Source organism: Cricetulus griseus, assembly GCF_003668045.3.
Source record: "Cricetulus griseus strain 17A/GY chromosome 1 unlocalized genomic scaffold, alternate assembly CriGri-PICRH-1.0 chr1_0, whole genome shotgun sequence".
Classification (NCBI taxonomy): domain Eukaryota; kingdom Metazoa; phylum Chordata; class Mammalia; order Rodentia; family Cricetidae; genus Cricetulus; species Cricetulus griseus.
The window spans coordinates 12,870,865-12,942,953 of NW_023276806.1; the positions used below are offsets into that span (position 1 = coordinate 12,870,865).

At 44.0% G+C, this 72,089-nt stretch overlaps 2 protein-coding genes across 2 annotated transcripts; both read right to left on the reverse strand.

Annotated features, from left to right (window-relative positions):
• Positions 1-12,022: 12,022 nt before the first annotated feature.
• On the reverse strand, positions 12,023-44,942 carry LOC118237775 (lysophosphatidic acid receptor 3-like). The gene is made up of 2 exons (XM_035451917.1): positions 44,741-44,942; positions 12,023-13,026 (listed from the first exon to the last, which is right to left on the reverse strand). The coding sequence occupies exons 1-2, from the start codon at positions 44,823-44,825 to the stop codon at positions 12,704-12,706; spliced, it is 408 nt and encodes a 135-aa protein (XP_035307808.1). The 5' UTR covers positions 44,826-44,942; the 3' UTR covers positions 12,023-12,703.
• Positions 44,943-56,225: 11,283 nt separating this feature from the next.
• Lpar3 (lysophosphatidic acid receptor 3) lies at positions 56,226-58,162 on the reverse strand. The gene is made up of 2 exons (XM_035450670.1): positions 57,427-58,162; positions 56,226-56,371 (listed from the first exon to the last, which is right to left on the reverse strand). The coding sequence occupies exons 1-2, from the start codon at positions 58,160-58,162 to the stop codon at positions 56,226-56,228; spliced, it is 882 nt and encodes a 293-aa protein (XP_035306561.1).
• Between the last annotated feature and the right edge of the window lie 13,927 nt (positions 58,163-72,089).

The following is a 72,089-nucleotide window of genomic DNA, read 5'->3' on the forward strand; positions in this document are numbered from 1 at the left end:
GGAGTGTATTGTTTAATCTCCATGAGTCTGCGTATATCTAGTGTTTGTCTTGCTGTTGCTTTTCAGCCTTATTCTATTGTGGTCAGTTATATCACAGGAAATTATTTTCAGTTTTCCTATATTTGTTAAGACTTGCTTTGTACCCTAATATATGGTATATTTTAGAGAAATCCTACAAACTACTCATAAAAATATAATTTAACAGGTAGTGTCTGTATGGAATAGTCTATAGATATCTGTGGTCTTTGTTATTTTATTCAGATATTTCTGTTTACTTTTTGTTGAGATGACCTGTTTGTTTGTGAGAGAAGGCTACTGAATTCACCTCCCCTTACTGTGCTGAGATAACTGCTGTTACTTTGCATCTGGTAGTATCCAGTGTTTTATGAAATTGGATGCACCTCTGTTTTGGACACGTGTGTTTATAATCATGAGGTCCTCTTGATGGATTGTTTCCCTAATCACTATGAAGTGACTTATCTTTCTCATTAGTTTTACTTTGAAGTCTATTTTGTCAGATATGAAAACAGTGACACCTGCTTGCTTCCTATTCCGTTTTCTTTGACATTCTTTCACCCTAAAGCAGAGTCTTCCTTTTGTAGTGATGGGCACTTCTTAGAGGCAACACATAGGTAGCTACTGACTTGTTTAAATCTAATCTACTGGCCTGTGCCTTTTCATTGGGGAATTGAGAACATCAAGTTACTGTTGTAAGGTTTGCATTTATCCTGCTATTTTGTTGATTTTTTTAGTGTTTGTACTTTTCTTTCTTTCTTCCTTAACTGTTATTCTAAAAGTTTATTCTTTCTTGTGGCCTCATGCATCAATTTTTCACTCTTCAGTCTGAACTATTGTCTTCAAGTATCTTCTGTAGAGTTAGCTTAGTGGTCATGGATTTCTTTTTTATTTTTTTCTTTAATCCATTCATCTTTTTTTCCTTTTCCTTTTTTCTCCATTTTTATTTAAATTAGAAACAAGATTGCTTTACATGTCAATCCCAATTCCCTCTCCCTCTCCCTCTCCTCCTCCCCTGCCCCCCACTAACACCCTACCTATCCCATACCAATTCTGCTCCCCAGGGAGAGTGAGGTCTTCAATTGGGGGGGGGTCTTAAGAGTCTGTCATATCCTTTGGGATAGGGCCTAGGCCCTCCCCCATGTTTGACTGAGGGAGTATCCCTCTTTGTGAAATGAGCTCCCCAAGTCCATTCCTATGCTAGGGATAAATACTGATCTACTACAAGAGGCCCCATAGATTTCCTAGGCCTCCACACTGACACCCACATTCATGGGGTCTGGATCAAGTTCCAAGCTGGTTTCCTAGTGATCAGTCTGGGGTCCATGTGCTCCCCCTTGTTCAGGTCAGCTGTTTCTGTGGATTTCACAAGCCTGGTCTTGACCCCTTTGCTCTTCACTCCTCATTCTCTGCAACTGGGTTCCAGTTCAGTTCAGTGTTTAGCTGTGGTGTCTGCTTCTACTTCCATCAGCTGCTGGATGAAGGCTCTAGGATGGCATATAAGTCAGTCATCAATCTCATTATCAGGGGAGGGCATTTAAGGTAGCCTCTCCACTGTCACTTAGATGGTTAGTTGCTGTCATCTTTGTAGATCTCTGGACATTTCCCTAGTGCATGATTTCTCTTTAAACCTATACTGGCTCCCTTTCTGATGGTATCTCTTATTTTGCTCTCCTTTATTATTCTCCCTTTATTCTACCCAAACTTCCTGTTCCCTTATGTCCTCCTCACCCACCTTCTCTTCTTCTCATTCTGCTAGCTCCTTCTCCCCTCCCCCCATGCTCCCATGCTAAGGAGATCTTGTCCCTTTCCCCTTCAACAGGGGACCATGTATGTCTCTCTTAGAGTCCTCCTTGTTGCCTAACTTCTCTAGTGGTGTGGATTGTAGGCTGGTAATCCTTTGCTCTATGTGTAAAATCCATATATGAGTGAGTGCATACCATGTTTGTCATTGTGTGATGGGTTACCTCGCTCAGGATGGTTTCTTCTAGTTCCATCCATTTGCATGCAAATTTCAATAATCCATTGTTGTTTTTTTTTCTGCTGGGTAGTACTCATTGTGTAAATGTACCACATTTTCTGCATCCATTCTTCAGTTGAGGGGCATCTAGGTTGCGTCCAGGTTCTGGCTATTACAAATAATGCTGCTATGAACATAGTTGAACAGATGTGCTTGTTGTATGAATGTGCTTCTTTTGGGTATATACCTAAGAGTGGAATTGCTGGATCTTGTGGTAAACTGATTCCCATTTTCCTGAGGAATCTCCATACTGATTTCCAAAGTGGTTGTACAAGTTGGCACTCCCACCAGCAGTGGGGGAGTGTTCCCCTTGCTCCACAACCTCTCCAGCATAAGTTATCATTGATGTTTTTGATTTTAGCCATTCTGACAGGAGAAAGATGGTATCTCAGAGTTGTTTTGATTTGCATTTCCCTGATGGCTAAGGATGTTGAGCACTTTCTTATGTGTCTTTCAGCCATTTTTAGATTCCTCTATTGAGAATTGTCTATTTAGTTCTGTACCCCACTTTTTGGGGGGGCAAAGACTTCTAATGAATATATTTTACAAATACGCTGGAGAATCATGCAATGCTGCCTGCATTGGATGCAATCCTGGTACCCCACTTTTTAATTGGATTATTTGGTGTTTTGGAAACTAGCTTCTTGAGTTCTTTGTAAATTTTGGAGATCAGCCCTCTGTCAGATGTGGGGTTGGTGAATATATTTTCCCAGTCTGTGGGCTGCCGCTTTGTCTTGATGACTGTGTCCTTTGCCTTACAGAAGCTTCTCAGTTTCAGGAGGTCCCATTTATCAATTGTTGATCTCAGTCTGTGCTACTGGTGTAATGTTCAGGAAGCAGTCTCCTGTACCAATTAATTCAAGGGTATTTCCCACTTTGTCTTCTAATAGGTTCAGTGTGGCTGGATTTATGTTGAGGTCTTTGATCCATTTTGACTTAAGTTTTGTGCATGGCGATAGGCTTGTATCTATTTGCAGTCTTCTACATTTTCGCATTCAGTTATGCCAGTGCCATTTGTTGAAGATGTTCTCTTTGTTCCATCATATAAATTCGGATTGTTTGTCAAAAATCAGGTGTTCGTAGGTGTGTGGGTTAATATCAGGGTTTTCACCTCTATTTGTTGTTGAATTCTAACTTTAAAGCATGGTGGTCTGATAAGATACAGGGGGTTATTTCATTTTTTGTACCTGTTGAGGTTTGCTCTGTTGCCAAGTATGTGGTCGATTTTAGAGAAGGTTCCATGTGGCGCTGAGAAGAAGGTAACTTGTTTTGTATTTGGATAGAATGTTCTATAGATATCTGTTAAGTCCAATTATGCCATAACTTCTATTAGTTCCTTTGTTTCTTTGTTAAGTTTCTGTCTGGTGTTCCCGTCCAGTGGTGAGAGTGGGGTGTTGAAGTCTCCCACTATAAGTGTGTGAAGTTTTATGTGTGATTTGAGTTTTAGTAATGTTTCTTTTACAATGTGAATGCCTTTGTATTTGGGGCATAAATGTTCAGAATTGAGACTTCATCCTGATGGATTTCTGCTGTGATGAGTAGGAAGTGACCTCCGTCATCTCTTTGATTGATTTTACTTTAAAGTCCAATTTGTTGGATATTAGGATTGCTACCCCCGCTTGTTTCTTGGGTCCATTTGATTGGAAAATCTTTTCCCAACCTTTAATTCTTAGGTCTTTGAAGTTGAGGTGTGATTCTTGTATGCAGCAGAAGGATGGATTCTGTCTTCTTATCCATTCTGCTAATCTGTGTCTTTTTATAGGCAAGTTAAGACCATTAATATTGAGGGATATTAATGACCATGGATTGTTCATTATTGTTTGTTTTTGATTTGGTGATGGTTGCGAAATTATGTGTGGAATTACATCCCTTTTTCATTTTGGCTGTTGGTAAAGTGGGATTATCTATTGCCTATATTTTTCTGGTTGTAGTTAACTTCCTTAAGTTGGAGTTTTCCTTCCAGTACTTTCTCTAGGGCTGAAGTAGTGGTTACATATTGTTTAAATCTGGTTTTGTCGTGGAATATCTTGTTTTCTTCATTTACAATGATTGAAAGCTTTGCTGGGTAAAGTAGTCTGGGCTGGCATCCATGTTCTCTTAGAGTTGGTAGATTACCTATCCAGGTCCTTCTAGCTTTCAGAGTTTCCATGGAGAAGTCCGGTGTAATTTTGATAGGTTTGCCTTTATATGTTACTTGGCCCTTTCCTTTGCTGCTCTTAATATTCTTTCTTTATTCTGTATGTTTGGTGTTTTAATTATTACATGACGAGGGATCTTTTTTGTGTGTGTGTGTGTGTGTTCCACTCTATTTGGTGTTCTTTAGTCTTCTTGTGCTTTCATTGGCATGTCTTTCTTCAGGTTGGGAAAGTTTTCTTCTATGATTTTGTTGAATATGTTTTCTGCACCTTTGAGTTGGGTTTCTTCACCTTCTTCTGTACCTATTATTCTTAGATTTGGGCTTTTCACAGTGTCCCATATTTCCTGGATATTTTGTATTAAGGATTTGTTCGATTTAAGATTATCTTTGGTTGATGAATCTATTTCCTGTAGTTTATCTTCAGCGTCTGAGATTCTGTCTTCCATCTCTTGTACTCTGTTGGTTATGCTTGCATCTGTGGTTTCCTGATTGTTTACTCAGCTTTTCTATTTCCAGCATTCCCTCAGTTTGTGTATTCTTTATTGTCTCCATTTCAGTTTTCAGGTCTTGAACTGTCTGAATTGTTTCCTTCAGCTGTTTGCCTGTATTTTCCTGGTTTTCATTAAAAGATTTAATGATTTCTTGCATCTTTTTGTTTGTCTTTTCTTCCAATTCTCTGAAGGATTTTCTCATTTCCTTGTATAGGGTCTCTATCGTCTGCGTGAAGCTGTTTTTAAGGTTGCTCTCTTCTGCTTCATCTGTGTTGGGATGTTCAGGTCTTGCTGGCATAGAGTCTCTAGACTCTGGTGGCAGCATATTTGTTTTACTGTTTTGGATGTGTTCTTATATTGTCGTCTTCTCATCTCTTCTTCCAGTGTGTGCAGGTGTTGTCAATTCCTTTCCTGGTGTGTATGGGTCCGGGGTTCTCTTCCAGTGGGTGCAAAAGGGTCCGATACTCTGCTTGGTCTCAAGGTGGGTAGAGGCAGGTCTGGGGCACCTGTTTTACAGGTAGATGGGAGAAGAACTAGCACAGAGATGTCAGCAGACTCAGGGTTGCTTGGTCCTCAGGGGCTGAGTCGACCTGCCTTCAGATCCCAGGATGGGAGTTTTAAGAGTGAGCAGGCAGAAGTTGGGCCTAAGGCTGGGGCCAGTAGCAGCTCGCCTCTGCCCTGAGTGGGGGCAGGAGTAGCCCAGTGATCTAAGTAGAGTCAGGGTTACTTGGTCCTCAGAGGTGGAGTCGACCTGCCTGCAGACCCCAGGATGGGAGTTCCCAGAGTGGGCTGGCAGAAGTTGGGCCCTGTCATGGATTTCTTTAATCTCCTTTTGTCATGGAAACTTTATTTTTCCCTCATTTATGACAAAGAGCATTTCAATCTCAGAGACGCCTGGTATTACTATTATGTAAATGTCATAGCAGCCAGTTAGCAGTGGGCCCCTTGACTTCTATAACTCTTGGAGCATAAACAAGCAAAGATGAGATGGAGTATATTCAGATTGTGGTGGGCAAAGTAATAGGAAGGGAAAATGAGGATACTGTTAGTTCCACTGACTTTAGATATTGTTAAAGCTATGCAAGATTATAATTAAGAAGTAAAAAGAGAAGGGAATAAAGATGAGAGAAAGAGGAAAAGACAAATGGATATGAGGGGAAGTTTGAGGTGTGTCTGAAGAGTGTCTTATAGCAGACTGGGTGGAGAAACAAACAATATGCCTAAAACTCTACTGAACAATACAGGAACAAAAGCAAAGCCATCATGAGACATGTGTGCAAGAGTGAAACTTAAATACTGGCAAATAAGAATTTAAAAAATACTTAGAGAAGCTGGGCAGTGGTGGCGCATGCATTTGGGGGGCAGAGCCAAGCGGATCTCTGTGAGCTTGAGACCAGCCTGATGTGTAAGAGCTAGTTCCAGGACAGGCTCCAAAGCTACACAGAGAAACCCAAAACAAAACAAAACAAAACAAACAAACAAAAAATACTTAGAGAGTAGATTTCTGGCTTTACTGTCAGAGATGAAGTGTGATGTTTTTAGACCTCTCAGGCTCTAGTAGGTTCCAACGGGTGCTTGCACTGGGGAGGTGGGGGCTGGTGGTCTCTGCAGCCTCAGTGTTCCTGGGGCTCCGGTGTGTGGAAGAGGGAGACTATAAACTCTTAATGATAGTTCCCCTCAGACGGCTGCACTTCATCCACCATGGCTTTCCTGGCCCTACAGCAGAATGTTGGTGCAGAGCAGCACTTCCGGGAAGTTTCTACTTCTCTTGCCTGGGCAGTCTTATTCGCCAGGCTGGCAAGGTGCCCACTGGAGCTGGGCTTCCAGCTGGGCTCTGATTCTTGGCTTCCTTACCTTCTTCCTTATAGAGACCTCCCTGGCTTAATAAGCTCATTACATGGGTTGTTTCTTGAAGGATAAAAGCATACTGCCCTATATCTTTGCTACTTTGACTCATGGAGCATCTGTTGTAAGGCTTGGACTATGATTTCTTTATCCTTTCCTCATGTCTCATCCTGACTCAGCATTATTCTCTGCTTATAGCCTGAAATGCTCATCTACCTGTAATATAGGAGGAAACAAGTGAATCCCTCCCTCCCTCCCTCCCTCCTCCTCCCCCTCCCTCCTCCCTCTCCCCACCCCCTCCTTCCCTGTGCATGCATACCTTGTCTTCTCTCCATTTACTATGAGGGGAATGTCCCTGTGTGACCAGGCCCTTCATGAATATCTTTCCCATTCCTTCTCTCATTGTCATTGCTGTCCTGACTTGTCACCCATTCCTCCCTGCATCTAATCCCTCACTGACCTCACATGGCCCGCCAGCTGCTACTCTGTTTCTGTGGTCCCATTTCAGGAAAAACAAAACAAAACAAAACAAGAATTGCCTCAAAAATACCCTGTCCTCCCTGCTTCCAAACCTCTCTTCCCATTTTCCTTTGAACCCATTTCAAGCTGGCTCCCATCCCCACCGCTCCACTGAAACTACTTTGTCAATGTCCTCATAACTTGAAGGCCAAATTAACAGTGAAACCTCAAGCCTGGACATGGAGTGCTTGGCATAGCTGTTCACCCCCATGGTCTCTGGATTTCTGGACCTTTTCCTTCAGCAAGGCTTTGCCTTCTGTCTCCCTGATTGTCTTCTTGTATCTCTGTCTTTCAGACACTGAGAATCCTCAAAGGCAGAGTCTCCAACCTGTGATTATGTCTGTATTCACTCACGAGCTGAGTGAATTCCCAGCTCAGGGTTTTAACGTCACTAATGCATGAATGCCTCTGAGATGGAAATCTCAGACCTAGGTTTGTTTACCTTGCTGCCTTGTTGGCATCTCCACCTGGGTTCTGTCTCAACAACATCAAATGTCACATCTAAAGTTGAGTTCTAATCATCCCACAAGGGCTATTTCTGGTGTCGTGTTACTGCAAAACCAATTCCCCTTTTGCAGTAGCTCTGACCCAAGACCTTAAAGTCATTCTTAGGACACATCTCTTTATACAATATTCAGTTCATCAGAAAAATCTATAATATACATGTTTTGGATATTAGATTATTCATGCCTATAATTTTAAATCGCCAAGTAGCATTCCATCAGTAACTATGCATGCCCAGTGCCCAGCCCTATTCTGTTTTATTTGATCCCCTTAAACACCATAAAACCCTCCGAGACATAATTATCATCTTTCTTGAAAGATAGATAATCTGAGGCAGAGAGTAACTTTTCATTGTCACCTGGCTAGTATATGAAAGCGCCACAATGGAGGCCTGGACTGCAGTTGTACATTCTGTTATACATTTGAGTATTTACATAGTTTAGAAGCTCCTAGTTGCTAAAAATCATGCTGGAATAATTTCTTCAGCATATATTCTCAAAAATTCAAGTACTCTAAGAGTAAATGCCTTCATTAGGGTCACATTATCATTAAACATTGGCTCTTCAGAATCTGAAGTTAAACATAGTTATGAAGAAACTAACATGTTTTGAGTAGAAAAGATCTCAGGGGGAACTTAAGTAAAGTCCATTCTTGATTTAGTCACAATTTATTTTGAACACTCATTTAATCTCATGGGTTTTAGTTTCCACATGTGTTATATCAAGATAATTTCATAAAAATTTCCTCACGGGTGCATTAGTCATAACCCTCTTCCTTTCAAATGAAGAAACTTTAGTGTCACCCTCCCTCAAAAAAAAAAAAAACCAAAAATCTTTTTCTCCTTGAATCAAATACTGCTCCATTCTATAAATTGTTTGATCCATTTTCTCTTTTAAGATCACAAGGAAAATAAGTCTTATGAGTCTTATTCTTAATGACTTTGCCTGATTTTTATGTCTACCTTTCTTACTCACTGTTGTGTCAAGATCCTAGAGACATGAGGGATGGATGACATCAAGATACATCGTCCATGGGTGTATATCAACGACGACCACGAGGTTCATTTGAATTTTGGTGGAGCATTACATCAAATCTGTAGATTACTTTGGGTAATATAGCTATGTTCACATATTAAATCTGCCAATCCAGGAGCACGGAAGGCCTTTTTACTTTTTTATCTTGGTAATTTCTTATTTTGGTGCCTTAACATTTTCATTACAGGTCTTTCATTTCCTTTATTAAGTTTATTCATACTTAATGATACTTCTTGTGCTACTGTGAGTAGGATATTTTTCTTAATTTCTTTCTGAGCAAATCCATTATTGGTGTATGTGATAGATGCTTGTTTTGTATGTTGATTTTGTAACCTGAAATGTATCTATGTTAGTGAGAGACCCTGTCTCAAAAAACAAAGTGTACTGTGTCCTGGTGAATGACACCTGTTATTGACCTCTGGACTTTTCATACATGGATATACATGTGCACACTGCACATATGAACATGTACACGCATGAACATATGTGCACACCCATAAAATGTAAAAGTGACTTCAGGAAGTAGCAGACATTTTCCCTAGTGAAGACAAAGATGCAACATGCATGGGCTATGGTACTAGCCCTCCCCTTTTGATTCAATAAACCTTACTGTATAACATGCAAGCTCTAATCTAAACAACAAATAAAGTGTAGGTGCATTTTATGGAAATTGGATTGTACAAATTTGAAATTTCTGATACAGAAAAACATTATGTGTTAATGCATAAAATTGCAACTTTTGAAATATAGCCATGGACTGTAAGATTCAAAACTGGTTGGGCCAATGAACTTCCAACCTTGATCACTGATTGTCACTGAGTGTCGCATAGTATGGTGGGACTCCGAAACTTCCACACACAAGTCAATGTTCCATGTGTTACTGTTTGCACAAAAAAAACAACCTTATCCCAGATGTTACAGATGATAAAAGACTCCAAACCCCTGACAACTGTAATTGATAATCTGCCACCTCATAAGTTAAGAAAGAGCACACTCTAAGGTACATTGGAGAAAATGACAAAATATAGCAGCAGGGCCAAAAAAAAAAAAAAAAGCAACAACAAAAGCCCACAACATCATGCCTACTAATACTTACATCTCTGTGGAAACTAACATTTAATTATGAGCAGGTTGTGTGATATGTCTGGGAGGGCATCCATTACGTAAAACACACTTTCTCTTTAAAAATTCTCATCTTTAAGCAATCCTGAGCCCAGTCTCTATGCCTAGAAGACAGTACATAAAACTGGAAGGCGCTGTGGGGATTTCCAATTTAACACCATGTTTAGTGATCCACAAAGAGAATGAGATTCTACGGTAAGCTTCCCAGGAGTCAGATCTGCTGTGTGTGTTATTAATTCTCTTTAGGACACAGTGAGATGCATCGTGTTGTAGGGTAATGTTGAGGCTATTTTTATCCCAGGTTCTAACAAGTTTTGAGTTGTCACTAAGTCACCTTCATGGTGTCTTTCCAGGGCTTACCTTCATTCCACTTGTTCTATCAATGAGAAAAAGAGGGCCAGAGAGTCTCACCACTGTTACCAAGTTCAGAGGACCAATGGGCTAACAGGCTCATCTACAAACACAGAGCATAGAAAACCCTGTGGCCTCCATGGAATGACAGCTGCAGGCGATGGTCACACTTGCTGCCACATATGCTGGGACCTTGATCCTGGGACAATATTAATGTAAGCTGGACATATGCTCAGAATGCTAAGGGAGCCAGAGCATCAGGACCCATTTTGATTTTTAGCATCTGTAAAAATCATCAAGACATCAGTTTTCACAAAGGAATTCACAAAGTTGGAGTCATACACAGATGTCGGAAGCTATTATTGGCTGTATCTCAAACTACACGATCGCAATCAGGGTAATTCTGTCATTGCATTCAAACTCAGGGCTTCCACATGTCTCAAATGGGCCCCACTTCTACTACTCAGTTGCAACCAAATTGTATTTCACCAAGAAATTTCAAAAGATTGTTTTTTAAAAACTGTATTTCTTTCTAAGCTAGCAGTCTCCATGCTGGACTGCTTCCTCTCAACAGAACAGGGTGATGAGGGTGCCACAGTCAATGCTACAAACCTCAAGTTTGTAGAAACAAGATCTTGCTTCATCAGTGCTTAGACTCAAATAAGGATCTGACAAAAGCTGTGTAAGCTGTTCAGTATGACCACGACAATGAATGCAAATAAGATTTGCAGCCTCGGGGGTCGTAGAATTGCCTTCTGGCTTTGCATTGATTCCCCTCCCATAGGAGAGGCTGGATTTTCCGAGTGGTGTCAGTGAACTCTGTAACCTCTCCAATCACCATTTCCAAATATACATGAATTCCCTATTCTTGTGCCATTCTGGAGATGTGTGTGAGCATAAAAACAAAAGCTATACATTTCCACACTGCATTTCCACATTTTGGATCCCCTCCAGACACCATTCTGAATACTTGGATGCAGGGCACTAAAAATGGTTCTTGCCTTAAAATAAAACCTTTAAAGATCCCTTAGTAGCTATTCAGGGACTGGAATTCAATTTCAGTTCTCCACCCTTTGGCCAGCTGTAGATTCAGAATGCCTACATAAAACACCAACAGTACATACTTCTTGGCAAATTTGATTTTTCTTCTGTAATAGAATGTGAGTCACAGTCACCACAAGCTGTATTTTTGCTTAGATAATATAAAAAGCAATAATGGGCCTCATCAAGGGAGAAAAGATTCTTTTAAATTTTTATTTTATAGGTAGCTTTAACATAAGTTTTCGATACATCCACGTACTGCAGCAAGCATGTAAAAATCTAAGCCTTCAAATTATAATTTCTATAGTCTAGGCCATTATGTCTCAAAGCATAACTTCTTAAATTCTTTTATTACAAGTAGTTTGTGCACATAAATGTTATATCACAAAAGCAAAACAAAAAAAGGACGAAAACAAAAAGGAAACATGTAAACTTTTACAAACTACATAAATACTATAGTACCAGTCCTGGAGTTATTCTTATGATAAGTCAGAATATATTCTAGATGTCTTGCATAGAAAACACTGCTCAGTAGGCCTATGTGTGTGAAAAACACTATTTTTGTTTTTAACTGCTCTGCCTTCCATTGGTCTTCGAAGGGGAAAAATACAAGATCAAAATTCAGTCTGTAAGAAAGACAAAGTGTTGCTGGCAGCTTTGGGTAAAATACCCGCTATGCAATTGCTTTGCACACTGAATCCAGCAAGCTTGCTGGTGGTACCCAGACACGCCAAGGTTGAGGCTAGAGTCATGTTCACAGTCCACATCATTGGGAGGAGGTCCAGCCTGCCTGTCAATACCATCTTTTACTCTTCGATACAGTAGCCAGTTTAGAAATGGACACTTTTCTTCTTGTTTAGAACACAAAGGTACTTTCTAGAGCCACTAGCTCAGCCTGGAAAGCGAGGGGACAATGAACTAAGCTCATCATCACTGAGTGGACTCTTTCTTTTTTTTTTTTTTTTTTAAAGCTGAATTGTGTAAGTAGAGGCGGGTGTACACCCACGCAGAGCACGTAGCCTCTTGTACCTAGAGGACAAAAGGCTTCCATATGTCCACCTTTTCAGTCTTCTTTTCAATAAACGTTTTCCCTCATGAAGTTCATCTGAAGTTATAAGTCAAGTTTACTTCAGAGCCTATACCGGTTTTTCCCAGATTCCTACAGTCCATCTAGCTCCTGGCTAGAGTTTCCTTGGGGGAAAACAAAGCCCACTGCTAAAGCATTTTTAAACACTTTAAATGCACGCAGAAAGGACTACACAGAGTCTGGCAGCTACACAAGGAGGCTCGAGTACCGCTGTTTATCATTTCTTTTGACCTAGACCCTTCAATGCTATCTTTGAAAACACAAAGGCAACGGCGGCAAGATGAGCAAGATGGCGCAGAGCTGGGCTGGAGGATGAACTGAGCTGTTCACAGACAAGCAGGGATCCACGGTTTGCCTCTTCCTTTCTTGTGCACTTTCACTAACTGCACAAGGTATCTTTTCTTCCTCGACAATGGAAACTTAAACACCCCAGCAGTGGTTCATGGAGACTTCAAACCACACGGTCCATGCATTCAGGCGTGCGTTGTTAGACAGGCTGCTCTTTCCCCAGGGGAAGAATGCGGAGACAGCCTGGGTTTAGGAGCCGTTTTTAGTGCACACAGGGTTGATGCTGTCCTCCAGGTACTGGCTGCCGGTGTCACTCCTGCTGTGGATGGTGGAGGGGATGCGGGAGGGGCGCCTCTCGGCCTGGCCGTCCTGCGGGGCGCAGCAGATCATCTTCCTCATGGTGCTGTACATGTCCTCGTCCTTGTAGGAGTAGATGATGGGGTTCATGACAGAGTTGAGCAGCGCCAGCAGCAGGAACCAGCGCTTCACGTGCTGAACGTTGCATTGCGTGCAGTTCAGGCCGTCGAGCAGCAGCACCACTAGGCCTGGGGTCCAGCACACCACGAAGGCACCTGCGGGGAGAGAGGAAGACACGAGGGCCGCTCAAACCTCTGGATGCTGGTTCAGGGTTTCTGTCCCAGCCGTCAGTGTTTTCTCACCCACTAAGGGAACTCACATCCTCCAGAGAAGGTTAGAGTTGAGCCGCCGGCCGGGGCCCGCGTTGGCCATGAAGGGTATATCCACCTCACTAGTCACCTGCTCATACAGGTCATGTTATTAACAAAAGCTAGCCTTTATGAAGTAAGTACAAAGTGCTCCACACCGTGAGCCGCAGCACTTTTCTGGACCACGTAAGAAGGCTGCTGCAGCTACTCACATTGGTCAGAGGGGAAACTGAGGCTCCATTCCTAGCGTCTGTGTGCGGGACTCTCGCACTCATTCTTACCCATTCTGCTGTTCCTGACTTCAGACTTTCTAAACAACTTCTTGAAAATCCTAGCAATGACTAATGCACACCCCCCACACACACACACACAACTCCCCCACCCCACCTCACCCATGCCAAGTAACACCGTACAATGGGCTTTGTCAGGGGCTGGCAGCCATGGCTCCTAGGGCGTTATTTTTAGACTTTCATCAGTTCAAAAGCTCCATTCATCACAAATGCACACGGGCTTCCTAAGCGGTCTGTTGTCTGTGACATATTTGCAGGCTATTTACTTAATCGTTTGCTGTGATCTCCATTGCTTTTGTAAGAAGACATTGTTTCCTGGTGCGATCACTAGAAATGTGCTTTGTAGACCATGGGGGAACATGAACACCATCCACGAGTAACTAGATCATTCTGACCTTCCCTCTCAGCTCAGTGATGTTGAAACAGGTTCCCTGTTCTGCTGGTTAGTTAACACAGCCTCAGGCAACCGTCAGCAGTTTATATGCTTTCTATGTATGAGCCAAACCTGGTGGGAGAAATGTTTTTCTTGATTAACTCATAGGATCATGCTACGAGGTTGGCAGCAGAGACGTTATGTGCCTTGCTCATAACAAGTAGCTCTTAGGAGACCCCTGACTTTAAATGCATGCTCTCCTTCCCTAGATGACATTCTTCACGGTGGTGTGACCCATTGCCTGATCCTGACGTGGTTCTTTTCTCTCGGTGCTGTTACGATGCATTGCTTACAAGCCAATAAATATTCACCTCGAGCTTACAATGTGCTCAGGGCTGTGCCAGACAGTGCCAGGGAACTAAAAGCCAATATGGAAAACAGAACAAGCAAGTCTATAAAATCATATCAACTACTAGTGAGTCTGATTGGTTAGAACTATCACTGGGCAGAGTCTTCCTTGGCCATATATGAGTATCATAGCTGATGAGAAAGGTCCCCCGTACTGCGTTAGAGCCCCTGAGCTGTGACTCTGCTTGGACCAAAATTGGATGTGCAAGAGATAACAGAACAGGTTAGCTCTCTGTTTTATAACTGCACATTACCCAAGTCTTTTTTTTTTTTTTTCTGGTGTGAATGGCGTGGGAGAGGGAATGGGTGTGTAGTTCAGAAAGAGTAGCTAGGTCCTCCTTCCCGCACTTACTGAACCACTCCCAGAGATCCACGCGGTGGCTTAAAGACTGTGCTTCCTCAGCTGTAAATTGGGGACTTTAGGGCACGTCTGGATTTCCAAACTGTGGCATAAATCCTTTGGTGGGTGTGCAGTCAGCTTAGAGGGTTTGGACCATTTTTAAAAAGAGAGGCAGAATAGGATGGAACACTCACAGAGTGTGTTACACATGATGATGAAAGGAATTATGGTTTTCTTGAAATTGTATTCATTACACTTGTGTGTATTGGTGATGGGACAGCGTATCCACAGTTGTACAGAGATTTATCTTTATTATTTTTAGTGAGGTGTATTTGCCTCTGGGCCAGAGGCATCAGATCTCTGCAGCTGGACTCGGCGGTTGTGAGCTGCCTGATTGTGGGTGCTGGGAACTGAACCTGGGTCCTCTGGAAGAACATTACTGTTAACCACAGATCCATCGCTCTATGCCCACTGTGTTATTTCTTATTGCTGGGCTCAGTGAAATTCTGAAACGCACTGGTTTGAACCGTCTTTGAGGCCCTATTCAGCTCAAATGGTCTGTAGTTTCCACAACAGTAAAACTTTTATTCCTGTTGGTATTCTTAAAGAGGGTTGCAGTGCTGACACAAGAGGCAAGCAAGCCAGGCATCAAAAGTGGACACTGCTGACTTTGATGTGGAGAGTCTTTGCTGTGTGAAATTGCCAAATTGCAAAGAAACCCCAGTGGGAGTATTCCAAAGTCCTTGGGAAGAAAGGAAAAATAATGGGAAGAAAGGGAACACAGTGTCTGATGGAGACTTTGTTAAGTACACAGCAAAATGTAAACGTGTAACTTCCAGGCCAATGGGAGGGGGTGATGGAGCTGAAGGAGAGGGAAACAACCTCAGTGTGAAAGAATTCTCTTCTCTCTCTCTCTCTCTCTCTCTCTCTCTCTCTCTCTCTCTCTGTGTGTGTGTGTGTGTGTGTGTGTGTGTGTAAATCTTGAAAGCTTTATCCCCCACTTAGCATATTGATTTATATTGGTCAATCCAGTGATGTAAATACTACATATAACCCTTTAAGTTAGTGCCTTATCTGTCATAACATGGTAATTCTCTCTCTCTCTCTCTCTCTCTCTCTCTCTCTCTCTCTCTCTCTCTCTCTCTCAGATAGTTTATTCAATAATAATGTGACACTTTTTATTGTACCCAATTATATGTCAGGTACTGTTTAAATAATTTTATGTGAATTAACCACTTAGTTTTCAGTGCATTTCTTGGAAGTAGGCACTAATACACTTTTCATTGTATCCCCGAGGCCCAATACCAGGTGATATGCTCGGAGCACCTATCTGGTAACTGGCAAGGCCAGGATTTGAAGCCAGAGAGCCTTGCATCTGCCTTTTGTGCTAGGCTGGCCACCTGATAATAGGCCAGAAAGTGTTTTCCTTCTAAAGGGAAGGAGGCAGGAGCAACATTTCTGGACATTTAAGGTTCCATTTGCAGTGTGTCACACCTGACTATGGAACAGCATCCAAGTCCATTTCTGGTGTGCAACAGGAAGATTTTTCTGGCAGGAAAGGAAGAAAAGAGAACGGAAAGCAAAGATAGAAGATATGGACGAGGAGAAGAGGAGCAGTAGCCACACAGACCCTCTGTTGATACGGTTTCTAGTGAACGGTGAAAGGCAGGTCTCCTTTGGAAGAACAGGCTAAGCACAGGGTCTCCTCATTCACAGGACAGGTGCTTCATGCTGAGACTCACATCCTAGGTAGTAACTGGGATAATGTAAGACTCCGCCCCCTGGAGGCCAGGTTCTGTACACAGAATGGAGGTATGCGGATCTAACAGTCCATTTCCTAGAGGCTCTTACCCTATGTCAGCAGCTAGGTATGAAGTCGCTCTCTCAAAATAACACCGTGAGTGACATGTCAAGAACTGCTTGGGCCCTGGGTACCTGTAACGTGGAAAATTCTTGAGGAACGTGGGGAAGAGTGAATGTGTATAAGGAACTGTATTCACCGTCAAAAATGGGAAGAAAAGGCTTGAGATGCAGCTGGTAGAGGGCTTGTCTAGCATGTACAAAGCCACGGGTCCCACCTGCTGCAACCATCAAAACAGATCAACCGTCAGTGCCCTTGGAGAGGGGGAGGGTCAGAAGTTTAAGTTCATCTCTAGTTACATGGTGACTTAAGCACAAAACGGGATACAAAAGACTCTGTGTCAAGTCAAGTGAGTTGGGGAGGAGGGGTGAGGACAGGGAATAAATCTTGGGAGGTCCAGGTCAGTTGGCCCCTCCCAGTCTTCTATAAATTCTAGAAGGAGAAACTTAAAATAATGTTCTTTGTGTTTCTTTGACTCAATCACAGAAAATTATTGCTAGAAACTAACTACCAGGGTTCAAAGAAGTCATGATAAGATCAAGTTTCCACCTAACAACGGAATCAACCTTAACCAACAGGCAGTGGTGCCTATCTGGGAACGAGTGGAAGAAATTAGGAATGCTTTCCTTGAAGAGAAGACATGGGTTAACTGTTTTCTCAAACCTGCATGTTGATCACACAGAAGTGACAGGCATGGGCTTGTCCCCAACTGTTCCAGAAGGTCACATGGAACAAATGGAGGCACACAAAGAGCTAATATTTGAATGTAAGGCTTCGAGTAGATGAGGGGTTTAAGAGAAGCCCTCTATTGTGCAGGCCGAGTCTCGCTGGGGCTTGTATTTCCTTTGTCTGCATTATTCTAAGATGCATATGGGAAGATATTTATGCTAATATTAAAGATATGGAGTTTCTTCTGAACCTTATTTCATGTAGGAAATTGCTAAATTCTATGTAACTATTAGATCCAACAAAATTCAGACAAATTTGACTTATTGTCATGACATATGCAATGCCCTAGTTAAAAACTGATAAAGGTGACTTCTCTAAACTGGTGGTTCCCCAAGTTAGCGAGCCAGCTGAGTTACAAGGGAGTGTGTGTGTGTGGAGAGAGAGAGAGAGAGAGAGAGAGAGAGAGAGAGAGAGAGAGAGGGAGAAAGAGAGTGTGCAGGCACGTGTGTGTGTGTGTGTGTGTGTGTGTGTGTGTGTGTGTGTGTATGCACATTCACATGTGTGCAGAGGTTAAAAGACAAACTTGGATTCTGTGTTTTACATGCTGTCCACCTTATCTTTTGAGATAGTCTCTCATGGCCTTGCCGCTCACCAATTGTGTTAGTCCTGCTGGCCAGCAAGTGCCAGACATCCACCTGTCTCCACCCACCCTTCACTGAGATTACAATCGTATGCCACTACATTCAGGCTCATTTTGTACATGGGTTCTGATGATCCAGATCAGGTTCTCATGTTTACAAAGCAAGTACTTTACCCACTAAGCAATCTTCCCAGCCCAAGAAACTATTCTAATAATTTACCTTCTGGTCCCCTAAGGACTTAATATCAACATCTCTGGGAGGATGTGAAAGTGTGTAGGAGTAATTGATTCCCTATTTCTAAAAGGACCCAAAATGATCCAAACAATCTGACCCTGACAACAAAATCATAGACTCGATTAATATATAAAAATTACAGAAAAGGGGAGAGGCAGACTTCTTTAAAATGAGAAAAAATATATCTATAGAGATTAATATATTCCCCTCAAATTTGGAAAAAAATGTGTGTGAACACATGTATAAATCAATGTACAAACCCTAACCTCAAAACCAGTCCATAGGCAAGACACACATGGTCACCCTCTGGATGCCTTTAGCTTTTTGTTTTGCTTTGCCAGAAATGCCCTCTCACACCCTAATCTGAGGTCTACTTTTCTTTCCAAACTTAGGTCACATAGGCCTGCTCCACTGCACTGCTCCCATCTATCCCCCACAAGGGTCAGTTCTTCCTTTCAACTCTTCTAGCACCTTCTACTGCAGTATTCACACGCCTCTAGGCACACTGGCTGCTTCGTTCCATATTACCATGTCCCCCAGAGCCCTCGGCCAGGCTGAGCAGGTAGAGCTTTGGATGTATTTCCCACTTAAAGCATAGCCATACAAGATCACTATCTTGGTCTCCCAGGTGATGAACTTTGACATTTAGTGCAGCTAAGATTGAAGGCAGGATTTAAAGCCCCGTTTCCCTACGGAGGCTCTTTAGCTTTGTGTATTATTTGAAGTGATTTTTAATGCATAGGTCTTGTCTCCCAGGCCTTTCATAACTCCTGTAAACAAGCAAGCTTTATCTTAGACATGTTTGTGATCTCAGTTTGAGTCTCCACATTCATCAGCAAAGGAGATTAAGTATGATGAGCCTGCCTGGAGGCTACAAAGAGCGGCGTGGACCAGGCACTGTGCTAGCTAGCTGCTCCATCACGTGCCCTGTGCTTCTCAGGGCTTGGCAGGAATGGAAACCAGGCCCAATGACTCCAGCAGTTCTCAGAGAAGACCTCAGAGGAAGTAACATTTTGTTGAGCTGGGTACTGAGGACCAAGAATGACTGACAGAGGGATGAGAAACAGCCAGAGGCACCTGGGGAATCCCAAACACCCCAGACTTGTGCTAAAGTAGGTAAGTGATAGAGGAAGTCAGATGGGAGTCTGAGAATTGAAATCCAGGCAAGCTCATGTACGGTACTCAGGAATTTGGGTTGGCAAAGCTCAGATTCAAGATGCCTTCACCAATGACTTCATCCAGAGAAGTAAGCTAGGGTGCCCTTGGACATCCATTCTAGGTGTTGAATTAATGTCTCTCCCAAGCATCCGACATGGTATGAGTTATGCACCTTCTTGAGAGGATTAAGAAAATATTTCTTTGTACAGTTCATAAAGGGACTCCAATAAGAAGACTAGGTCAAAGGCTTCTCAGACTCTGTAGCAGCTCAGTGGGTCATGAAATCAATTTAGACGTTCACAACGGGCACAGAGAGGAAGGATGGACTGAGCAGAAAGCACCACTGTGTATCAAGTAGAATGAAGTGTATTTCTTTCCTGCAACACGCTTCAGCCATGTGCACAAGCAAGTGTGTACTGGGCTTGGGTTTGGAAGCCTTGCTGTTTATTGCTGCACAGTCCAATTTAAAATTAACTTGAAAATCCACTTCTATACACCAGTGGTTTTCAAATCACTTTTTAAAACTGGAGGGATATTGCTCCCAAAGAAACTTTCTTATCAGAATTTTTAGTCAGGTTTTTCCTACTAAAGAAAGCTGGGGAGAGAGGAGTCTTGAATAAGCCCCACACAGCAAATCCACTCTTATTTTTCTCCCATGAGTCTCTCATTCCCATCACATACTGCTATGGTTTGAGTCCACTCCACCCCTTCCAGCTTCACGTTTTTGAAAACTTGTCCCCTCAGCTTGTGGCAGTGTTCTGGCAGGCTGTGGAAGCCTTGGGGGTGAGGCCTCACTGAGGGCTAGAAAGGAGGACAGAACTTGAAGACATATTGCTTCCTTGGATCATCTTGGCAGAGAGCATAGGGAAAGACTGGAGAATAGCAGGGAAGCATGGATCTGTGATTGCCAAGCAGAGGAGACTGAGGAGGGCCCTGTCTGGGAGGAGGAGGCAGCTGTCCCATTACAGGACTGGACATTCACAGTGTCTGTAGCTTTCTTACAAGTAGAGACTATCAGGAAACAAGGCTATGAGTCTGAGAGCGATGGATAGACAAGCTGACTTGGAAGCCATCAGCTGTAGGCTGCGACTGAAGCCATATGCCCTTCTGTTAGTAAATATTTACTGAGCAAGGGCCTACTGTGCCAGACACTCCCTTCACCATGATGACATTTGGCTGAGAATGTCTTATTCCCTTCAATTTCCAAGTGACAGGTCAGTTGTAGTAATCACACACAATTATTTCTTAATGGTCTTTTAGTCCTTTTGATTACTGCTTTAGAAACTCACTAATAGCATAATTAGACTAGAAACGAACTTTCTTCTCATAACCAAATAAACTAGTTTGAGTGCCACACTTAAAAATAAAAACTCGAGCTGTCAAAGTTAAATTTTAAGGTCTAGTGAGTCACATATTCAAGTCGAGCACTGAGATGACAGTTTGATGGCTGCAGCTTAACGCTACCCGAAGCATCTGATTCAACACACCTCACGTGCACATCAAAAGTCACAACAAGGGATGGCAACACACCAGACGGAAAAGTGTCCTCAACCACGTGTTTAGATGGTTAGCATTCCTGGGGGTTAGGTGACTCTCACAGTTAGCTTTGATTGTCAACTTGAGATGCTTAGGAAAAGGGAACCTCATCTCAAGAACTGACCAGATCTGAAAGGCCTATGTCTGGGAGCTACTCTCTAAATTGCTAACTATTGTAGAAGAGCCAACTGTGACGGGCAGCGCCATCTTTGGGCAAGCGGTCCTAGATTGTAGAAGAAGGCAGCTGAAGACGCAAGTTAGTCAGTAGTGTCTCCAGCCTTTGCCTCAGTTTCTGCTCCAGGTCCCTGCCTTAGTGTTCCTTGCTGGTGGGCTGTGACCTGTAAGATGTATATCCATATTTTTATCTGTTTAAAAATTCACACATGCAATTTAAAAAGAAAAAAACTGACATGAGAGTAACTCACAAAACACTCATAATGACAAAAACAGCCACACAGACTAGTCCAGCTCTGGCACATGGACTACTAATTTCATCAAACAGGAGGATATATTTTAAATCTGTTCACTCTGTCATTCTTTGTTTTTAGCCCAGGAAAAAAACCACAGAGCACAAGCAGTAATACTAACCTAGGAGCCACAGGGTTGTCTGATTTACTAAAATAGAAAATTACAGCCCGATGTAAAAATCAGGAGACAGACCTCATCCTGGTGAAACAGTCTTCGTATTTGAAAAACCAACGAAATCAAAGTAAATCATGTCATATAGTAACAGAATATTTAAAGGGAAGTGTTCTTACAACATTAAATAATTTGTTCCATGATTTAAAAATAATGCTTCCAGATGTAGTTTGTAGCCTAATTCATATTCATTTACTCGAAGTGTTTTAAAAATCAGATAACTGAGAAAAAGATTGTCAGGCGTCTGAAAGGAGTGAAAATGTATAACTTAGCAAATTTGAACAGCTTCAGATAGATACAAAACAGTTAAACTACCCACAAATACCCATTTGCCACTGTTGCCACTGCTGTCAAAACTCCTGATTTGAATAAATAGTTTTTAGACACTTGTTTTAAATTTGTGGCCAGCTTCAGAAAGTTGAAATTTTTCATGTGGAGCACTTATAAAACAGTCTGTAGCAGAGGCACACCAGCTGTGGCCACGGCCCAAACCTAATTCTAGTCTTTAACTTGGGACAAGAGCTGGAAATCATAAACCCTTTAAGCAAACACTGCCCCCACCTCTAGACTCCACTTCAGGCAGCTTGAGTGTGACCCTCACTGTTCCCAATCTTACCAACTATTCTCTCAAGGGCCTCCCACCATCTGAGGAAGGGACAAAAGCCAGCGATGAGCGTGGGCAGAGGCAGCTGTTTGGTATAATATAAACACTGACAGACACCAATTAGCCAACTCAAGGATTTAACATTCTTCCTACTTGATCCTTGGGATCAAGAAGCCATCTTTGGTCCTTTACCCAGAATGTTGTCTTTTCAACTGTAGACATGAAGCATTTTATGACACTGACTTAGCATAGAATGGGGTCCTGGGAGAGACATAAAGGCCTATAATTGATGGATTGACAATTTCAAATAACATACAAAGTTGGCCCGGGAAGGTAGCAGTGGGAGCTCAGAGGAAAGCAACGGGAAGGAGTAGGCACTGGGGGAAAGGATGGAAACCGCACTCCCTTCCAGAGGCTAGAAACCAGAGAACTAAGTAAGCACTGTATCAGAGAGGTGCCACCACTCTGGCTAATCACCCATGATGTTTCTTGCCTAGGAGGCCAGATATGTAGCATAGTGTTTCTAGCAGTCACTAGCAATCAAATGGAATTTGTCCTTGAGAGAAAAACCATTACCAGTCTCATCACAGAAAAAAAATAAAGCTTAAAATCCAACAGACTCTGAGTTGAAACCCTGTCTATGACCAAGGGCAAATAAGCTAACATTCCCCAGCTCATTAGCTGTAGAGTGAGCAGATGATAAGACACAATGGGGGTTCTGTGAGAATTTAGTATGATAATATATGGAGAGTACCTGACATAGAAAGCACTTGGAAAATGGTGGTTTTGACTGCCCAGATAAAACTGGGCCTTTCTCTTGCTGTACTGCTTAGATAATCTATAAGCAGACCTGGTAGCAAGCTTTGGATGCTATAGCATGCTTACATGTGTGCACACACACATACACACAACCACTTTCTGCTGCTACAACAGAATGCCACATGGCAGGTAAATTATAAACAACAGAAGCTTATTTAGTTTATATGCTGGGAAAACTAAACACTGTGCCCGTATTTGGCAACAGCTTTATGCTACGTCATGACATAGCAGAGAATCAAACAAGCACTCATGAAACTGGGGCAAGAGAGTGTGATCTTGTCACAAACCTACTGTCAACATAATTAAACTGTGGACTGGAGAGATGGCCCAGTGGTGAAGAGCACTAACTGTCCTTCCAGAGGACCTGGGTTCAATTCCCAGCACCCATGTGGCAGCTAACAACTGTCCGTAACTCCAAGATCTGACACCCTCACACAGACATACATGCAGGCAAAATGCCAATGTTCATAAAATAAGAATAAATAAATTATTTTAAAAAATAATTAAACTGTTCATGGGATAATGGCATTCATTCTTCCCTTGAGACACAATCACCTCTTAAATATCTACCTGACCATACTGCTATCATGGCGACTGCATTTCAGCATGAATGCAGAGGAGACCTTCAGTGTTAGTGAGCATGCACACTCCGGCTCACAATTTCTCACATTCCACTCTGTTCCCGCATTTATATGGGAGCCGTGCTAGACTGACAACTCAGGAGACATCATTTGATGAATTAATCAATTCATTTAAGCATAATATATTCATACTACACATAATGTCTATGGTTTGTTTTGTTTAAAAAGTAATAAATTACAAGCATATGCCATATGCATATTCATATTAATATTGCTTTTGACAACTTACACCACTATTTGGATAAATCATAATTTATTTGGTAAACTTTCACTGGTTTGTGTGATACATCTTTAAATTTAGTGTTCTTTTAAGAATATTATTAATCTGTTTTTTGATAATTCCATAATCCATCAATGTATGTTGATCATATAAAACCCAAATCCGACCTCCCATTACGACCCATTTTTAGCCATTGTTTTGGGTCTGGGGGCTTATTAGCTGAATTATAAAGTTCTTTGATTTTCAAGGTTTCTTTTTAATCCAAAAAGAAATAAAGTTCATAAAATCATCCAACAAAACCACAGTCAGGAAAGAAAAAGAAGCCAGGAAAATTAGATGGCTCACAGAATTTTCTCACGCCTCAAGAGTAACGCGTACCTTCTATGTGAAATTCCCTAAGAAACGTTTCATTAGAAATGACACATCTTTGTATCACAAATAATAAAAGATCAAGAGTCAGATACTGGCATTCAAGCTTCAAGTTGAAGATCAGCTAAGCAAAGCAGCCACGCCAGTAGATCTTACCTCTACCCAGCTGAAATGGCAGTCCTGTCTCCACAAATCCTCAGAGGCAAAAGCTCTGAGTTCCTGTCTCCTCCTGCCTTTTATTCCTTTCTCTGCCCAGCCATATCACTCCTGTCTCCACTTCCCTAGTGCTGGGGTCAAAGTCATGAGCTCTGTTACTCTTCATTTTTGTGTAGGTCAGGGTGACCTTGAACTCAGAGAGATCCATTTGCCTGTCTTCTGAGTCCTGGGATTAAAGGAGTGTGCCACCACTGCCTGGTTCTATGGCTTGCTAGTATGGCTTCTGGGATTAGAAGTGTGTATGACCATTGCCTGACCTCTATAGCTTGTTGCTGCCTTTGCATCCTGAACCCTCAGGCAAGCTTTATTAAATCATAATAATATATCACCACACATCTTAGCTTGGTAAATGAATTAGTAGATACTCATGCGGCATCTATGACTTCATACCTATTGATTTAGCTATAGCCATGTACTACACACACACACACACACACACACACACACACACACACACACACACACACAGCATTTGCATACAACATCTTCATTAGACTATTGAGGAGTAATGTGACCTGTTAGCACAATGCCCTCCTATTGTATGACTCCAGAGGTCACCACTCTAATAGTATATTTCTGTAAGTGTCATTTCCTTGGGTAATGTGGTGCCCATATGATAAATATATAGAGAGCTTCATGCAGACACTTATCATATAGGCATATTATTACCCAAAGGTAGTCTTTTCAAGCCGGCACGGTGTTATTTCAGGACATGCCATGAGGACTGAGCCAATAAGAATGAAGCCATGCATTCTCCCATGGCCTTGGCTTCAGTTCCTGCCTCCAGGGTCTTACCTTGGGTTCCTACCCTGACTTCCCTTCATGAGGGACTGTAAACTGTAAGATGAAATAAATCCTTTCCTCCCCAAGTTGTGTTTGGTCATAGTGCTTTACCACAGCAACAGAAAGCTAGCTAAGACAACGACCTTGTAGCATTTCATGGCTAATCTTATATGCTACCTAGATATTCTTCTGCCTTCTTGTCTCGCTCACCTAACAACCAGTGAAGGGTCCAGAACTTAACAGGTGTCCATTGACAGTTAAGTAAATACTGACTGAAAAACTGACAGCATTCTGAGTGCCTCATCAAGACACCAGTTCTCCCTGGAATCATGTGAAAATCACCTCAAACTATACCCAGAACTTCCTTCATCTGGAACTATGATGAATATCCATTTTGATCTTTCCCTCAATTACTTAGAAGATGGATGAAGGAATCAACATAAAATTCACAATTATTGACTATAAGAGCAAGAAGGAGCCTTTGTCCAATCCCAGTAACTCAGAGATGAAGAAACTGGTAACAGAGAAGTAGAATCATAAGTGAAAAATCACAGTGGACAGAATCTAGGCTTCAGGCGAAGACTCTTTATTCTTTAAATAACAAGATGGTCTTTCACCATCTGCTGGCTGTAAGGCCTTAAGGTAACCACTGGGCATCCCAAACTGAGTAACATATGAAGGGGATCTCTCCTGAGCTGTCAGTCTAGCACAGCTCCCAGAACCATGAAGGAACAGGGTAGAGTATGAGAGACTACGCTTGAGTATGCATACTCACTAACATTTCACCGTCTATTCTACGCTCATGTTGAAACTCAATGGCCAGGATCGCAGTATTATGAGGTAGGATATTTAGGAAGTGATTGGGCCACAAGGGAAGAGTGATTGTCATTATCCCAAGAACAGTTTAATTATTTTGACATTAGGTTTGTGACAAGATCACACTCTCTTGCCCAGTTTCATGAATGCTTGCTTGATTCTCTGCTATGTTATGACATAGCATGAAGCTATTGCCAGATCCAGGCACTGTGTTTAGTTTTCTCAGCATATAAACTAAATAAGTTTCTGTTGCTTATAATTTACCTGTCATGTGGCATTCTGTTATAGCAGCAGAAAGTGGCTGTATGTATGTGTGTGTGCACACATGTGAGCATGCTATAGCATCCAAAGCTTGCTGTTAGGTCTGCCTATAGATTATCTACGCAGTACAGCAGGAGAAGAACCCATTTTATCTGGGCAGTCAGAACCAGGTAAGCAATTTTCCAAGTGCTTTCTGTGTCAGGTACTCTCCATATATTATCATATTAAATTTTTATGGTGGTGTATTTGTGTAGTTAGAAATACTCTCAAAGCAGATATGTAAAATTCCTAGCAGATGAATATAATCTCTACTTGGCATGATCCAAACAGTCTTTACTTCTTCCTTATGTATTTTTCATTGGTGTGTTTGCTTTTGCCACAAGCATACCTCTGTTTTAAATAATATACCTCCACTAAAACTATTTCTGTTTCTATTTTGGGGATAGATCATCTTCATAGACTGGATTTCTGTCGTCACAAAGTCAGATGGATCCCACAAGCTGAGGTGCCAGAAGGTCATAGCTGCCTCTCTATTGTGTCTTGGGTTAGTTCACTAGATGGGAAAATGAAAGCATGGGCATGAGTCACTGAGCGGTAAAATCATGACACAACCCTTGATGTAGGATCAATACAAATCAATTACGTAAACTATGGTGTCTGCTATTATAAGTCCTATTTTAATTTCTTTGTATTCATTGTAAAGTAAGTCACAAGGGTAATAAAAGAGGAAGTATCCAGGGCTGGGCGGTCTTCATGGCCTGTAATCTTAGCTATTTGGGAGGCTGAGGGAGAAGGATTGCAAATTCAAGGCCAGCCTGGGCAACTTGCCAGCTAGACCCTGTCTTAAAATGTAAAATTAAAAGAGAAAAAGTAAAAGGATGCTTTGGAATGTAGCTCAGTGGGAGATACTGCCACATGCAAGGCTACAGGTTTAATCTCTACTATTGCAAAGAAAAAAATAAAAGGCAGATAGAAAGGAAAATGGCCTGGAAAGTGGCCTGAGAAAGGTTCCAAATGATCCCCAACCCTCTGCTCCCAGAGCACAGCGATGGCGGCTTCCATCTGGAAACAAAGGCATCAGGGAGGTAGAAGGGCCAGTGGCTGGGTGCTGTGCATGAGAGAGATGCTGGATCCTTCCACTTACCTGCTTTCAGAGGTGAGAACCCCTGCAAGTCCATGTTCCAGACAAGCAAAGCTTACATCTTCCAAGCAGATGCATTCCCACATTTATTTGTACCTAGATCCTGCTGATCACAAGTCTCTTTCCTCGACTACTGTATCACCACTGTGCGCGTTCATTACTTTCCAATGTGTGCACTATCTCCCGGGTATCAGATGCCATCAGCTCTGTTGTGGTTTGAATGAGAAATGCACCACATAGACTCATGTATTTGAAGGTTTGGTCCCCCACTAGTGGTGCTGTTTGGGGGGGTTGCTATGGAACTTTTAGGACACGAGGCTTTGCTAAAGGAACCATGTCCACAGGACAGACTTCAAGTATATACAGCTTCACTCCATTTCCTGTTTGCTATCTCTGATTTCTGATGTAGTTGGAGATTTGGTCTCTCATCTTTCTGCTGTCATACCTCTCTTATCACGACGGATTCTCCTACTGAAACTGTAAGCCCAAATAAACTCTTTCCCCTTCAGTTGCCTTTGGTCATGGTGTTTTATTACAGCAACAAAAAGTAACAAATACAAGCTGTACACACTCAGTTTTTCCCAAACCTCTAAGAGCCTTGCTGTCCATCCCATTCATGTGTAGCTTCAAGAGACTCAGGGTTTGGAGCAATAAAATTTGCTAAGAAATGAAATGAAATGGTTAAACCGAGTCGATGGAGCACTCAAGGATGGTGTTAGGAATAAGCCACATTGAAAGACTTTAGGGAAAACCTTTTCTGTTTGCAAGTCATTTTCCACCAGAGACATAGCCAATGATTGTTAAGGGAACCAAGGAAACACAAGTCATCACTATATGGCCATTGTAAGGAGTTAGGGGAGCTGTATATTTAAAGACTCACAAGAAAGATGGAAAAAGAATTCATCATCATTATTACTACTTAAAATCAAAAGAAAACAAAATCAGCTCTCCCTCTTAGCTCAGCTCCAGAGTTTGAGCTGAGATCTAGACACTGGCTCTAAGACACAGGAAAAACATAGTCACCCTCTGCTCTATTCCAAACCACTTGGTAAAAGTAGGCTAGGTAGGCACTGGACACACAAACACAGACATGAGACCATCTGTAAAATCTTAAATCATCAGCTTCCCCAATAACTCATCCTGCTGTTTTTATGTTTTAATGTTTCTGTTGCTAAGATTCCAAATGACAAGCATCTATAGTTTTTATTTGACAAGGGCAGCATTCAAAGGACTGTTCAAATTATATTGAATACCTCCCTCTGTTACATCCAATCATATCTGAATTTCCCAAAGCCAATTAGAATCAGTATTTAGCAGAACTTGCTTCAAGGAAACGTAATGTGACACCATCTTTGCCTTCTAAAGATTTTTATTTCAAGTTTACTTTGTAATCAACAAAGCAGTGTAAGAGCACACTGTTCCATCCTAAGAACACGGCAGCAATGACTGACCGGTGTTGTAACTGAATTCGCACCATGGCAGAGGCACAGAGGTCCTAATCTCCTTGCCTTTCCCCTCCTCACTGGTTCTACTGCCTATATAATCCTTTCTTCTCATGTGCATCTAGTTATTAATTTTTATTCATTTTCCATTAGGAACTCTGATTATATCCTATTGGGATAGCAATGTCAGTAAACTAGGTAACTTGCAAATTACAAAATAATCACTAGGGCTGGAGGTCTAGCTCAGGGTGGTAGAGTGGGAGGTCTTGGGTCCATTCCTCAGCCCCACCCCCTCTCAATTCCATTGTTCAGGGCCAACCCTTGGAATAACACTGCCATCTGAGGACTTAGGAGTCATCTAATAATTATTTATCGAACCCTTATCAAACCTTTACAAGGAGGCAACTTTAGTGTTAATTGCTTAGGATTCAAGTAAACAAGACACAAGCACTCTCTCTCCTCCTCCTTCCCTCCCCACCCCATCAGTTCTTTACTTCCATTCATCTTCTCATAGTTTAATTCCAAAGCCACCTCCATTTCAGGGGTCTTCTTTCATCCCACAGAAAGCAGCATCTACCCTGGTCAGTCCCTGAAATATTATTCTGACTGGGCTCCTTCTGTTGCTCTCTGCAATTATCTCTTGATGGATTTGTTGATTAATAGTCATTACTCAGCCTGGAAAGTAAATATGAAAGTAGGGGCTTTGTCTCTTTACTTCATCTACAGGCATCATATGTACAGTGACACCAGGAATGAGGCCAACAGTCAGAGGGTTTGACCAACATTCAACCAACCCAAATTCTAACGACCACCTCGGCCTCCACGAAACTGGGAACATGATTTTGGGGAATCCCCACTGGAAAGAAGGAGCCTTCAGCTTTGGACTCAAGGTTTGCATGACATGTAATCTGGTAATAGTGAGCAGCATGGGTCCACAGGAACCTGGAAAAACACTATGAGTTGGGCTCATGTCTAAGCTAAAGAGGGCTAAGAAGATGGCTCAGTTGGTAAAGAACTTGCTGCAGAAGCACGAGGACCCAAGTCTAATTCCCAGAACCCACTGGGAATGCATAGTGGTCTACACCTGCAATCCCAGTCCTAGCGGGGCAGAGACAGGCAACCCCTGGAACTGCTTGGCCAGTGAGTCTAGTCCACTTGATTGGCTCCAGGTTATTAGGAGATCCTGTCTCAAAAGCCTGGTTTTAAATGGTGCCTCAGGAACTGCACCTGAGGTTGCCATCTAGCTTCACATTCATGCACAGATGCATGCATAGCTGCACGCACGCGCACACACACACACACACTCACTCACACACACACACTCACACACACACAGACACACACACACACAGACACACACACACACAGAGACACACACACAAACACACACAGACACACACACACAGAGACACACACACAAACACACACAGACACACACACATGCACGCACGCACGCACGCACGCACGCATGCACGCGCACACACACACTCACTCACACACACACACACTCACACACACACTCATACACACACACACTCACACACACACACATGCACGCGTGTGCACACACACAAACACTCACACACACACACTCACTCAAACACACACACACACACACAAACACATACAAACACACACACAGACACACTCACACACACACACACAGACACACACACACACAGACACACACACACACACACACACACACACACACACACACACACGTGAGAAAAGGCAGGCCAAAGGAAAGAGCAAAGTTGTTCCTCCTTCACTCTGGTCCCTCTGGACTATTACTATCTGTTGAATTACTCTTTGTTTTTTGTGGGGTTTTTTTCTGTTTACTTAGTTTTATTTTTGAGACAGGGCCTGCTTCATTCTGTAGCCAGAGATGAACTGGAATTCACAGTGATCCTTACACCTTAAACTCTTGACACTGGCACCATAGGTGTGAGTCACGCCACTCCCGGCTTCTCTCCAAGTCCTTTAAAACTTTGTTGGTTCTTTGGTCACCACAGCTTTTCTGTTCTGTCCTGGGTTGAGTCAAGTGTTCCACATTCCCACATCACTACATACTTATCAAGTTAAACACCAGCGGACCTTCCCCATGGGGCTGGCTAGATTGAGGATGTGTCACTGTGATTCCTAACTTGTCCTGGATTTCCATAGAGTCATCCACAGGCTGGGTTTAGTTTCTATTCCACTGTTCTGGAAAGTCCAGCACAATCTTAAGAATGAGGAGTGATGCACTTTGCTGCACTGCTGAGCCTTCAAGGTATCTAAAGGAACATTCTAGTCTGTAGAGCCAACCACAGACAAGCCCCTTCCTGACCTCAGAACATACAAGTGAGCAAGTGTGCTCTCTGCACTTTCTCTTCCCACAATCACCAAAATGAGCCCCGAAACTCTACAGTAAATGTTAGGAAGTCAAGGTGATTTGAACAGTGCCTGGCCTCTAAGGGTTTGTCTCTAGCTGGGAATAAAAATAACTGTTGCAAGCTAACAAAGAACACGTATCAAGTGACTGGGATAGGCAAACAAGACAGGAACTCAGAGGAGAAATGTCAAAAGAAAAGGGATGAGAAAGATAATACTTGGGGCTCTTGTGAAGAGGATACAAAGAATGGGTTCACTGGAAAGGAGGAATATTCATTATTTGTTCCTGTGCTGGTTAGACAAGCTTACACCATCTAAACACAGCAGACACCTTCAAAACCAGGACCACGTACAGTACCATAAGAATGTTCTGATATCTCAGGAACTGGAGACACCAAGGCTCCTCCTCTCATTGTAAAGGGCTGCCATGATATGAAACAAAGAACTAGAGCCTCTTATTATAGCTCTGGTTCCCCCACATTTGGACAGCCAAGCATATTGGTTCTTTGCTTATTTGTCTTTGGGTTTGGGGGAGGAAGTCTTGTTCTTCTGCCCAGGCTGCCCTAGAATTTCTGGTCTCTGACCTTAAATGATGCTCACGATTTGGCCTCTGGAGCAAGCACCGGGACTGTACTGTACCACTACACTCAGCTGTGAATAAAGAAAACACTTACACTATATTACATGGTGATTAAAGAATTCTCCATTTAAAAGTTACTTTTATTAGTAATCAACTTACCAACTTTTGATTACTAGTCATAAACAAGATTAGAAAGATAAAATATACAAACAATTATAAAACTGTTGTCAGTTATTAATTAACGAAGAAAAACTTCTGAATCATGTAAGCACAGATTCGGATGCAGACCACTCCAAGTTTAAAGGAGCCTTTGCTTGAATGAATGATCATAGGCTATGGAGGTGGTTCAGAAGGTGAAGGTGCTTGTGACCAAGTCCAACAACCCGAGCTCGACCCCAGCGACCCAAATGATGGAAGAAGAGAACTGACTCCCACAAGTCAACCTCTGGCCTCCACACAAGCCATGCCAAGTGCTCTCCCCAATGAAGATAAATAAATGTATTGACATAGAGGTTGGTCACCTTGGTCCAGAACACAGATAAAACAAACACTCTGTCTTTGTAAGGGAAGTGTGGGATAGTATCTCACTTACACTGTGGAGTGAAGACATCTTGAGCAGCCCCTCCTCTCGCTCTGTAGAAGCGAGAAGAGCACAAAAATTTCCTCTTCAAACACACTCTTCTTTGATTGCTTGAAACACCTGTGTTTACTGTTGTGCACAATTGCTAATTCACAGTTTTTACTGATACGGAAATTTTGCTAGTAAGACTCTCGAAGCCTGCTTCCTCATTTGTGTAATGAAAGATAAATCCCTCTCTGGGGCTAAGAGCCCATGGGAGAGGATATATATATATATATATATATATATAATATATATATATATATATATATATATATATAGAGAGAGAGAGAGAGAGAGAGAGAGAGACCTTCCCTTTGGCACGTGACTTTGAGTTAACTCTATATGGATGGTGATGAACTCTTGTTTCCTCTTCTAGGAAAGGCCTATTGTGGTGTGATAGGTTGAAACAGTTGGTAAAGGGGCAAGGTAGTGTCACACACTAATAGCTTGGCCTCTACAGACAGACCACTGGGTTCAAATCCCAGGTCCCCTTGTGCCAACCATTATTTAATCTAGTAACCAACCTGTACATCAGCTGTCGGATGCATCCCACGGGGCTAATATGGACATCTACCTGCCTCAGTGTTGTAGACGTGGACTGATTTCTTATGTGAAGCCAAGGTTACAGAGGCTCCTGGTCTCGGCTTTAAATATGTCCAGAATGAAACATGAAACAGGGAAAGGCTGGAGAAATACTAAGAATCCAGAGCTATGTGGGTTACAGAAAGTAGCTATGAAGAATCCCAAAGGGGTATTGGTGTGTGTGTGTGTGTGCGCGCGTGCGTGCACAAGTATACAGATGTATGTGGGGTTCCATCAGAAGACAACCTCAGGTATTGGTCTCCTTTGTTATTTTCCCACTGCATCGAATCTGGCCTGTGAGCCTCTGAGGGGGCTCTCCTGTTCCTACCTTCCTTCTCCCCGTACAAGAGTTGCGATAACAAATGATTGTGCCACATGTCCAGCTATTGTGTGGGTTCTGTGGATTCAAACTCAGGTCCTCATACCTGTGAGTTTACCTGCTTAGCCGTTTCCCAGGCCCCAAAGCATAGTGACTTCTTAAAGATCTTTGTGGCAGGAGGATCCCACCCAAACCTATCAATTCAGAACCTTTTGTATTAACTCCAAAATGCTGTGGGCATTTGGTTTGGTCCTTGTTGCTTTTGTCTTTCTTTTTTGTGTCTGTTTTCTCAACTAGATCAGGTATATATCAAGAAGCGAGACCATAAAGAGCAAATTTACTTTCATATCCCCAGGTTTTTTCTTCACACAGTGTCGTTACAAAGTGGGATCAATATTTATTCATGAGTCAATGATCAAATGACTGAATAAATAAATGGCCTTATTGATACTTGTAGACACTTGCCCGAGTGTAAGACGACCTTTGAATACTAAGAGAACAGCAGTTTACAACCCTGGAAGAGAAGAAGCGCCAAGCAGGCAGGAGCCATTGGCAGCCTAGAGCCTAGATAAGCAGAGAGCCCTCCTCCCTCCAACCTGGGACCTCCGTCTTTCTTCCTGAACAGCTGTGAATCACCCTGTCTGCTCAGCAGCTCTAATTACTCTTGCCAGAACAAAGGGTTTCATAAGCCTTTTGCAAGATGGTTTTGCTTTTTGCAGATGGTACACTATTAGGCAATTAAAGCGCTTAATGCTACACCTCGATCTCAAATGAGATGGAGTCCTTGGTACCCCTGAGAAAGAGCCCTGGGACAACAATGGTAAAGAGACGAGAGCTTAGGGAGGCTGGAAGATGTTTGTGAAGGTTGTTAGCTAGCCTAGCTTTACTCCCCTTTCGTATCACTTGCTATCTGGACCAATGTAAAAATCAAATGGGATATGGTCCCCACCTTTGTGTAGAAACTTATGTTCTTGTTTGCAAAAGCAGGTGAAAAGAATGGAACTAGGAGCTGGACTTAAATGATGCCGTGAGAGATGACTCAGTGGTTAAGAGCACTGGCTGCTCTTCAGAAGACCCAGGTCACTACTCTCTATAACTCCAGTTCCAATGGATCAACACACTTTTCTGCCCTCCATGGGCACCAGACACGAAAGTAGTGCACAGACATATATATAGGCAAAATACTCATGCACATAATTAAATAAAATAATTTTAAATTATTTGATTGAGGAACATGCATACATAATTCAATCCTATGACATCTACTTGCAAAATGTCCTTCTCTATATGATCAAGACACATTACATGCACATGTGAAAATCTCATAATGACACCCATTATTATGTATAATTTTAATCTGTGCTAATAAAAACATTTAAAAATGCAAACACATATGCAAATAAATAGCTTCCTTGGTTGGCTGGACTACACATACTGGTGTACTGGGATCTGATCTGAAAAGCTGCCTGAGAAACTGGAATTTGGGAAAATGAGGCCTCTCTTTGGATTTGGGGAAGAAAGAGTACTGGACCAACAGCTTGGGAACAAGCCAGGACCTGGGGACTAGGGGACAAGCAGAGGATGCCAACAGCCCAGTGCCAACAGTCGCCAACAGCCCAGTGCCAACAGTCTTGTGATTAGCGTCTCAAATGAACCCTAAGAAAACTGTCTTGGCCGGGACCGACACCTGGACCGACACTTGGGTCCACGGTGGATGATTTCACACATCACCCTCTTGCCCTGAACCCTCTGAGGCTGGTTACATCAGATGCCTATCAATTCTGTATATTAACTTAAGAGTCTCTCAAATGGCCTGCTGCCTCAGTTTTACCCCCTTCAATTCATTCCCCTATGTGGCCAGTCACTACCTTGTAGCTTAAAAGTCCTCTGAACAAAATTCAAAGTCCACAGCCAGAAATGCAGGCAGATTTCATGACCTCACCTGACCAACGAGCCAGCTTCCTCTCTGCTCTGAGTAAGTCCTCTGCAGGTGACCCCTCCTGTCCTCTGTGTCACCTGCAATGCCATGAACTGGCCATTCTGTCTTCCACTCTGGGGACTTGGTCCCTGAAGATCCTTTTGCTTTCAGTGAACTTGACAGATTCACACACCCAGGGCCTCTCACAACTGCACAGCTCACAGCACTCAGGTTAACAAACACGGCACTTCCCACTATGAACCATCGTTTAATGCACAAATGTACCCGGTAAGGTAGGTATGGTCATGTTTCCCTTTTGTAGAAGTAGGAAGCTGAGGCCACTGAGAAAATACCATCTGGTCTGGAAAGCTTACATGATTCTCAAAGCATCTTCCAAAGGCTCCCGAGGTGCCACAGTGATATAGAATTTACAGTGATTTGCTTATCAATGTTTTGTACCATAGGCTAGGTCTTAAATGGAAACAACCTGTCTGCTTCCAGGTAGTCCCATATAGGATGCTTAATAAATATTTGTGTATTAATAAATAATGACAACTCTCCACTTCCTGGTGTGTTTACGTTCAAATCTCAGCTTTTCAATTACTGACCATGTGGCCTTGAACATGTGACCTCCAGCAAATTAGTAAAGTTCTCTGCCTATAGTGGAGCGTGATGATAATCCACACTGCAGAGAAGAACAAAACCAGTGAACAACTGACGAACTTTGACGAGTCCCTGGCACCCAGTGAGGATCGTGTGAGTGTTTGCTTTGCTGGCAGAAGTGACAATGAAGAATCTACAGGCCCGCGTAGAGCGAAACACTTGCCACTGGTGGGGTTTTAGAGGAAAGAGCAAAAACAGACAATGACGTGATAGTTCCCATGCTAGAACAAAATAGCATCACTCAAAGACTTGTTAAAATCACCATGTACCTCTGGTAAGGACGCCTATCAAACTGAACTCTAAAGGGGATGGCCAGAAGCATCATTCTGAGTAATCACACCACTAACTTACATGACAGATACATCCCTCTACATTCCTGTACACAAGGGCCAGCTCATAAGAAAGCTAAAAGGAGCTATCTCCTTAGATCTGTGAGAGCATTCAGGATGGAAGAAGTTTCATTTTACAAGAATTTTTTCCTGAACAGTTTACTAATGACAGGGGGAAAGAATTACATCCCAACCAACTGGGGCTTAGCTGTGTATATTCTTCATAGCCAAGCAGGTGTCTCATTAAAACAATAATGTGGCTGAAGAAAACACAAGCAAAGGAGTTGACGGAGTCCAAGAGTTTGCATAGTAATTAAACATGGAATCTCCTGTTGGGGACACCATCTCTTGTGCAGAGATTACTGGAATAAAGATCTTGCTCCCAGAAAACACTAGCCGGTTTTCACCTAGAATTTTAGTCAGAGATGACCCTCTACTGTGCCATCCAAAACAGTCATCCTCACATCTGTGACATATCTAAGCCAGCACTGGAGTTTTTATATGAATAGCATCCAGGCCCTCAGTTGTGAGCAGCTACTCTGTCTCTGGCAATGCTTGGTCTTGCAAATGGCAACATGTTCGGTTGGTCCCACAATTTTCTTTTCTAGATCATAGCACATAACTGAATTCCCCAAGCCTCCTTCCCCATGTTTGTGAGCTATATTTTAAATGCCACTTAAAATATAAGCATAATCATAAAAATATTTATCTAAGAGATCTGCAAAGATAACCAGTAATTTTTTTATGACACATAGTGTTTGATTTGCTCATTAACTTAATCAAAACATTTAAAAGCAACAATAGCTCATTACAACAAAAATTACCAGCTATAATGTCAACATGTGTGAGATGGGAGCAGGAAGGTGGTGAGGTCAGTCTGGCTGCCTAGGTAGAAAGGGCCCTTTCTGGAACAAAGAAAAAGAAATGAAAGAAAACATTAACAACAAAAGCCTGGAGTAGTTTTGAATGACACTCAAGGGGGAATTTCCTTGAGAGGGGAAAATACAGATGACCTATGGAAGCCTGCACAATTCTACTGGCTGCTCTGCCAGCCTAGAAGCTCCCTGCTCGACACTTTCACATTGCTTCATGGACTCAGCGTCATGTCTAAGGTTACAAAGGACAGATAGAAACGGAAGCTCTCCACTCCACAGTGGAGTCACGCTGTAATCGTCATAACCAGTACTATGTGCATACTCACACACACACACACACACACACACACACACACACACACACACTCACTCACACACACACACACACACACACACACACACACACACACACACACACACACACACACACACCTCCCTCATCCAAATCTGATTCCCCTGATGATCAAAATTAGTGTCTGTGAAGTATCTGCCCCTAACTGTCCTGGACCAGCCAGAATCCCTTTCCTAGATCCCAGCTTCTGGACAGACAGAATAGTCTAAGGTATCAAGGCATGAGGGTGAGAACTCTAACTCTAGGCTGGATAAGCTGTTAGCTAAAGGGAATATGTAAATAGAAGAGGGGGCATTGTGACCCAGGCATTCAGGAGCAGCGGCCTTCGATGATTTGCACAGCATAAACAGACACAGGAAACAGTAAGCGAGCATTGGGAGACAAGCTCAGATGGGAACTGGACAGGAAGATCTTCCCAGAATGCCCAGGACTTCCCAGTCTTGCTTCAGGTTGCCCCTAGCACATCATCTCCACAGTCTGGCATCTGAGACCACTCCTCTCTTTCCTCACTTAAGTAAATCTGAATCTGTTCCCACTTCTGCAGTCAGGAGGAGGGCTAGTGTGTAGAACCAAATGCTACTTTTAAATAGAGCTTCCACAGCTGGGATAGTGTTCTTTCCACCAGATGCTGTAACTTCAGGGTTTCAAGCAAAGGAACTTGGTTCACCCACCAAACCCCAAACGTTCCCAGAAAGTGAGCAAAGCCCCAAGTTGTACAGCTATGCGAGTGGCTTAGTGATTCAAAGGACTTGCAGACATCGTGCTCCTGACTCTTTTCACTTCCTGAACTAGAGCTCTGAAGAAACGCTGTAAGTGGAACACACTTCAGCAGATTCGTCTTTACTCTGAGAAAAATGAGTGGTATGAGACAAAACTCCTCATCCAGCCCACTCCCCACACTCCTAAACTGTCCTATTTAAAAAGTCACCTGTGAAGGTGTTCTTGACCCAGCAGATTCTTCTCTGTGCAGGCATTTGAGAGTAGAGTTGGGAATTCTTTTTAGGAAGAGAAGATGATAGTAACAGTCCTGTGTTTGAATTCCAGGCTTAAGATCACACTTGGCGTGGATTTCAAAGTCTTCCAGGGTGCTGTTTTGTTCACAAGGAGGCTTTTCTTGTTCAAGCCTTCTTGCATAAGACACTTGGAAGAGAGCAATGAAAAAGAAAGTTTCCCTACATGTTGAGACACAGCAGAGTCTATGCAGAGAAAAAGCAATCCACCCAGTAAGCAACACTCCAGGGGAATTTCATCCTCTCCTTATGACAGGGTAGAATAAATGATGGAGTCTGAGTGCTGACAAGAAATGACCTTTGATGACTTGGTCTTCACAGGTCAAAGCAGAGTCTGGGTGGGTGGCAGGGTTGAGCATGCCCCCTGCAGAATCTCTGGCCTGTGGTGAACTCTGCACCCCATGTTGAGTGTTGAAACTGCCCATTTGCTTCACACCCTCCTCTTTTCCCCCACACCACTTAGGCTGACTTCAGCCCCAGCCAGAACCTCTAGGCAGAGGGCTAGCCAGTAGAAGTTTTCCTCTAGGTCCTCCTTCAAAAGAACTAATTTTCAAGTGTGACGCGCTGTCTTCCATGGCGTTCAATCACAGCAATGAGTTGGGTTGTGTGAAACAATAGAGCATTAGCAAGGCGTCTTTTCCAGTGTTGGTGCAATGAGCCTGTTTTATCCCTACTCAAACTTCACAATCCGTAGTCTTTTTGCTAGGGACCAAAGTTGTACAAACTGAAGGACACTGGCAGGGATTCACTGGTGGGTATAAATGGTGACAATCCTGCTCTTCCAATAGCATTGTCTAAAGAGACTTGAACAGTTGGCAAAGTAATTCCAAACAAAAAGGAAGTTGCCCAACTTTTCTTTGCTGGCACATCAAGCCAGTTAGCTTTAGAGCTATTTCTGGAACTTTCCCAATTCGCTCCCTTCTCAAGCTTTTGCACTTGCTGATACCAGCTGTGCCTGGACCTTGCTTTCCAGCCCTGGTAATCATTGGGCTCAGCCTTTGTGAGGTTGGGCCTCTATTCAAGCAGAGGAAAAACCTTCCAGGGCCTCCTCTTCACCAGCTCTCCTACCCTATTTCTCCTCCCTTTCTCTGTTTTATTCTTCTTCACATAGCGTGAAGTTATGTTCTATTGTGTTTTTTTATGGCTCACCCACACTGGAATCCATGAAAGCAGGGGCTTGTTCTCGGTTCTAAATAGGCTAGTAATAGCCATTCTTGGCAAATATCATCTCAATGAATGAATGGGAATGGACACTGAATCTCAGCTACTTAAACAGTATGTGCCCTTTCAAGCATCTCATACCAAAGCAGAGGTGTTACCTTTAAAGGTCTACGAGTCATAGCAGCCTGGTGCTGATGGAGAAAGAGTTACTGCATTGTTTACAGAAACGCATCCCAAAACAACCCACTGGAGGGTAATTTAGAAACATCTAATCGGATTTCAGAACAAGTATTTTCTCAATCTACAGATTTTCAAATTTTATAGCCAACTAGAACTAGCTTGAACGTGTGAATGTGTGCAGTAGGAGGAGGACCACTGTGTTATTTCCGTGGTGAAAGATTAGAAAAGCTCATGAAATATCAGCGATTCGGCATAGAACTAAAACGCAATCTTAGAGTCGCTGAAGAGACTAGCTGTATGGACATCTACAAAGACACAGGAACCCTCATCATTATACTGTCAAGTAACAAAAAAGCAAGGTTGGAAGTGATTAGGAGCAGTGCACCCTGTCATAGTGATTTATTTCTCTGTGTGGATATCGCATGCACACAGGCACACAAGACTAAAGATGCTGCTGCATCAAGTGTCTGCAGAGCTTCCGAGGTCCCAGAGAGAGAGAGCTGGGAAGGACTTCTGCTTTCTAAGTAACTGACTGTAAAATGTACATTTTAGCAACAAGCAAACTGTAATCATAAGAGCAAAACTTACAAAGATGTTAAAGTTTATTTAAATCCTGGAGCCAAAGCAATTTAATATTTATGAAACTAAGTTCTGGGCTCGTGTATTTACATTAACCAATTCTGTCACTTCTAAAAGGCTTTATTTACAAATTCCTAGAACTCGTCCCATCTATGGCTCAGGGTTACTGAGTGCCTAAACCAAACTGATGGGAAACATTTTGAAATCACTAACTGACAAGAGGCCATCGTGCACATTGTCTAAACTTCTTATTGGTGTTATCTTTCATTTACTCCCAAGAACACATTCTCTGTGTTTCGACTTTCACAAATGAGGAAAATATTGTGAAAACTTAAATTCCTTCTTGGGACACAAGGACTTTCTACCTTGGCCCCATCTCCCACACTCCTACAGCTTGGACAGGGATGAATGGTCTGTCTTAGGCTTGTGCTTCTGAATGCCTGGTCTCCAGCCGGTGGCACTGTTCTGGAAGGTGTGGAGGCTCAGAAGACGGAGCCTTGCCAGAGGACGTAGGTCAGGTGGAAGCAGACCCTGAGGTTTGATAGCTTGCCCAGGCTGCTGCTCTCTGTTATCTGAATTCATAAACATTGTGGCTAATTGCCTCAGGCTCCTGCCCTAGGTGTTCCACACTATGATAGCCTGTGTCCTTTCAAACTATAAATCCAAATAAATCCTTCCTCCATTGAGTTGCTTCTTGTCAGGTGTCACAGCAAACGGGCATGCTAACCCTGCACACACTATCCAGAGAGCAGATGAAAGCACCCTCTGTGGTGCAAATCTGCCAAGGACAAAAGGTGTGAGGGTTACAGGCCAGAGGAAGTAAAATCCACCCTATAAAATAACTATAACACAACTGCAAGTTAAAATTTATGTTTCTCGTATTGCAAAGGGTGCTTCTCTATCAGTACTGAGAACAATCAATCACTTAAATGCTGAAGATAATGTTTGTAGGCACTGATAAAACACGTTTTGTTGGAGGAAAAGTGAGATTTGGGGAAATGCCGGGGCATTGAGTTCACAGATCTGTAAAAAGGATACTGGAAGCACTGGGGAGTGTCTGCTGGAAGCATGCTTGTTACCACAATGCCACAGTAGCATACATTAAATGAGTATAAACAGACACAGGAAAACACACTCTGCCAGTTTCACATGCCACAGTCCTAGAGAGTTACTCCCACTGAGTGAGGCTTCACACCAGGGAGCTCATTTCTAAATGGCAGGGGAATGAGGCTTAGTGTACTGAGTGTTACCCGCGGGCCAGTGGGATGCAGACAATGGGGGCAGTGGTGGAGTGAATACAACCAAAATACATTGTAGAGCTGTGAAATGTCATGACAGAACCTGCTACTATGTGTCACTAGAAAATGCTGACACAACAATAATCCAAGATAGGATGTGTATAAAACTGCTGAGAAGACTCCCCAGAGTTTCTGAAGAATTAACAGGTGACTTAAAGATGTTCCTGCTCTATAAGGGGCCAGTAGAGAGCTGCAGGTCGGTCACCCTGTCCTAGTCAAGGTCAGAAATGCCCAGCCTCATTTGCATTCACTCAGCCACTCCAGTCTCCACCAAGGGTCCCAGCACGCATAACAGCAGAACACCAGCAGGTTTGCCCAATTCAAATATCGTGGTGGCATGCCATTTAAAACTAGTAAATCCTGCCGGGTTACCCCCTTTGCCTCTCGTTTGCAGTGTATTTCTCCACTTTTCTTTAGGACTTCCCACGTTCTCTTTCCTTCGTGGTTCCTCAGGAGTGCAGTAATACAGGAAGCCCGTTTGCAGGTCACTGGATGAGGTCAGCAAGGCGTCCCCCGGTGCTAATAGTTTGAGTAATAGGACTTTCTCCTTCAGACCACACCATTAAATTGCTTTCATTGCCCACAAAGGAGTTGTTCATGTTGGTGCAGATGAGATTAGATACAAATCCAACCCAGCAAAACCGTTTATTCCTAATAACCAAAAGAACAAGACAGTGACAAAATATTGTAAAAATTTTAAGTGATACACAAGTAGAAGAAATCTATTTTAAAATGGAAGTCACTAGATCAAAATGGAGTCATGGGGGGCGCGACTTGTAGTTTACTCTCCTAGAGATTAGGGCTGAAGTGTATTTCCTGGGGCTTTACAAGAATGTATTATAGGTAAATCATGTTCTATAGGAAGGTAGGGGATTTTACTTTGGTACTCTATTTTTTCATCGGACTTCCTCTGTTTCTAAGCCACTATTTTGTTGTTTTGCTTTTCCACCAGCCAAACTGAATGCTTCTGCTACGCCGCTCACAGCATCTCAGTCACCACCTCCTGAGGCTTCTAAACCTATTTTTCCTTTTCTCTACCCCGGCCACTGCAGAACCTCTTTGCCCTGGGATGAACGTATTCACAGTGCCTCGATTATTCTCCAAAATCCATGTCGGGGCTGGACCACTGGATTAGAAATGCACACACTTGCCAGCTGCCTAGGAAGCAAGCCCATCGTAGCTCAGGAGATATCCAATGACCACAGGCTTCAGGTGGTGACTAAAGCCTGGGGCATCCTCTAATCTAGTCTCTGCACAGCAACCTGACTAGAACTCCAGGTTCCCTGGGGCTGAAGCTCCCCAGCACCTGCCAGTGCCTCAGGGACTCACAGGCTCTCCAGAGGAAGCATCCTCTCTTGCTGATTGCTGATCCCTGAGGCACTTAAGCCATGGCTGTTAGGAAGTAGCATAGCTGTCCTCCATTCTCCCCTAGGGTCCCTAAGCACATTGTGGGGCCCACACTCTGTGCTGCGCCCTCCTTAGGCTGCAGTTTGCTGCTGTTCTTTCCGCAGACTTCTTTATAGTGCTCTGAAAAGCAGTCTAAGCCTGAGGAGTCTGCCCAGATAACCAGCTCTTCCCCGTACAGACTACTCACAAGCCTAGCCTTTCCAGAGTCCACACAGTTACATCAGAGAGGGCAAACATTATCCATCTGGGTGTGGTCAGCCTCTTTCTGGGCTGCCTCCTCCCACTGGAGTGAGCAACAGCTTTGCCATCACCTCCTGACCTTCTCTGGTCTTCTGTGTTACGTGGCCCCAGCTATCCCCGAAGACAGTTTCTATTGCCGAAAATTTGTTTGCACTGTGTGAAGATGTGCCACTGTGATGGGCTTAATAAAGAGCTGAATGGCCTATAGCTAGGAAGGAGAGATAGGCGGGACTTCCGGAGAGAAGGAGGAAGAGGAGGAGGAATCTAGGCATGCAGATTATGCCAAGGAGATGCTGGACAAATCAGACACGCAGAAATGAAGAAGAGATTTTTAAAAAGTGGTAGAATATAGATGAACAGAAACAGATTCATTTAAGTTATAGGAGCTAGATGGGGGCCTAAGCTAAAGGCCAAGCTTTCATAATCTATAAGAAGTCTCCATGTCATTGTTTGGGAGCTGGCTGGAGGGACAGAAAAAGGCTCATACACGTTTCCTTGCTGTCTCTATTTGACTTTGTGCCCATCCTGAGAAAATGACTAGGGAACTCTGCAGAAAGCTCAATCAAGCCCAGAGATGCTGGTGAATTTTACTGACCATGAGGAGTGAATACACTTTATGATCTTAGCATCTTATTTCATGAAAGGCGCCACAGCCCACTATTCCAACCTGGCATTCAGGATGTCTCCCATATTCAGTAGCCCTCAAGGACCACGCTGGAATGAGGTCTCTCTCACACAGCACTCTAACTGTAGCCTACCCACCCCCTTTTACTGTAGCTACAGCTCTTTCTCTTAGACCCTCTGAAGTATCTGTCACTCGTCAATAATGAAACAAACACTGATGAGTTTCTCCTTTAAAATGTACTTCCTTTGTTTTTTGAGATTATAAGATAATGACATCATTTCTCTCTTCCCTCCCTCCAAACTCTCTTTGTTCTCCTTCAAATTTGTAGTCTCTTTTAAAATTAATTAATTGTTCTTACATGTTATCAGAGGCCATCTTTGCTCAAATATCCTGGTTTGCCCGTGTTCTCTGAAGCAATACACTTTGTTAGATCAGTCTCTAAGTTATCTAATATGCCGATTTGTCCTAAATCTCTGAACCTCTTGAGGCAGCGTGCAAGTCCCCATGTCCCCAGAGCCCATCCTTAGGAGTGTGTAGGCTCCACACAGCCATATATTAGTGAACTCCTCAGTTTAGCTCACCTCCTTCTCTGTGAACTCCTCTGTTCCACCTGAGGCAAGCAAGTCTACCTAAGTGGCTCTCCCAGCCAGCAGTGGGCTCTCCCCTGTCTCCCATGCCTGAGTTTGCAAAAGTTCTATAATACCAATTCAAGAACTTATGACTATCCTTGCTAGGCCCCAAGACTGGCTGCTCTTGGGACAGAAGTTTAGAACTCAGTGGTTGGTTTTTAGCAGTGTCCCTGGGCATCACCCTGAGGATTCCCTGAGCAAGAAAGAGACAGAGAGCTTCAAGATTGTCCAAACCTAAGAGTTGTTTTCAAGTAGAGTCAGCACAAATGGGCAAGGGTCCAGACAGTACCCCACAAGCGAACACTAGCATTTGTAGGACCTCCATGTCCTTCCAGCAGGCTGGTATCCCATCCTACCAAAAAGATGTTTGTAGCTCCTGAGCCACATATAAACTCAAGGAATTATAGCTCAGTGTTACCTTCACTCCGTAGCATCCCCCAAATCTCCAAGGAAAGCACTGCTTGGAGCTGGGAAGATGACTCAGTCAGAAAAGTGATTTCCATGTAAGCATGAGGAGTTGAGTTCAGTCTCCAGAATCGACATAAAAAGTGGCATGCACGTACAATCCAAGTGCTGGGCAGACAGAGGGATCCCTGGGGCTTGCTGGCCAGCCTGCCTAGCCTCATCAGGCAACTCCTGGGAAAAGTCAGAGGCTGACTCAAAACACGAAAACAAAATCCCCACCGAGACAGATGGCTTCTGAGGAATGACACGTGAGGCTGACCTCTGGCCTCTGTACACATGTTCACATCATGCACGTGCTCAGCCACACAAACACGAATGCACACATATGCACCAAGGAAGGAAGGAAGGAAGGAAGGAGGGAGGGAGGGAGGGAGGGAGGGAGGAGGGAGGGAGGGAGGGAGGGAGGGAGAGCGGGCAGCCCATAGACACCAGTTTGCCATGTACGCCTGGAGTCACAGGGGAGCATCTGAGAAGTCAAATCAACCCCAGGCCTGTCTACCCTCACAAGAAACCCAGCACAGGGACACTGAAGCTCAGAGCTTTTGAGAGGACACCAGGCCCAACTGTAGGAACCCTTAGGAACAAGGAGCTTGGGACATTTCCTGGGGAGAAAGCACCGGCCCTCTAAGGGAGGAACTGCTCAAGTAGTACACAAAGTTCTAAACCCGGGTTGCAGGCTCATCTGTGGGTTCTTGGGGGTGAATTCAGGTATGAGGGATGCTGTTCTGGACATGACATTTATTTCATTAGCCTTGCCTTGGACCAAATAGGCAGGTTGAAAACAGCAGGAATGATCTGTCCCTGACTCCTGGGTGATTCCAGTTTGAAAAGGCTAGGAATGTGGAAACACTATGGAAGCCCCTGGGATTCCCCAGCTGCCAAGATAACATGCAGGAGCTCTCAGCCACACTGTGCCACTGTGCTTTCATCAGGGTTCCAGCTGGATAAGGGAAAGATACCAGCACGAGAGACGAGGACTTCAAAACCAAAGAGATTAAACACCAACCAACACTCACAGCGAGTCCTGATCACGGGGGAGCATTTAATGAGCTCTAAGTCGTCTGGCTCCTGAGAGGGTTAGCCCTGTCTCTGTAAGGTTGAGAGGTCAAACTTGTTGGTCAAGCCATCATGGGATGGTCACAGGGGCCAGTGCTTCACATAAGGGACCACATTTGTGTTAAAAATCTGCTGTAGCTTCTTAAATACCTTCAGCATTTTTATCATGACTTGCTCTTCATAAGGGGACAATGGAACATGACAGTGATGGGAGCAAACAGGGAAAGAAAAACATGGCTTCCTGCTATTCAGAGCCTTGGCTGTACTTTCCCCCTGCCATTTGAATGAGAGACCCCTCACACTACATGACCAGCTGCCTTGAGGTGGAAACTGCATGAACCAACATGAAGGACCCTGGAGATCCTTCAACCTCTAGGCCCAACTCTAACAAAGACATCTCTTTCCATGCCTTATGGTCAGTGAGAAAGGTCAAAACTTGTTCTATGTTAAGTAAGTCCTTCCACCAAGACAGAGAAGGATCTTGCCTGAGAAACAAGCATTTCCCACAAGAGGCAGGGTATTATTGGTGGGAACCAGAAAGGAAGCTATTATGTCAAAGCATAGAAGGACAGGTCTCCAGTGACACGAACCAGACCCCACAGCATTGGGACAGAGGCTGGGGAAGCTGCTTCTGCAGAAAAGCCTGAAGGGAGGGACCACCGGGTCGTCAGGCACGCCCCAGGCAGAGTAGGTAAACACTGTGTTTGTGCACTCTGAGGGGGCGCAGACGGGGGCAGAGGGGATGCCCTTGTGACGTATGACCTGGGCAGGTTCCTGCCTTTCTTGGACTGTCTTCATGCTGGAACGGAGGGGGCGGTGCTTCCCCACGGCATTGTACACGGGTTACACAGCAATGGCTCAGTTAAATGAGATCCTGGGTTTTGTTTTTTCTGTGTAGTGTTGGTATTAGAAGTGAAATGATCAGGCCTGGGAACGTGGCTCAGTGGGTGGTGGTTGCTGCATTGTGTGAGGACCGGGTTCCGATGCTGAGAAATCATGTAAAACCACACACAGTAGCACACGTCTAGCAGCTCAGAGCTCCCGCGGTGAGATGGGCGTCAGAGATGGGGGCATCGCACATCATTACGTAACACACAGTATGCCCGGTTAGCCTCAGGAGATGCGCTCCGGACAGCATTACACCCACCTCAAGCCCAACTCACACTTTCATACCTGCATGGTCTCTGCTGCACATAGCCAGAAATCAATATACCGTCTAAGGATACAAGACCTGTGCTCTGGTCACAGATAACCACCACTGTTAAGAACTTTATTCCATAAACAGTCTGCCCCACACACGGCCGCACAATGGCTTCCTGGCCATAAGCTTATGCCTGTCTCCCGCCACTGAAAGCTGGTTTGTATCCTATCTCCAAGGGAAGCCTTCATGGGCCATCCAAATCCACAGTGCTCTCCTGCTTGGTCCTTTGGTTAATCTCTTTTAGTGACATTTTCTGGGTAGGTGTCTTATTTCTTCAGATAAACCCATCATTCAGGTTCCTGTGAGTCATACATGGGGCAGCCACACAGAACAGCTTTGACTTAATGTGATCTCTCACATGACACATTGTTGACTCATAAACCTTGGTCATCCCCTAACAACCATAAAACACTAGAGTAAGGCACATGCAAAGTGTCTTTGAAGTAGAGGCCAGGTCTGAGTAGGCACTTAGTCGGTCTTAGTAGGCAATCTTAGGTCTGAGTAGGCAGTCAATAAATGTTTAGGATAAGAAGATAAAAAAAAAAAAGCAGGAATCTCTTCTTGTTGAGAAAACAAGAAGAGTAAAATAGGCCCCGGTTATATGGTATGCCTACTCTGACTAGACAACAAGAGATGACCACTGTGCTTCACTGTCACTTGCACCCAAGACAGGTAACTTGCTTCAAGGTCTGAGGTTGGCACCTGCTAGAACAGGAAGGAATGGGAAAGCCCTGAGCTCAGGCCACAGCACTAGCAGTGATTTACAAGGTGAATCTAGTCAGCACTTTCAATAGACAGTGATTCTTCAATGCCATGGGATCTTTTCTGACATACTGCTGAGTTCATGGGGACAGCATGGTTGTCAAGGAAGACAGGAGGGAGCACGGATGAGGAGCTTCACTTGGAATGTCTCCAGTTAGGACTTCTTAGTTCTCCTGCCCTTTATTTTGGACATCTTGTTGGTCCCTCAGTCTGTGATTCTAAAAATCATTCTTTTTCCTTGACTCCCACCCATACTTGCCTTAATTTCCTGCTGAACACAGCTGGCCCCTGTTGAAATCTCCAAACAGTACAATGTTAAGGCGAATTTGATAAAATTCTCCCACCAGCCAGCATGCATGCTTTCTAATACTCCAGCTGCTAAATTAGCTTGTGGGGGTTTTGGGGGGGCACTTATATGCTGGATAGTGGCCACACTGGCAGAAATCAAAGCCCCTGAGAGGGCATTGCAGGATTCTGGAACTCAAGAGGCTTGTGCAGGACCTTTCCCAGAATCCTCTCCTCAGAAGGTCCAATATAAAAAGTGCTCCTATCCTTCACACTCGGAAAATAGACAATGGTTACTCAATCCAGCTGAAGCCTCCTTGGGTTTCTAAAAACAAGATAAGCCAGAAGAAAATCCAAAGAAGGAGGTGTGAACAGGGATTTACAATGCTGGCTTCATTGAATACAGCAGTGCTTGTGGGGCGCTGTGGGGAGAAACAGAAGGAGGTGACAGAGTTGTGATGGCCCTGGGAGGAAGGGTACCGATTTGGACAAACGAGAGTTGAGCTGGCTGCAAAGAGAGACACCTGAAATAGTGAAATGGGAAACAGAAGGAAGGAAATGGGATGGAAACGGCTACAATGTAGAGATGCAAAGGAAGACAGACTCCTGACAAGGCTGTGGAGAAGGTATCAGGCAAAGGTGGGCACAGAGAAACACCAACAGACAGTGGCCTTCCAGTCACTATGCTCTCTCTCCCTGAGAAAGGGGAATGGATGGTTGATTTGCATTGCCATCTTGACATATTAAGAGACGCTAACAAGGCTCATCACTGGGTCTGTGAGAGGATCGACAGAGGGGTAAAGGGCTACACTCAATACTGTCAGCATCATCCCCTGAGCTAGGGACCCTGACTGAATCAAAAGAGGAAAGGAGGATGTTAGGTGAGTGCCAGCATCTATCTCCCCTTCTATCTTCTGAGATGTGAATGAGCAGCCTTAGCTCCTGCCACCGCGGAGCTGCCTGCTGTCCCACCATCCCTACCACCATGGGACTGTGTCCTCTCCTTTCTCTCTTAATTACCTTTAGTCAGGTGTGTGGTCACGCCAATAAGAAAATGAACAAATACAGGAGGGGACAAATCCAGCAACATTGTTGGGGCATCCGCTAAGGAGCAACTGGGTCTCGGCACTTACTCCTTCCCAGCCTCCGTGAGAACAAATGTCTCCCTCAAGCCAGAGTGCCATTGCTCATCCTGAAGCATGCAGGTCAGCTGTCACTCAGTGGCTTCAAGATTAAACATAAACACCCTAAACTCCGATGGCTCCAGATTTAGTCACGTGCCGTCTGACATGATTCCCTGCAAACTGATAAGGGAGGGAGGGGGGAGGGCCGGAAAGCAGCCATCTGTCCATTCCACAAGGCAACGCTTCAGCGTTCCTCCTCCTCCTCCTCCTCCTCCTCCTCCTCCTCCTCCTCCTCCTCCTCCTCCTCCTCCTCCTTCTCCTCTTCGGGTATTTGATTACCCAGGCACATAGGTAGAAAACACTGAAAGCAGGCTTCTGAGCTGCAGAGGCATCAGCAAGATGCAAGCCAATGAAAACTGAACTCAAAGCATCTAAGAACTCCCAGGGACTTAGGTTAGCGTCTTTGGCCTTTTTGTTTAAAAGTGTGTGTGTGTGTGTGTGTGTGTGTGTGTGTGTGTGACTGTGTGAGTGTATGAGTGTGTGTGAGTGTGAGAGAGTGCATGTGTGTATGATTGTGTATGAGTGTGTGAGTGTATTATGTGTGTTAGTGTGTGTGTGTGTGTGAGAGTGTGCATGTGTGTGAGTGTGTGAGTGTACTGTGTATGTGTGTGTGAGTGTGTATGAGTGTGTGTAGGTATGTATATGAGTGTGTTTGAGTGTGTGTAAGTGTATTATTGTGAGTGTGTGAGTGTATGTATGTGTGTATGAGTGTGTGTGTGAGTGTGAGTGTATGTATGTGTGTGTGAGTGTATGTATGTGTGTGAGTGTGTGAGTATGAGTGTGAGTGTATGTGTGTGAGTGTGAGTGTGTGTGAGTGTGTGTGTGTGTGTGTATGTATGTGTGTGTGTGTGTTTGCCCACATCATTGCGCTCACATACTTCCTTGTCTGCCTGCCCCCTTCACTCCTCACTCACTTTCTCCCTTCCTCCCTGCTCCATTGCTTCTCTTCTTTATAAAGCATTTCACTGAGGAAGCACAGAACCAATGCTAAATGCTTGGGTTCTGGCCCTGCTTCTTTTCAGACCTGGTAAATCTCTCAGTGCTAGCAAAGGTGGTGGGAGCCTTTGAGAACAAGGTTCCTCAGAAGAATGTGTCTATAAGATGAGGGCAATGAGGGACATCTCATACACAAGCTGTTGGCTCTGTGTTATGGGGCTGCACTGAGCCCACTGTCAGTTAGGGTCTAATGTACAATGTTTTATTCATAAATTTTACAAAAATGAAATGAAGTATTAATGCAAATGTCGTCTATCAGAGGCAGGAGTCATTGACAGAATCTGGTCTGGGGGAGGAAGGTAATCACAGACATCAATACGACAAGTGTGGAGATTTTCAATTTGTGGCAACCACAGCAGACACTCCCGATCTCCAACGACAGAGATGGTGCCATGGATCAGCTCTCAGGTGACTTCTGAGACCTAGTCAGCCTCCTTGTCGCTGCCTGTCCCTATTGCAGGATCTCACACTTGCCGTGGCTCCAACAGCAAGCCTGTAGGCTCCACCTCTAGGACAGTTCTGGGGAAAAGAGGGCATTCTGCTTGAATGTGGGATGAAACCCTAACCCTTACTTAAACTAAGGTCTAAGAAGAGCTAGTGCTTTCTTAGCACTAACTTAGTGGCTAAGCCCTAACTTAGTTGTTTTACAAGCATCATCTCTTTAACCTTAAAACCCTCACCAGCCATATCAAAGTTACTATCTCAGTCTTACAGACGGAACTCCACGATACAGAGAGATTAGGTAAACTGCCCAGGGTCACACAGTTCAAAAGTCACAAAGCCAGGATTTAAATCCACCCCGCCCCTGCCTCAGGCTCCAAAGTCCTTCCTGTTACCATCTGCTTGGGTGAGCACAGGGTTGGAAAACTATGGATCCGTTGGATCCCAGGTGAGGGTCAGAGACATTACTGTAACCTTGCTTCAAGCTTGCTTGCCTGTTGGAGCATCTACACTGAGCTATGAAGGGTAGATGGAATGACATCTTAAGTGCCAGCATACACCGATCTCATCACAGGAAGCACTCAAGCACTGCTCCTGTCTCTCCTTCCCAGGGTGGAACTCTCCCTGTCAAGGTTTGGGTTCTGCTTCTTCATCTTGTTGGAAAATGGGGTACCCCTTTGCTGTGAGTCAACTGTGAAATGGCCTCCACAAACTCTTGTGTTAGTCATTCAGTGGGTGACACTAACTCAGGAGGTTTAGAGCTCTTGGGAAGTGGAGCCTGGCTTCAGGAAGTGGTTGTCTGGGGGGCCAGGCCTTGAGGCTTACAGCCTGGCCTTGCGTCCTGTCTTCGGTGTGTGTCCTTCCTCCTCAGAGCAAGCAGCCGGACACACCAGCCACCATGTCTTCTTCACCACAGCACACTGCACCCCCAAACCATGAATCAAAACGTCCCTTCCTTCCTCGAGCGGCTTTCTCTAGGGTGTGTGGCCACACCAACAAGAAAAGGGACAGTGTACTCCTTTAAGCCGCTGCCCACAGCTGCTGGAGGCTGAGTTGGATGTGAGTGAACCTGGATTTTTCTTTGAGGCCCAGGTTCTCAAAAGCCACTCGACTTCCCCAAATCTCAACTTCCCCGTTTATTCATTCAGTCAAAATCTAACGTCTCCACAGCCTAGCTCCTGTCTATGTGAGACAATTGGAAGAAAGAAGAAAATGTCCTGCTCCTTGTAATGACAACAGGACCTTTGCAGCAGCCCTTGGCAATTATATGTATGTGTGCACGTGTATACAATTTATACACATAAATATGTGTAAATATAGATGCACATATATATCAGTGCTTTTTGGCAGAGAGAAACACAGATTGAAGAGGCAGAGGAGGAGGGAGAGAAAAAGAGAAAAAAACCTCTTTGATCTTAGGACCTTGGGTTTTCAAATATTACTGATTGTAACCCACGGAATGGATGCATTTTAGATTAGACTCCAGCATGCGCAAATACACACAAAAATAAATATTAGCACCTGACTCTTAACCCTATTAAGTACAATGTATGCTGGTGTTTCTTTTAATGGGATACTGTTTTTAAAAATGTATTGATTCGAGCTTCACCACAATACCTCCCCTTTATTCAGTTTCAGGGTCTCATAATCAATCAACTGTGGTCTGGAAATGTGAAATAGAAAATCACAGAAGTAAAGAATTCGTAACCCCCGTATTTACTCCATTCTGCTTAGTGTGGTGAGATTTCCCCTGTCTCACACAGGACACAGCTGTCCAGCATGTCCACACCACGTCTGCCTGTCTTCCGTTTAGTTACCCAGGATGAAGCTTGATGGTCAAACCAACTGTCATGGTGTCACAGGAGTTCTAGTCAAGCAACCCTTGCATTACTTAGTAACGACACTCACTCCCAAGTGCACCAGGTTGTGCTGGCTATTTGGATATGACAAAGACAAGCCACAGAATAACACAGAATAATGTTTTAAGTAAAAAAGAGAAAAAGAAAATCCTGTAGGTTGAAGTTGCTCAGACTTGAGTAGTTGCTGCTGTCAATCTAATTTATAAATTAAACTTTACCAACAGTATATGTAGGGTGTAGTACTATTAAGTTTGGTATATACTATCTTGGAACACACTCGTGGATAACTGGGGAGTAGATTAATGGATTAAAACCCAGAGTTTGAATCACTCTATGGAACAGGAAGTCTCATGGAGGACTTTAAAAGCATAGGTTCACAAATCCCTAAGCCTTTTCTTTTATTTTGTAAGATATTGCAAAATAGAAGAAATTCAGCTGGATAAGAAGCCACAGATCACATGGTATATTGTTGGATAATGAACATAGTTTTGTGTGTATGCTGGTGACTGCATTTCATCAGGCTTGCTGACAAGTAGGATTTCAAAACTGCATCTTAGGCAGGGCGTGGCACTCTTTGGAAGGAAGGATCATAGCCCCTCCCCCCCTCATGTCTTTCAATGAGTACCAGTAAGCACTTCCTCCATGGACAGGGATCCACAGACAACACAGCCCAGATATGCATTTTGCCACAGGACCACTGAACTATGAACAGGATGCTGACACACCTTTCCAATCAGGAAGATTCAAAACTCACAGCACCACCATCACCACTACCCTCAAACAGCAGTCTACCCTTGATCCTGCTCTGTGTACAACTGGGAGAACAGCCGACATTTCTGGCTCAGTGCTGAACTTTTTCTATAGTAGGAAAGCAAGCATTTTGTCCTGGCCCTTCCTTGTAATCTAAGCTTTGGGTGTTTCTAACATTACTTTAAAATATTTTTTTTAGATTTATTTACTTAATTTTATGTGCATTGAATGTTTTGCCTGATGTATTTATGTGTACCATGCTTGTACCTGGTGACTTCAGAGGTCAGAAGAGGGCATCTGCTCTGGAACTGGAATTCGGGTGGTTATGAGCCACCCTGTGGGTAACGGGAAGCAAATCTTGCTCCTCTGTGAGAACAAGCTCTCTTAACCAGTCGGCCAGCTCTTCAGCACTCTCTACCATCACGTTTGATCGTGTTGTTTCTTCATACCTAGGATGTCTTCATCCACCCACACGAGTTCTTCCTTTCCTTCTTGTTTATATCCCGGGTTTTCTAAGACCCCCCTCTTCCTCCCTGGTTTCCTCCCTGGAAGTGAGACAAAGCTCACTGAATTCATGCAACCACTTGCTTCCTAGGAACTGTTTATGAATGTATATGGACTGACTTTCTAATATTTCATAAAACATTTCTAAGAAACTTTGGTACTTAGTCCTCCTTAATGAGTATTCCTTACTTAAGAACGTTTAGCGTTTTTTTCATTACAATACCTAAATCAAGTAACTATTAAAGGTACCAGTTTTAAGCTACTTATCTCACTTGCTGAGAACCAGCGATCACAATGATGGTAGATCCCAGAACTGCTAATTTACCTAAAATCCATCATTTGGAAGACATTTGTTTCAGACAACTGAATTCTTACATGAGTGGAGCACCTGCAAGCTTCCTCTTTGGGATCCTGGAGACGCTCTCATGGAAAAGGCTCTGAACTTCTGACACAGTTAATCCACACAACTCTGTTGGCTGCTGCCCTGCAGGAATCTCATTCATTCATTGTTTCTGCATTTCTCTTTGTACACACACACACACACACACACACACACACACACACACACACACACACACACACACACACACACACACACGAATGCACTCACACCTCTTCCTTTCCCTTTCCTTTGGCTACTTACATCTTGGAAAGAACTTAAAGGCAATCTATTCAGTACCCAATGGAATAATGTACTTCAGATCACTCTACAGAAAACTTTGAAAACATTTGGGGTCAAACTCCAAATCTCTGTCATTAAGGAAACTGGGAGCCAGACATTTTAAGGCATCACCACCTAGCTCTTCAGTTTCATTTCCCTTTCCCAAACGTCCTGTCTTCCAGCAAATCCCTCTGTCTGGCCACTGGAGAACTTCCCCCCAGATCCTCAGCATCAAAGTGTCTTCTCCTCACCAACCAATTCCCCAGGGATGCTGCACCTGACTCCCACAGCTTCTCATATCTTTCTTGGTGCTTTCACTGTTTATTCTGGTTTTTCTCTTACCCAACACCACACCTGTGGAAACCACACAAGTCCTTTATATTAAACTCTCCCATGATTGTCAGCAAACTCACACAGGCAAGTGAAGCCCATTGTGGTAACTACTGCCAAGACCTGATTTTTCCCGGGGTTGGGGGGGGGGGAGGCAGAAGCCCTTTCTACCTCTCCTGTATGATATAGACAATCTGCGGAGAGGGGAGATGTTGTTTCTTGAAGTTTATGTAATCCCTCAAGACACATGGCCAAGCAAACAATTAAATTATCCCTACAAACTGAGCAGATGTATCCCAGCTCACCGGCATGTCTATTTATGCTAGTCTTTACCGGAAGGATCAAGAGCCTGTATAGCTCCAGGGGAAAATAACCAACATGCGGAAGGGCGAGTGAGGTGGTCAAAGAGAAGAATGGACAGAAAAATACCAGCAAACAAACGAAACACAGCTAGGGCTTGGGAACTTATTTTGTTGGTGAAGTGCTTGCCTTGCATGGTTGAGGACCTGCGTTTGAGCCACAGAATCTGTGTTAAAAAGCAGGGCGTGGAGGCATACACTTGCAACCCTAGTGCTCGGGGGACAGAAGTAAGTGGATTCCTAAGGCTTGTTGGTCAGCCACTTGGCCTACTTGGTAAGCACAAGGCCCGTGAGAGACTGTCACACAAAACAGAACAGACAGCATCTGGGGAGTATCACCTAACGTTAGCCTCTGAACACACACACACACACACACACACACACACACACACACACACACACAATCACACACACACACACAATCACACACACACACACACACAATCACACACACACACACACACAATCACACACAGAGATACATACACAGAGAGACACAGACAGACACAAAGACAGACACAGAGACACACATGCACAGCCTCTTTCTCTCCAAACAAATCAAAACTAATTATGGACTGTGACAGCAAGTATGTATATTCTAGAGACCTTGGCTCCACCACCAACAGGGAAATGATTTAGGGCATGTTGCTTAAACTGTACATTTGGTTTCTTTACCTGGTCATGGCAGGATAACTGAAGCACCAATCTCACAGAGTTGCCATGAGGATTAAATCAATAAATCATAAAATCTCAATGCTTGGTGTATATTGGCCACTATTTAAATATTTATTACAATGGTAGGCCCTTGGCTTGAACCATCTTGTTTGGTTTCTGCTGACCCCAAAGTCCTAGAGGTTGGAGGTGGTTTCCATCCACACCACTACACTGTTTCCCAACATGACCCAAATCTTCCAAAATCTGTAACTCGTTTATTTCTCAGGGTAAAGCGCGGGAAGTTTGAAGCCCTTCTGTTCCTGAGTGTTCTGGATCAAGGGGCCTCTGTCTAGATTCCCTTTCCTTGGTTGACTTCTCTTGCCCTCCAGAGTGCCTTCATTGCCCAGGTCTCCTACAGGCCATCCCTTCCAGGGAGGCGCCTCCCCTGATCCTCGTCTCCACCACACCCACCTCCACCGTCATGGCGAAGTGGTCAGGTGCCTTCAGGCACCATTTCCTCCTACGGAGTCTCTCCAATGTCTCTAAGCCCAGAAGAAATAGAAAGAAGGAAAGGAAGGAAGGAAGGAAGGAAGGAAGGAAGGAAGGAAGGAAGGAAGGAAAAGCCCTAATCCCTGATTCAGGCATCGTCCTGTGAGTGCAGGGCCTGCACTCCACTTGAGTGCCTGCGAGGATGTTACACTGAACTTGTCTGAATCTGAACTCCTGACGCCTCCTCTTGAGCTTTCCTTATCTCAGTTAATAATATTCCACCCTCCCCGTTCCTCTCACTATCATCAACACACATTTTATCATTTCTTCACACCCACCTCCTTTTTTAGAAAGGGCATCACTCTCCGCCCAGCCTGGGCTTGAACTCTATGTCATCCTCCTGGTCCAGCCACCCATGTACTGGGTTTATAGTTCTGAGTCTGGAAAAGTCCCTTCAACTCTGTCTAAGGCACAATGAGGATCTGGCAGTCACCTCCAACTGTGCCCTGGCCCCGTGAATGCTCCCAAGTCCCAGAATACCCCCTTACACTGTTTCCACTTCACACTCGGCATCCTCCTACAGCGGTGACACACAGCCTCGGAGACAGATGCCTCACCTCACCTCACTCAGAAACACCAAAGTCCTTACAATTACGTGGTGCTACATGGACCATGAGTGGGCCACCCTGTCTGAATGCCATCTGACCTCACGTCCTCCCGTCTCCACTCTTCATCACGCCTGGTCACATGTCTCAGACATCCGGGCTGTCCCTTCCTTACCTTTGCAACTCTGATCCAAAGCATGGGTTACCTCACGCGCCTTTGAAAACCACAAGCTACACCTGTGTGGCCTCTTTTCTGCTTTCTTGCTACATTTGTTTAGTGCAAGACTGATCTTCTAGGTCCTGCTGGTGTTGTTTGCCCTATTAGAACGCTCATTTTCTATGCGAATTTAAGCACTGCCAGTGGGAATTTACATCGCATCTTTTCACTCCTGCCTTCTGATTGCACAGTGAGCGCCTTGCACAGTGAGTGCCTTGCACAAAGCGGGAATTCAGTAGCGAGTTGCAGCTTGGACTGGGAGGCTGGCTCATTTGGCTCCTCTTACCTAGGACAGTCATCACCGTCTTCATTAGCTTCATGGGAGCCCTCCGGCGGCTGATGGAGCCACTCGTGTGTGGAGACAACACGTTGGTTTTCCTCTTGACATACATGTAGATACGCACATATACCACCACCATGATGAAGAAGGCCAAGAGGTTCGACACAGTCCAGAAAATGAGGTAACTCCTGCTGTAAATGGGGGCCAGAGAAGAGCAGGCGGAGATGTTGCAGAGGCAGTTCCAGCCCAGCGTGGGGACCGCCCCCATGAAGATGGCAATGGCCCACACCAACAGGATGAGCAGAGTCACCCTCTTCTTGGTCAGGTTGCTGTGCACCCGCATCCTCATGATTGACACGTGCCTCTCCACCGCGATAACCAACAGATTGGCCAGCGAGGCGGTCAGGCTGGTGTCTAGGAGCCCCTGCCGGAGAAACCAGCGGTTGACGGTCAAGGTTTTTGACACGGGGCCAGTGTTAAACATCAGGAATACATAGGCGATGCCAGCAAAGAAGTCTGCAGCGGCTAGGTTAGCCAGCAGGTAGTAGAAGGGAAAGTGAAACTTCCTGTTTGTGATCACTGCTGCGATGACCAGGGAGTTAGAGAAAAATATAAAGAGGCAGAAAAATGTCCCAACGCACAAGACAATCACAAGCTTTGTCCCCGACCACTCGTCGGCAGTGTCTGAGTTGCTCCTGTTGTAAAAAAAGTCCATCCGCTTGTCGTAGTGACACTCATTCATTGTGGACAAGAGCTGCACATCCTAAGAAGGAAGGAAAAGAAAACAAGCATCTCAGTGAAATCACTTGCTGAGCCACTGACACCATGACACCCCCCCCCCCCAGGCGACTCCTTTCAATCTCTCGTGTCTCAATGTAAAACTGTCTTGTGTTGAGACATTCACTCCTGGCCCCCTACCGACCACTGTGCACTGCTTGCATGCGAATTTTTTCCCAGGGTCAGCTGAAAGTTCAGGGAGGGTGTGCCTGTGTTTCTTTTATTCACACCAGGATTCAGACACACTGCCTGCTCAGGACAGGTAACTGAATGGCTGGCTAGCAAATGAATGAATGGACGAACAAGGAGGCACCAATATGTCAAACTGTCTTCTCATCTCCACTCTGTACCAGTGACAGCAACAACATAGCACAAATCACTAATGAGTGCTTTTTGCTGGTAGCATCTGGGCCATTATTTATGAGCTCTGTTCAGTAATCAAAAGCAGGCTTGTAATGCCAAGATGATGGTACTGAATTACTCTTCCAGGGCCAAGTGCCTTCTCGGAGAGATCCGTTTCAACGCCTGCAATTCCCATCTTGATGGTTCTATCAGCATCAGTTAGTTTCAGGCTACAGTTCCAATCCTGCATGAGGCGTATGTTGTTGGGAGGGAGACTTTGGTCTCAACGCCCCTCCCTTACCTCTCGTTCACTTCTCCCACAGCCACCCATTCCAATGGTACCAGTGGAAATACGTCTGCTGGCTTTTCCATGCCAACCACTTCAAGTCAGTTTCTTTCCCAGGAGACTCTCCAACCCTCAGGTGATGGAGGACGAGACCTTCACAGATACCACTGACATCTAGGGTGTGTATCCAACCCAAAGCAAATATGAGACTTCACTTGCCAAGTGAAGGCTAGTCTTCCAGACTTGTGTGAGAGGGGACATGGAACTATAGTATCAGGCTTGTAGGGATGACACTGATCCGTCTCAATAGAAGACTGAGTGGGAGACTTCAAAAACCAGTGGTGTTGAAGCCAAGATTCAACTTCTGACTAGAAGGGCTATCTAATCCCTCATAAAAAATATGGCTTGGATTTTTGTTGTTGTTGTTGTTGAACCACAGGCTCAGCAGACCAAAGAGTTAAGCTGTCCACTGAAGTCTGTGTAATAGGGAAAGCATAGAAGGAACCCAAAGTTTTGAAACTTCCCTTAGATTCTGGAATCTGACACCTCACCAGAGTAGGGATCACCAGCCTAGGCAACGATTTTAAATAATATAAAGCACAGCTATATCTGAGTCTGCTTCTCAATTTATATTTCCATTGTATAATGATATCTTAAAGTGAATTAAATATTTGCTCTGTTGTTGTGAGATAAAATATTCACTTGATATACTTAAACATATTTCATAGTTTTAACAGCTTTTTAGCATCTGTTATATGTCCTACTTAACTAGGTTTAGACACTGAGGTTATTTTCAGTATTTGACCTTTATAAGAAATTAACCTTTATGTACATGGCCAACTGTGGGAATAATTCATGGTTTTCAGAATTAAGTAGAGGATATCAATGTGTCTGAAAGGTTTCTGACAGATCTTATCAAACTGCTTGAAAGCGATTGTATTTCTAAGTCTGCCAGCACAATAGGAAGGTGTAATAGACAATATTAATTACTGGAATTCAATTACATACCCAAGGAGAAAATTAAGCATTCAACAATGCTAAAATTATACAAAGATTCTAGACAATCTGAGAAACTCATGCTCTAATTGGTCTCTGGTGTCATTCAAATCAATCTAGACCCTCACTGTGGAGGCCTATTAGTCTGCCCTCATGGCTGAAACTCCACCCTGTAAAAGACTGCTTTGGCTTCTCTTTTGTTATTTAAAACAGAGACTCAGCCTCCCCCAGACACCAAACTTGATGGGGTCTTGATCTTGGATCTTGGACTTCCCAGCTCTACAACTGTGAGAAATAAACTCTGTGTATACATACCTAGTCCTACTTACTTTGGTTCTAGCCATAGGAATTGACCCAAATGCCACATTAGAAGTTTTAACGATACAATTATACTGTTTCCTTTCATTAACTAAAAATGATTTACATATGTATTTTATTTTGTTATATAGTATAGATAGCTAAGAAAGACATTTTTCTAATTTAAATGTGATATTGTTCCTGAGTGATTTATTAACAATATTATATAGAATGTTGGAATTCAGATGTTTTAAAAGTCTGATGATTTTTTCTGTTATTTTAAAAGAGATGTTAGATTTTTAATTTGGGTCTTTACATTTGGTCAACTCTGTGATTGTATAAGGCACAAAAGTCTTGATGATCAATACTCCAAAAACCTTCAAATTCTACTTTTCTTCCATAAAAACTAAGTTGTATATTCCTGATTTTATCTTTGAAAAATTGTTATGAGAACAAGAAGTCATTTTGTCTTGAAAATGTTGAGCTATCACAGGGAAACTATGATTAGCAGAACTTACACTGAGTGGCTCTCTTTCCTCAAAGACTGAGTCAGGGGATGAATAGAGGAGAGCAAGAAAAGAAATACCTTAATAGAGGGAACCATTATAGGTTTAAAGAGAAATCTGGCACTAGGGAAATGTTCAGAGATCTACAAGGATGACCCCAACTAACAATCTAAGCAATAGTGGAGAGGCTACCTTAAATGCCCTTCCCCTATAATGAGATTGATGACAACCTTATATGCCATCCTAGAGCCTTCATCCAGTAGCTGATGGAAGCAGAAGCAGACACTCATGTCTAAGCACTGAGCCATACTCCTGGAATTCAGTTGTAGAGAGGGAGGAATGATGAGCAAAGGTGTCAAGACCAAGACCGTGCTGGAGAAACCCACAGAAATAGCTGACCTGACTTTGTGAGAGCACAGGGACCCCAGTTGTAAAGCTGGGGAACCAGCATTGGAATGAGCCAATGCCTCTGAATGTGGGTGCCAGTTAGGAGGCCTGGGCAGTCAATGGGACCTCTTAACAGTGGAACCAGTGTTATCCCTTGTGCACAAATGGACTTCAGGAGCCTATTCCCTATGGAGGGATACGATTTCAGCCCAGATACACGGAGGAGGGCCTAGGCCCTCCCACAAATGATGTGACAGAATTTGATGATCCCCTGGAAGGCCTCACCATGCTTGGGAAGTGGGTGGGGGGTGGGTTGGGGAAGATTGGTAGGGGTCATGGGAGGATGGGAGGGAGAGGGAACGGGGCGGGGGATTGATATGTAAAACGACTGTTTCTAAATAAAAGAAAAAATGGGGGGGGGAGAGGATAGACTATCAAGCAGTAAGTTCAAATCATGCCGGGAAGTTGTGTAGCCCTGGATGTCCTGGAACTCATGTAGACCAGGCCGAACTCCAACTCAGAGATCTGCCTGCCTCTGCCTCCCAAGTGCTAGGATTAAAGGTGTGCGCCACTACTGCCCAGTGTTAAAGACTTTTAAACAGGGGTCCATTTTGCTTTCAATTGTATACCAATTGCTCCGAAAAAACAGCTTAAAGTTTAAAGGTAAAGCCTGGAAGACACTCATGGGCTTGACTGGTGCTCCCGGCTCAGCTCCCTTGAGGGATTTCCATGGGGAACAAACCTTGTGATTTTTGTCTAAAGCTTCCCATCCACCCAAGACTTTCCACGCGATAACTGACGCAGCTGGATGCAGCCTTCACCAGTTCGCCCACAAGGCTTCCTGCCACCCACCTCACCCCGTCTTCTGCATTTGCTATCAAGCTTACTGATGGTTTCCAGGACAGACTGACTATATTTTATTGTATTTTCTAAGCTGGAAATCACCAAGAAATCCTAGCCAGTTTATAACTAGTGATCAACTCAGCATTTCTTGACCTCTCTCAGCCCTTACAACATGATTCTGTGATTTCAAACAAAAACTGGTAAGTCATTTCATTCCTAACCTAAAGTGTTCTCTGCAAGACACCTCTGACCAATTCAGCTTGCCATAACTTTGGGTATGTGAAGGCCGTGCTTCAGCACTTGCTCAGACACGCTGTAGTCAGTCCACGCCTAGGCATCTCTTCCATGTTTATATAGAAACACTGGTATCCAACTCCATCACCAACCATTCTGCTCCAACAGAGCAGGGTTCTCTCCGTTATGCTCACCTTGATAGTGGTGGACTTGATACGTGAACAGGTGACCTTTGTCCTCTGTTATGTCCCACGCCTCTAAAATGAGAAGTCTGGAGTTGAGCAGCTCTGCTGACTTACACAACAGTCACTAAGCAAAACTGGGGAGTTTCTTCACTTATTAACTACGTGTTCTCAGTGAGTTAACGTCTCCACTCTAGTCTAATTTAATTACTAATATTAAGTGTGTGCCCTGGGCCAAGTGCTGGACTAAGCATTTTACATGGATCACTTCATTTCGTCTTCCCAACGAGGACGCACAGCCACTGTGAGGAAGAGGAAACAAGCACCCATCAGGTCACAAGGCTGAGAGGAGTTGACTCTGTCCGGGCAGCCATCCCGTAAACCCACACTCCACAGAGCTTCCCCTCTTTGGCAAAGGAACACCAGTCAGAACTGTGAATACTAGTTAGGCATTTAGTAACGGCTACGTTACTGAAAAGGAGAGGATTTGATCAAATCGAATCCAAAGACCACCCCACGGTATATAACACAGATGGACACCCTAAACAGGCTTCGGTTCCCCTCACTGCTCTTTTAAAATAGCCTGAGGTGGTGGGGGAGGACCTTTCTTTCCCCTGAAAATACGTGTTCAGTTTCTACAGATCATGGGAATCGATCCAGTCACACTGATGATGCTGGAGCACCTCTGCCACATTTCAGCTGACACTGGTTTTCATGCTGAGGGTTTTGGAGGGTTTAGCCGCTCTGACCCGGACACAGGAGATGCTAAACTTTGGAGTGATGACCACAACTTCAAACTCCAGTAATGTAAGACTTCATAAAATGGTGGTTTGGAAAGTCTATATGTGGAATCCAAATGAAAACTTCACGAGCAAAGCTTTCATTTACATTCTCCCAACTTGTTTCTCTGAAGAAGAAGAAGAGAAAAAGAAAGACAGAAAGAAAGAAAGAAAGAAAGAAAGAAAGAAAGAAAGAAAGAAAGAAAGAAAGATAACCAGGCAGCTCGGAATGTGGAAGCAATTATGGAAATGAAGCCATCAGAAAACCACTCAGGAAGTTGTTATTTCTAGCTGCATCTTCAGAGACAAGCTGTTGCCTGGCTTTTCAGTAGCACACCCCTCTTCCAGAAGGAAATGGGGTGCAGAGAAGAAGGGCGAGTGGGTGCTGTCCGTATTTTCCCTTTCTATGGTGCACAAAGAACAACCTTCTCCCAGTTAGAAACCTCGCCTAGGTGGGAGCTGAATCTGGGTTTGGTGGCTAACTTAGGAATGCCTACACAGGTCATTATGTTTGTTCACTGAGTTCAATAATTCATGGTAATGGCGAACAGGATGGCAGCAGTGATTTAAACACACCTATAATCCCTGGAGTTCACTTCAGTCATTACCATCTAAGCCTCTGCACCTTCAATTCCATCTCCACAGCCACCTCTTTCCCCACCCACCCTCCAGGGCTCATTTTTCTATTTCATTCCTGTGCAAACATCACGTTATCAGACATCTCTTCCTCATGGCTCTCTAAGGGGACACAGCCAGCTTGCTGCACTTGGGCCATTTACCCTGCTGTGTAATCCATAGTTTTTCTCACCATCTGAAAATCTAGTTGGGGTCCTTGGTGCTCTCTCAGTGAGAAGGCACATTTAGGAAGGCATACATTTTATGTTGTTATGACACACCCCTGGACCCTGGAAGAATGCCCAACACACACATGGTCTCAGTAGATGCTTACTAAATACAGACTTGAGTGAGGAACCTTAAGCCCCCCCATGCTCTTGACCCCAACCTTCTAACCACACTGACCTTTACTTCTTTCTTCCCCTACATCTATGGTCTCTAATTTGAGTTTCACAGCTCCTTCACTTCCCTGGCTTGACTTGGCACCAAATCCGGTTGGCAGAGGTGTGAGGATAGTGTCTGCTGTTCTTGAATGTGGCTTTGCCACAGCAGACAAGTCAGGGTGGCCCGAGGAGCTACCACAGAGGTCCTCTGTGAGTACAGACCTCAGAAAGAAGGGTTCTCTTTAAACATAACTTCAAAAGAGAAAGAGCAGTTGTCAAAGCTGGGCCAATCCAAGTCACAGCACAAAGTCAGGCAGAATTACAGTTATGTACACCACACATATCCAGGGCTTGGTTCTGAATAAAAGAGTCAGTTGGGATGAAGACAAGGGATTCCCCAGCAGATTTACTCTTAATAAATCACACGGATGAATGTTTGATGTTAAGAAGGGAAGCTCAACCTCCAGTTCTTGAGGCGCTACCTAGTGACCCCTTTCAAAGACCTCCTCCTGTCCGAATACACGGACATGGAGAAAGCAGGGACTCTTAAGAAACTGGGCAAGCATGATTTCAGTCAGATGACCAAATTCAATGTCAGCAGCCTGAAGCTCTGTTGAGTGTCTAACTCCTGAAACCATGTCTTAGAAATAACAGTTTACTCCATGATCTCCCGAAGCAACCCCACACTCTGCTAATCACGTAAAACAAACAAACAACAACTTAAAAAAAAAAAAAAAACAGAAAAATCTCAACCAGAGGAAGGCACTGTGCTGTTGTTCAGTAAGAGGCTTAACAACTGAATAGATTGTGTGTCCTAAAGGCTAAGGAGAGCTCACTAAAACAGGTGCTTTAATAGCAGCAATCTATCTGTGTCAGTTAGCTAATCGTAACAAATGTACTGCCTAAATTTAGGATGTAACAACGGCAGCTTTTGTGCAGGAGCAAATGAACTAGGAATTTACCACAGGCTCCACTTTTCTGTAAATCTAAAATTGGGCTATCCCTAAATATTTTTAAAAATTAGAAAAAAGGGGTAGGTTACCAACTCCATTACATTTACGATAACCTCAAAATAAATCGAAAGCACCTGCTTTACCCTTGCCATGGTAACATAAACAGGGAAGTTGTGATTCAATACAGCTTACACATAAGCCCGTCTTATTGCTAATGGGATAGTAGATGCCACCGATAATCTCAGATAAAGCTGGTGTGTATTTACTTCAGGGGTGTTGGTCTCATCATAGAAGTCCTGTCTTTTCTCTCCAGAAAACTGAATTATTCCAGTGCAGAGCCTGTTTTCCTCACCAGCAGCGTTTCCCGCCCCTCCCCTTGCTATCTCCTGCACAGGCAGGGAGGGGCCACACAGAGGGCCAGCAAATATTCACTTGGTGTGACTGGGAAAATCCCCAATAAAATGAGTAACTGGAGCTAAGGGGAATGACTCAGGAAAGTGCTTGCAAACACAAGAGTTCAGTTCACAGAGCTCATGGACTAATAAAAATGTCAGGTTTAGTGTGTTTGTAATCCCAGGGCCAGGGAAGATCCCTAGCACTCACTGGCCACCCAGCCTGGCTTAAATGCTTAGCTCCAGGCTAATGAGAGACCCTGTCTCCCCGAAGAGGCAGAACACACTCTTAAGGATGACACTGGCATTTATCCTTTGCCCTTTGCAAGGGTCACCCCCCACCCACTCCCCACCCCCAGAAATTGACATTCCCAAGGAGATGGTGGCATTGAGGAAAAACTTCAGGCCAGGCTAAATAAACAGAATAAACAGGTTATTGTGTCAGAACCCATTTTGGAGCCCTTTAGGCAGGGAGGGCAGCATGAGGCATGTCAGCATGTCCATCTCTCCCCAGGGAGTGGGTGGACTTATAGCATGTGGTGGTATACACCGCAGCTTCTACCCTTGGACTTGTTTAGTAAACAGCTGTAATCAAAGGCATTGTTTCCAGGATGTTCCTGATGGCTGAAGGCCTTCTTAAGTCCCTTGGTTAAACAGGAAGGCCAAAGTGGAAACACAGCAGAGAGAGAACACATGGATCTTATGTGATCAACAAATTCCCTGACTTCGTTTATCCAATGTAATGTAATGTAAATCTTCAATTGTGTTTACTTCACTATAAAATTGTAATCCGTATCTCATTCATTAAGCTGCAGAAGGAGATACATTTTGACCTTTGACCGTCATTAGAAATGCTGGCAAAACATTTTAAAATAGTATTATTTATATGTAACTCCTATGACAATTCAGTAGCTTTACTGTTTAAGGGGTTGAGGATACAAAAGTTAAAGGTGTAGATAGTCATACGGAAGGAAATACATTTCTTCACCAAAGAAATTTGGCTACAAAAAGTATTTTTGAAACGTTTCACATTGCTGTCTTAACACTTTCCACGAGAGGACCATTATATTTCTTCATAGTGCAGTGCCTGAGACAGGAAAATTTGAGGTCCAAACTTTTTTATTGTCATCTAGCTGTGTACCGAGCTCCCTCCTGTGGCCTGTCTCTAGTCCCCAGAAGGGTGTTCAGGGGTCCCTTGCTCTGCAGGGCTTGTCCTAAACCATGTCCCACGGTGCTCACTGTCAGGTCACTGGTGGTCTGCCGTGATTCCTTCTTATCCACCTGAGTTCAACCTCAGTCTCTGCATAGAAAGGAAAGTGTCAGCCCATGCCCTGAGAGGGAAACAGTTCTGACAGATGCTTCAGAGATCCCAGAGAAGTGAACTTGTCCCTGACGGGGAAGCTCCTGCCCCGCATTCTGCTGGTCTCTTGTTCCCAACCCATGCTTGCCTGGAAATAAGGCACCAGCTGGGCAGTAGGAGATTGGAGGGAGATTGCCATGTTGACTTCCTGCCACTTTCTTCCCAGGTTGCTGTGGGTGTCTCGGCTCAGTTACTACTGGTCAGCCCTCTCACGGGATAGCCTTGCCTGCTCCTTCCTCTTGACTAGGATCCCCACTTCTTTGGTTTTGTTTTTCGAGACAGGGTTTCTCTGTGACATTGGAGGCTGTCCTGGAACTAGCTCTTGTAGACTAGGCTGGTCTTGAACTCACAGAGATCCACCTGAGTGTTGGGACTAAAGGTGTGTGCCACCACCGCCCTATGTCACTTCTTATGAATTCCCATGAGTCAGTTTCCTGCCAATTTCCTTGGCCACTTTGACTCTTATGGCCACTTTGCAGTGCACGCACGAATGTGGAGGCTTATGGACACCCTCAAGTGTCATCCTCAGAAACACCATCTACCTCCTTATTGGCCTGGCGCTTACCAATTAGCTGAGATTGGTGGCCAGTGAGCCAAGGGTCCCCTGTTTCTGCCTCCCTGGTGCTGGGCCAGTGCTGGGCTGGATTCCAAGGGCAGCCACTAGGCACAACATTTCTATGTGGAGTCTTGGGACAGAACTCACATCTTTATGTGTGCAAGGCAGGCTCAAAGTGTTGATTCTCCTAAGGTGGTATTTTAGTTTTAGATTCAGACTCTCTTAATGGGTGTGTCAAGAACTCCTTAGATACTATACAGTGTGAGTGTTTTCTGCCCATATGTATGTATGCCTTTACCACCAGATGAGTGTTTTAGGACATGAATGTCATCGGTGTCCTCAATGCTCAATCCAGTGTCAAGTGGAAGATGCTCAACAAATGCTTAGTTGTGGTGTGTGTGTGTGCTGGTTTATTTATTGGAAGGACAGGAGTTGGAAGCCTAACAATTCTGTAGTGAATGATGCCTGGGCATCACGTAATTAGAAGACTCACAGGTCTCTATTTAAAAGTTCGGCTTAGAAATACATGACACGCCTGCTGAGGCCTTCAATATACTCCACTAAATAAGTATTCACTGATCTAACCCCATGTCTGAGGTTGTTGTAAGCCGAGCCGATGTCCTTCTGCCTCCCACTTTTTACAAATAAAAACATAGCATCTGGTTGGTAATGGGCATTTACTTTTTAATGCATTCAATCTGAAAAATTCCCAAGTCCTGATTGTAGCCCGCCGCCTTTCATGGACTGCAGCTGAACATGGATGGTCTCTGCTTGACACTCCCACCCTTGGCCTGGGACTGGGCATTCCTGGGTCTTCCACATTGACCTCCATGTTTCCTCTTCTGCTCTTCTACCAGCCCTGAGCTATGGGCAATCTTGGTCTTGTTTCTTAGTTCTCCTCTTCTCCTCTTCAACTCTCTTCCATTAGAAGACTACCGCTCATGCTGGAGAGATTGCTCGCCCGTTAAGAACATGGGCTGTGCTTCCAGGGTTTGATTCTTTGCACCCACATGGCGGATCACAACCGTCTGTCACTCCAGTTCCAGGGGATCTCATGCCCTCTTCTGACGTCTGTGGGCATTACACGTGATGCATGTGGTGAGCAGACCAAACACCCATGCACACAAAATAAAATGAATAATGATAATTTGAAAAGGTAAGAGCTCACATGGAGTCACTGTGCAGATACTAGTTGATATTGCTCATCAACTTGACCGGGTTTAGAACTTCCCAGGGAGACACATGTTCAGTCACGTCTCTGAGTAACCCAACTGTGACAAAACTCCATGACTTTGGACTTGCCCCTTGCCTACACACTGGCATAACCTCGTGGATTTGAACGTAGATCCCACCTGGGTCTTTGCTTTCTGGACTTCCTCTGAGAATGGATCTCAGCTTCTCACTTGAATTTGTCATTATCAACCTCACCACACAACGTGTCCCTGACCATCAGGCTGCCCCAAAGCTCCAGCAGGATCCCATTCTCCATCTCTAAGCAGCTGGGTCCTGCATAAAGTGGCCTCACAGTTATTTGAGACACATCTGCCCATAACTACAGACCACCCTGTGAATTCTCTTGCAACTGGCATTTCAATTTATTATTTATTTTTAGGCTCCACAGCAAAACTATTAAGCTGTGCTTCCTTTTTCTTTCATGTGTGGTGTACTTGTTTGCATATGAGTACACATACACGTGGACAATCTAGAGTGCCATTCAAAGGAATCTCTCCACAGATTGTTCCTCCACTAGAGAGGAAATAAACTCAGACATTAAGAATAAATACTTAGACGGCCGGGCATTGGTGGCGCATGCCTTTAATCCCAGCACTCGGGAGGCAGAGGCAGGTGGATCTCTGTGAGTTCGAGGCCAGCCTGGTCTCCAGAGCGAGTGCCAGGATAGGCTCCAAAGCTACACAGAGAAACCCTGTCTCAAAAAACAAACAAATAAATAAATAAATACTTAGAAATGGTTACAGCAATTTGATGTTGCCATGAGATAAAAAACGCAGGGGGACTGAAGTTGTCTCTGAAAACACACTGACTGATCTTCCGCAAAAGTATGTTCTTTTCTTAACCCTTCTTCATTTATTTATCAGTGCCTGAACCCAGTGCCTTGCAAATGCTAGGCAAGCAGGTTACCTCCTTTTATCAAGCAGATTTGATAAGCAATGTCCCAGTGTATGCCACAAAAACAAGAAGAAAGGATAACTTGAGTCTGAACTCACAACAGTACCGAATGGCCTTGAACGAGACAGAAAGATGAACTTCTGTTTCGTTCAAGTCACTGGACTTGAGACATCCTCGCCTGTGGCTCCAGATGAAGGATTAGAAAGGACCAGAGGTTGAGCATTGGCCCCTCCTTGTAGCTTTTAGTAATGCCCTGCCAGAGAGAGATGGTCTCAGGTGAGAAGTGTCTGTTGGCAAGCAAAGGTAGAAAGGAACAGAAAGTGTCCTTCAGAAACAGAGGCCTCAGAGCATCAGAAAACACAACTGTTCTCTAACCTCAAGAGCAAGAATGAAGCACTTATGGTCTTTCCCAAGGCCTCTCAGATGGTCCAGTGGGACGAGTGAGGAAAGCTTGCAGTAGATGAGAGTCAGGGTGCATCCTTCCACCCACATCAGCATCCCAGGAAACCTCACAGTAGATACTGATGGGAGGATGGGAGAGACGGGGAAGCATCAGAGCCAGAAAATGGGAATGTTACAAGAGGTTCTCGCTCCGCTGGTCCCGCAGCCCTGGAGCCCCAAATGAGCAGCACACAGATGCTATATTAATTATGAAATGCTGGCTAATGACTAGGGCTTCTTATTTGACTAGCTCTGTCTTAATTATTAACCCACTTCTATTAATCCATGTATTTCCACGTGGTCTTACCTTACCAGAGAAGAATCTGGACCTATTTACCCCTTTGTGGTCTCACATGGCATGGGGGCAACCAACTTTGGCTAAGGCCTAAAGTGTCAGATGGACCTTCTCAGAAGCAGGGATATTGAAAAACTGTCTTACCCTGACTTAGCAGGGTTCAGCAGTCTTTATTTCCTTCAAACTCAGTTAGAACAGCATGTCCAAGGTCAGCGGTCAAGGTGGGGGCAGTTCTTTGCCCAAGAGGCCAGTAGCTGAGGAGAGAATGAACTTCAGATGGAGTGTCATTGTGCCAACATACTCTCAGGAATAGTCCAGTGCTGTCAGAGCAATTGTGTCTCATGTCAACGGAGTACTAATACTAAAACATTTAAATGCCATATTCTGCAGGTCTTTGAAGTGTTCGAAGATCAAATATCTATGTCTGACTAACCTCATAGGTATAAGAAGCATGGGTAACTATAATCTGTAATTCTCAGAAACAGTTGCTCAATGGCTGAAGCTTTCTAAAATAATTTAGCAAGGACAATGACTTCAAAAATGTAACCATATACATACACACACACACATATATATGTATGTATATAAATGTATATATGTATATAAATGTATATAAATATGTATGTATATAAATCTCAATAACAGAGATAGAACTGAAATGTCTTGACTAGAGGAAGAACTGTAAAGTGCAATGTGATAAAATATCCTAATTTTCATCAATACACAAAATATATACATAAAGATGGTTTTATATTTGTATGCAAAACATCGTAAACAGAAAGAAGACCCTACTTAATCAACATACTAGAATCTAACAATTTAAGTTATCTATGACTAATAGTTGCTAAAATTAGTTCATAAGAAGACATGTATATCTACCTTTATCCTATCCTAACTAACCATACCCTTCCCATTCATACCCTTAAACTTTTCTTAAAAAGATACCCAAGTCTGACCATCACCTTCCATACCTGACTCTACACAACTTAAAACCAACCCTAAGCAGGTTAGGAACACTTGAGAACCTCATCCACAATGGAATTCACATGAAGCAACTAGCATATAGAATCCACTAGAAGCAAAAGGAACACAAGGAATTGTTTTGGCAGGGAATCCATGTCTTGACCCAAAAAGGCTCCTGTCTGTCCTCTATCATGGGCCCCACATTTCCTAACACTCACTGTAGAGTTGCGCACAGAGCATCACGGTCAGACTCTCTGGAAAGCAGGCTTCACAGTTCACTCACTGCTGGGAGATCTCATAATTCCTGCTCCTTGTTTGCAGCCCCTGGCACTGCTACTTATCCCTGCGTGTTCTGCATTTCTCTCTTTTATTTTCCTCCATGGAGTGGCAGGTTCATCAGCCAAAACAAGAAAGTGAAGAACATTTTAGCATCGGTATTTGAAATAGATCAGAAAGGGGGTGGCCAGTGCTATGACCTACACAACACATCAAGGTAAGAATTCTCCGTCCAGAAATGGCTCTATCCGACACTGACTGATGGGCCGTTCCCCCTTCCTTCTTCTCTAAAACTGGCATAATCTTTAAAACCATACAGAGTTACTAATAGGACTGAATCAAAGCAATGCTTCTAGCACACAGCACGAAAGTACACCCCTGAGGAGATTAGGGTTAGCAAACTTCCTGACAGTTCAATGCAATACAGAACTGCAATTCTGAGATTTTAACTGTCTGTGATCCAGCATCTCAATTTAAGGAGGAATGACGACAAGGTCATCCTATAACTATGCTAAAACATCAGTAGTCCCAGGAAGACATTGCCCTGCCTGAGTACAGGCTCAGTGCCACAGCATGGGGGCTTCAGAAAGGCCACTTCACTCTTCTACTGTCCCAAGCACAGCAGGAATGAAGAAGAGGGGGACAAGCAGGGAGGACATGGGACTCAGGCCCAGGGTCT

Bases quoted from the DNA above. Each gene is read 5' to 3' on its own strand.
- LOC118237775 (XM_035451917.1), bottom strand. From the start codon at position 44,825: ATGGAAATCACTTTTCTGACTGAGTCATCTTCCCAGCTCCAAGCAGTG. The intron at 13,027-44,740 runs GTAACACTGAGC...CTCTCCCCGCAG, and splicing joins GGGGATGCTACGGAGTGAAG to GTGCCTTCGTGGTGTGCTGG.
- Lpar3 (XM_035450670.1), bottom strand. From the start codon at position 58,162: ATGAATGAGTGTCACTACGACAAGCGGATGGACTTTTTTTACAACAGG. The intron at 56,372-57,426 runs GTAAGAGGAGCC...TTCTGGGCTTAG, and splicing joins GACGGTGATGACTGTCCTAG to AGACATTGGAGAGACTCCGT.